Raw genomic sequence first — 71,904 nt, forward strand, 5'->3', positions numbered from 1 at the left:
GCAGTTTCACAAATTTATAAAAAGTAAACAGAATCAGAATCAAACCAATGGAAACGTGTTTGATGTGAACTGTGTACTTAGGGCTAAACTTTGAACAATGACATATAGATCAAGGATTGTTTGCAGTTAGTAGGCAAACTGTGGTTCAAAGCTCTTCTTTGAAACTTGGTGTTCCTCAGGGTACTTTTCACTACGGTCTCTCTTTCTCCTCCGATCACACGGCTACAATGACCCTCTACAAATTGACGATTCCTGAACCTCCATCTCTAGTCTTGATATTGTTCCAAAGGACAAGGAGTACTATTCAACTGCCCATCAACTTCTCCACTTGGAGGTCTTAAAGATACTTCAACACGCAAAACCAAGGTGCTCTGCTTAATAATTACACTAAGTCAACAGGGTAACACAAGGACTATTTGAGTAAACCAGCCACTCTATCTTAAGCTCGATATATCCCAAACTGATATATTTCATCTCACTCATATCACTTGACTCTACCTGCAACTGTCATTTCCCATTAGCACTACTCTTATCCAGGCTGCTTACTGGACCACTTTATTGCAAAAACCTCCTAAGTGGTCTTCACAATCGTGTTCCCTTTTATGATAAGACAGATGGTTTCAAAACACAAATATGATTTGTATCAGCTCCCTTTTTAGTCTGCCATTCTCTTAGGAGGAGGTGTAAACTTGATGTAAAAAGTCTTTGAGATATGGCCCCTGATAACTGTGTCACACATTTCTTTAGAGAGCAAGTTGCCTCATCATCAAACTTTGTATTTCATTGAAATTGCATTCCTTCCAGTTCCTTAAATACGCCATGCTCCTACCTCTGGGCCTTTGTGCTGTTCTGTACATTTGCCCAGCACACTCTTCCCTCTATTTGGTCCACCTCCACTTTTTAGTCTGGTTTCCACTGAGAGGTTACTTATTCCAGGAAGCCTTCCCTAACCCCCTTGAAAAATGTCCCATGTTCCTCCTGACCCCACTTATCACTGCATCCATCATGCCATGTTGTGATTGTGGGCATAACTGTCTGTCTCCTATTAGATGTAAGCTCAGTGAGAGCAGGGATGGTGCCTGTTCCTTGTCAAGTAGAATTCCCATTCACTTGATGGTTTCTGTTCATTTTCCGCTATGTGTGGCCACCCTAGTTTCATTTCCTAAGGAACATGCTAACAGGAACAGTCCTTGCTCTTTACTCCCAAGTGAGAGGTTTTGCTGATTATTCCCATCAAAGCACAGTGTCTCGTATGCAGACTTCAACTTTTTGAATGAATAAATAAAACTTCCATCTATTAAGTGCTACTCTGCCCAAGGCCCTATTCTGAGCCATTCACATTCATTAATTTATTTTATCCTCATCTAGTCATGAATGAGGTATTATCACTATCCTCATTTTATAGACGATGAAAATAAAGGTCGGAAAAATTAGCTAACTCACTCAAAGTCATGTAGGGCTAAGTGGTTGGGCAGAAATTCAAACGTGGTGCCTGAGCTCACATGTTGAACAGTGACACTTTACTGCCTTTCTGATCACAGGGCAGGGAATATCAGAGACTTGCTCCATAATGGAGAATATGGAAGGAGATCAAAGGATGGCACAAAGCCAATTTATTATCAGAGGAAAGATTCAAATAGGACCTGGGCTGATGAGACAGGTTGTTACTCCTGGTTTAGGCTTGTCAGCAGCCTGATCAATTGGTGGCTGACACAACACGCCTCAGCCTGATGTGCACATAGTATTTGTAGTTATGTGACTATTTATCGTATTGAAATGATTACACTTTAGTAAATGCCTACTACTTGCCAGGCATTTTGCATATGACCCTTCTAACCTTTTGATGAACTAATGACATTAGATTGTCCAGCCATGCAGAATATATGTACACACACACACACACACACACACACACCAGCATAAAACTTGAAATATGGTTTGTAAAGATACAAAGATCTCAGAGCTTATAGAATCTGAGATTTGCCAAATGCACGGTCTTCCTCCACCTTAAATTCCTCTCTGAACAAATACATTCAGCATTCATTCAGTTAATGTTACTAAGGGTTAACTATGGATCTGACACTGTGAAGGGTTTTGGGATATTTTGCCCCTGCCTAGCAACACTGTTTACAGTTTGTTCCATAAAATGGGGTTAGTTCTTCATAATTAATGCTGTTGTTTTCATATATTTGAGTTAAGACTCCTCATCAGGGATAGTAGGAGAGTGGTGACTCACCCATACTCAAATGGGCAGGCAAGGTCAGCAATGCCTCTCACTATGGAGTGAGGAACGAGGTTTGTTCCCATCAGTGTGTTCCTTAGGAGGCAAAACCTAGTGTAGCCACACGTGGCAGAAAATAAACAAACATTATCAAAAAAATGGGAATTTTACTTGACCAGCAAGCAATAAAGAACTTGTCGATGCTATGCCAAATCTCCCAGAAGGGCTAGAAGTTTATGTAAAAAGGCATTGATAAACCTTTGCCTAAATGGTTGCCCTAGTGAGTTGCATTATAATTCATTTATTTATTTTTAAAGTTTTTATTTTAATTCCAGGTAGCTGACTTACAGTGTAATATTAGTTTCCGGTGTACAATACAGAGATTCATCACTTCCATACATCATCCAGTGCTCATCACAAGTGCACTCCTTAATCCCCATCACCTGTTTATCCCATTGCCCCACCCACCTCCCCTCTGGCAGCCATCAGTTTGTTCTCTACAGTTAAGGGTCTGTTTCTCCGTTTGCCTCTTTCTGTCTTCTTTTCCCTTTGCTCACTTGTTTTGTTTCTTAAATCCCACAGATGAGTGAAATCATATAGTATGTGTCTTTCTCTGATTTAAGCCGTATAATTTCTTTTTAAAAAATACACTCAATTAGTATTTTAAATTTTATTTTTAAATCACATAATCAATCTTCCATTGAACAAGTTTTGAAAGAGAGAGGGAAAGCGAGGGAGAGAAATTCACTTGCAATCCCACCATCCAGAGAAACCCAGTGTTGTAACTTTGTCATCGACTATTCCTGTCTTCTACTTTTTTTTTTTTTTTTTTTGAGCAGGAAGGAGGAATTACAAAAACAGTAATTTTACACCTGTTTTTTTTACTCTGTGACATACTATGAGCATATTTCCATATCATTAAGTATTCTGCCACAAAATTGCTAGGGTGGCTGAATATCACTCCACTTAATGAATGCACCATATCAGGGTGTCCAGGTGGCTCAGTCGGTTGAGCATCCAACTTCGCTCAGGTCATGATCTTGCGGTTTGAGAGTTCAAACCCCGCATCGGGCTCTGTGCTGACAGTTCGGAGCCTGGAGCCTGCTTCGGATTCTGTGTCTCCTTCTCTCTCTGCCCCTTCCCCACTCATGCTCTGTCTCTCAAAAATGAATAAATGTTAAAAAATTTTTTTTTAAATAAATGCACCATATCTATTTATTTCCTACAGTAATTCATTTATTTTTAATCTTAACTTTAGAATAGTGAATAATCTGTGAAGATTTTAGAAAATAGTGATGCCTAGATCCCACCTGCAAAGATTCTGATTTAATTAGTATGGGGTTCAGTCAAAGCAACAGGAATTTTAAAAGTTCCTCCAGTGGTTTAACGAGGTGAACCCCTCCTAGAATCAGGTGGCATTTGTAAGTGCTCCTTTGTTAGTGTTAACAAAATCATTTCGAGTTGCTGAATGAAGAGTGCAACTGACCCACTTCAGTTTGGCATACATGCAAAATTATTTTGTAACAAACAAAATTATTATAGGGCTTGGTTCATCAGAGTTTGTGCTCTAAGTTTTCTGTTAAGCCATACACAGTATACTAAATACTTAAAAATGGACTGTAGTGGCACGAAATTAGGTGAAAAGGATTTTTGAGTTAATCCATATAATAATCAAGCAATGAATGTATTCTTCAGTGAAGTTTGATTTGGTCAAATACTGTGTCCAGTGCCTGGCATATTACAGGCATTCAATTAATATTTTTTAAAGGAATTAATGCATTTAGCTGAATTTCATACAAAGTCTGGAGTCTTCATCTTTATGGCTCCATTAGATTTTTAATTTGAAATATATTCATTATTGTGCAATTCAGGAAAAAACATTTCTTTGAATACTCTGTAGGTTGAGGAGAGTATTTGTTAACATTTGCAACATGGGATGAATTTGCAAATTTTTTCCCCCTTTTTTCCTTTGAAAAGAGGTCTGTGTCCTTGGACATAAAATACAAATAATCCCTGTGCTGTTAATTATCGACAAGTTGTCCCATTTGCAACCTAAGGAAATAAAGTAACACATATACTGATATACTAACAGAAGATTACTAATTAACAGGCGTTGCTTGAGAAGGGTATAAAAGAATTTCAGCATGATTTTCAATACTCTCCCCCCATCATTGCCAACGAAAAAATAACTAACAACCATGAAGTGGGTCATATCAATTTTTTTAACTTTCCTACTAAATTTTTCTGAACCCCGAACAATGCACAGAAATGCATATGGAATAGGTAAGATATTTTGTTTTCTTTTTTGTCTTTTCTCTACATCAAAATTCTTACATTTGAATTTATTCATTTGTCCTGATTTATTTATACTTCCTGCTCCACACAGAAGAAAAATATTTAATGGGGAATATCTTTAAATGTATGATAAACTTGTAGCTTTACAAGAGGTTTACAAAATCATGGCAGTGCTCCAGATTATCTACGAATGACTTATACATTCCATGTTGAATTAATGTTTTGTACATTATTTATATAATTGGCATACATGCTAACTTTGAAATATATTTATATTATATCTCTATATATGAGTCTATAATCCTGGCTCCTTCACATATAAAACCCCCTCAGACTGATAAAATAAGTAACATATTTATCTTTACTTCAGAAAAAAATGGATCATTATTTGACTAAAGAAGAAACAATGTGGCTGGGATATAAATAAGCAAGCAAACTGTGATGCAATCATGTTCAAAAGGAGGTCTGAAATGTATTTTTAATCCTTTGATTTCCAAGCCAATTAGAGCATCACAGTACAGGGGGAAACCAAACAACTGAATTTTAGTGCTAGGTCTACTATAAATTATTCTTGTTATCTTAGCTATTCCTTAGTTTCCTAGCTTTCTCAAGTACAAAGTTAAGATGTTTGGATAGATGCTCCCTAATGTCTTCTCATTGTGCAGTTCTAAATTAAACATACACATTTACATATAAGAACGGTCACTTTCCTGGTTGCAGTTGAAAACACCATTTCTCATGGAGTTTCTTTTGCTTTCCAGCTTCCATATTGGATTCTTCCCAATGTTCTGCAGAGATGAATTTCGTTGACCTGTAAGTTTTGCTCATATAAATGCACTTCAAATATGCAAAGCAATAATCATTTTAGTTAGGTAATTAAATGAGGCCGGATAGCCCTATGGGTTTTGAAAAGTACAAAAGCTAATTGAAGAAGTTATTTATATTGGATATCAAATGGATATTGAAGAAGTTGAAATGTTGGTCCATGCCTTAGATTAAATTAACCTCTAGAGTCCTTGAAATTCCATGGGAAAAACCAAATCATATTTTAGAAACTGAAGATTAGTATCAGATCAGTGGTAACCACAATATATAAATGCAGGAGTTTTTCACATCAATACCAATAAGATGATATTACAATATTCTGTATTCTGAATACTATGTAAATCCTAGTAGCAAATAATAGGAGGTAAAATATTCTACTTTGTTATTTGTAGAGAGTATGTTTTTCTTTTGAGTTCGGTCTATTCTATGCTCCTGAAGTTTCTAATAAGGAATTTAAAATAGTGTTTTATTGCTACTGCTTGTACCCAGAACCCTATTAAGACAATTCTTTGGTCAATCCATGAATACCATCTTGGATCAGATCTTGATCAACTAAGAGTAGATACAGGCAGAGGTCTAACGACCAATTCTTTGCTTAAATTTGAAAGGCACTGTAGAATATAGATACCCTCAGCTGTAGGTTCATTGCAGTGGATGGGTGACCACAAAAGCAGGAACCACTCTTAAGGAAAATCCACTTTGAGTTCTTTAATAGATATATGTATACTTTGGGGGTACGGGGCAAGAAGATTGATGGTTCTTTCTGGATGACTAGAATCTAATTTCACATAATTTTTTTTTAGCAAAAGTCATCCCCTAAACAAGTCACATAACAGAAAACAAAAACAAAAGAAAACTACATTTGAAGAAAAGCAGCTTGACATGTCTATTCCTTAAGCATTCATATGTATTTTTGTTCCAGAGCTACCATATTTTTTGCTCAGTTTGTTCAAGAAGCCACTTACAAAGAAGTAAGCAAAATGGTGAAAGATATACTGACTGTAATTGAGAAATCCACGGGCAGTGAGCAGCCTGTAGGGTGTTTAGAAAATCAGGTAAGTGAATAATAATAATAATAATAATATTATTATTATCCCACTATAGTATTTGACCAAAGTTTAGCAGGCAAAAGAGCAGATACAGGGATGCCATGAGAAATACACTTAAATATTCTAACGCTGGTTGTATGAAAGAAGAATTGGATTAATTCTGAATTGTTGAAGAAAAAGCAGTGAGTACCTGTTGTAAAGAGACAATATAAACATGGTGACTAAGAGCAAAGGTTCTGAAAGTTGAATATCTGGGTGACCATGAGCATGGTACTTAACTTCTTCGAGATTTAGTTTCCTTATCTGTAAAAAAAGGAATAATAGTGCTTTCAGTTCAGGTTTGTCATAAAGACAGATATAATAATAACAGAAGAAGTCACTTTTTATTAATCACACAATGTGACAGACATTATCCTAGGGAGTGTTACATACTCATTGATAATAAAAATATTTTATGACATGGAGCATAGCACTGATGACTCAGATGGATGTCCAAGTGAGCGAAGAAGAACCCCTCACTGGGGTTACTGGTTACTGGTAGAATATCAGCTTGGCTTACAAACATTAGTTTATTAAATACTTACAATAATCCTAGGAGGTAAATGCTATTCTTCCAGTTGAGGAAGCTGAGGCACAGAGAGGTTGAGTAACTTTTTTTGAGGGAGTCCAGAACAAGGATTTAAACTAGGCCGTCAGGCTTTAAAATTAACACCCTTATTGGCTTCATTACACTATACTCTACACTGTAGTGAAAGTGAGGCACATACTGAGGGTTGCCAGATTTAACAAACAATAACAAAATATGAAACTCATTTATAATTGAGTTTCAGTTAAACAATGAATAGTTTTTTTTAAATATATCTTAATGTAGAAGATCAATAAATAATAGTTATTATTGCTTATTTTATTTCAATAGAAAAAAAAAAAACCTAGGAACTTTGTAATGATTAGAGTTACCCAATTATGGGACAAAATGCCCAGAGAATCTTCTCTCATGGTGGGATTGATGAATGGCCAAAAGTCAATGTATTTGGAATATTTTAGAGGAGATGCCCTTTTAAAGATATAAAATACTTTGCAACTCTGAAATTGATGATTTCATAAAACTCTCTGTTTTGCATCTCTATTTTTGGCTTGTCTTGCTAATGTAAAAATTAAGCAAAATACATTCCATATTGCAACTTTACGTCCAGTGAGAGGTTCACTTTAATGTTACAGATTGGCGGTTTATCATTGTAAACTTAAAGGCATGATTTTTATATGGATTGAGAATTCAAAGTCTTGCTTAAGAGCTGTAGGATTCTCTAAATATTAGCAGTTATAGAAGCTATACAAAATTTCCTGAGATGAATGAAACATGTATTTCTAAGGCATTCTTAGGACTATCGGTCTCATCATCCGATGTTGGTAAAATTAAGGCAACAAAAAAAGTGGCTTATGTATTTTTAAAAGGCTCATAGATATCATGGAGCCAAAGTGTTGATAAAATAAGAGGGGAAAATGAAATATTTCAAATATTTTTTTCTGGGGGGGATAAAATATTGCATGGTGTTTTCCCTTTTAAGATAAAGTAATTTTTTTTTCAATATATGAAATTTATTGTCAAATTGGTTTCCATACAACACCCAGTGCTCATCCCAAAAGGTGCCCTCCTCAATACCCATCACCCAGCCTCCCCTCCCTCCCACCCCCCATCAACCCTCAGTTTGTTCTCAGTTTTTAACAGTCTCTTATGCTTTGGCTCTCTCCCACTCTAACCTCTTTTTTTTTTTTTTTTTTTCTCCTTCCCCTCCCCCATGGGTTTCTGTTAAGTTTCTCAGGATCCACATAAGAGTGAAAACATATGGTATCTGTCTTTCTCTGTATGGCTTATTTCACTTAGCATCACACTCTCCAGTTCCATCCACGTTGCTACAAAAGGCCATATTTCATTCTTTCTCATTGCCACGTAGTATTCCATTGTGTATATAAACCACAATTTCTTTATCCATTCATCAGTTGATGGACATTTAGGCTCTTTCCATAATTTGGCTATTGTTGAGAGTGCTGCTATAAACATTGGGGTACAAATGCCCCTATGCATCAGTACTCCTGTATCCCTTGGGTAAATTCCTAGCAGTGCTACTGCTGGGTCGTAGGGTAGGTCTATTTTTAATTTTCTGAGGAACCTCCACACTGCTTTCTAGAGCGGCTGCACCAATTTGCATTCCCACCAACAGTGCAAGAGGGTTCCCATTTCTCCACATCCTCTCCAGCATCTATAGTCTCCTGATTTGTTCATTTTGGCCATAAGATAAAGTAATTTTAATAGTCATGTGTATTTCTCAAGGTTGGACACCAAAATTCCACTTCCCAAAAGACATGAGAGAAAGCTCTCATTTGGCTGAAACTAAATAAAGTATGTTGGAATTTGTATTTTTAATTTGTAGTTCTGATTTTGGGTATTAGAAAACTTCTCATGTGTTTCACAGAATTTCAAAATACAGTTAGTTGTCTTTCTTTAAAAACAAATATTTCCTATAGCTATCTGCCTTTCTGGACGAAATTTGCCATGAGAAGGAAATTTCTGAAAAGTATGGGCTCTCAGATTGTTGCAGCCAAGGTGAAGAGGAAAGACATAACTGTTTACTGGCACACAAAAAGGCTACTCCGTCATCCATCCCACCCTTCCAAGTTCCAGAACCTGTCACCAGTTGTAAAGCATATGAAGAAAACAGGGACATGTTCCTGAACAGGTAAGGATCCAATTTAAAGGTAGATTAAAATCCCAGAAGGAGAGTAGTACCAAGCGTAATCTAGTATTTCTGCAATTTACAGAGGTACTCTAAAAGGCAGAGAAGTGGCAATAATTTTGCACCAGCTGAGGTCCTGCACTAGGAAATCAGGGGGACCATTTGAAGTGCAACTTTGTTTCCATAGCATGCTAGGTAGATGAGTACACAACACTCAGCAGACCCAACAGTTGTGAGATACACCTTGTTTTGTTTTGTTTTGTTTTGTTTTTCCTTCCTTCTAACCTCTCCATTTTAGTTTGCCCAGGAATATTTTAGTACCGCACAAAGCGGTTCCTTCTGGAGCCAAATACTTGGTGTTTCGTGTTCACTGAATTACCCGGAAATAAAAAAAAATTAGAGATTCAGGAATGTTTAAGATACGTTAAACATGGCTAGCAGCTATTGAACACTTAGGATTTTGTAGGACCATGTGTGCTTGGCATGCGTGATCAGATTAGTGCTCACTACCTGCCTTTGAAGCCTGTCCTTTTTCACTTCATTCTTCCTCACATTTTGCAGACTAGGAAATTGAAGTTTAGAAAGTTGAGATAATTGGCTGAGGGCACAGTGCTAGTACATTCCGAAGCAGGGATTTGAACACAGGTTCTCTGTTAGGGGATCCTATATGTAACTCTCAATCACTTCTGCCTTGCATGCTGCTGTCTTGCATGTCTAAGCCAGAGAAATAGAGAGCCTGCCCTTAGACCATCTTTGCCATGGGGACTGTCGAGGTGGATGATTCCGGATTCCAGTTCTAATGGTTGTCCTAGTTTTATATGTTTGTAAATCTTACAGTGCCTTTTCATTTCATAGGTACATCTATGAGATAGCAAGAAGGCACCCCTTTCTGTATGCACCCACAATTCTTTCTTTGGCTACCCACTATGGCAAAATAATTCCACCTTGCTGCAAAACTGAAAATGCAGTCGAATGCTTCCAAACAAAGGTATTATATTTGTACAGATATCTGAACCAATCCTTTAATCTGACTATGGCTCATTAAAACGAAACAAAGTTAAAAATGGAAATATGCTTTGTATGCAGACTACCATTTTCAGAATAGAGCATATGTTAGCAGTCTGATATTCTTTGGGCTAAAACAGCTGGATTTGCTGTTTTGTATTCATTCCTTTGGCCAACAAGTATTATATGACTAAGGACATGAGTCTGGGGGTGGGATAAAGGAAGACAGAGGTACGGGTCATAACATAAATGAAAGAGAGAGGAATAGGAGGTGGAAGGAGGTGCGGAAGAAGGAGCAGGAGGAGAAAAGGAGGCACAGAAAGAGAGAGGAAAAAGAGAAAGAAAACTATGACAAATACTTTACGTTCATTATTTCTTTTGATGCTAAGAACAAATTTGAGGTGTAAACATCATCATCACCTAATGAAAGGAAATGTAGGTTTGGAGACGTGAGCAGCTTTTTTGGGTTTGGAGAATGAGAATAACGTCCACAATTAATTACTTGCCACAACAAAAGTCATACAACAAAAATTTCCTAAGGACTGTGATGATTCCCAGAACGTCAGTCTGTGACGCGATCTTATCATTTATTCACTTTTATGTGTGTGACAGAGCAGACATTTAAGAAATCATCAGGTTTCAATGAGTTTAAAAGTACAGTTGTGCACTCAGTATCCCAAGTATGAAAGTTATAATGTTCTTGTTTTAGAGTATTTTTAATAAATCTCTCTGGCATAGATGTATATAAACCAACCTAAAAGAAAGAATGAATGTAAAAATGTATCATGTTTGCAATTTTCGTAATATTCCTTATGGTCTCATGCTTTCCTTGAAGCTGTTGGTTTTCTAATTATTAGCACCTGCAAAGGAAAATACATCCTTTCTTGACAACTTGTTTCTTGTATATCTAGACAGCCCTGATTACAAAAGAATTAAGAGAAAGCAGTTTGTTAAATCAACATATATGTGCAGTGATGAGAAATTTTGGACCCCGAACCTTCCGAGCCATGTAAGTTTATGCCCTATTAGTAGGGAAGAGGGTGATATGTGCAAAACCACTATTTTTCAGTTTGAGCTCATTTTTCTCATTGTTTCTGTCGTTGAGAATGAAGTTTCCTTTGATGAGAGCTGATGCGATTAGAATCCTGAAATCCCAGGAGTGGAAGGAAGCTAACCCATAGTCTGCTGCTTAACTCTTTGTAAAGCACACTTAATTTACCTGTCTCATATTCTGTCTTTGCTGTAAGGATACTGAGGAAGACAGTCCAACCTCTTCATTTGTACATGGGAATAAACTGAGACCCAGAGAGATTAAAGCAATTTACTCAGGACCCCACTGCGAGTCTTCAGAGCCCAGTGTTTCTACGTCCTGATCGTGATTTATTTTCCTGATTCCTATTCGTCTACTAGGCCAGTGATCTCGAATTGTCTGTATCCTGACAGTTGAGACTTTGGCATCAGATGTAAGAATCAGAATTACCAAGGGGTTAAGGCTGTGCTACAGGGCAAGGCTGCCACTGGCCTCATGTAGCTCCTGACCGTTTCCAAATTTGGCTGATGTGAATGAGGAACTGTGCTCCCAGTGTAAACTACACACCAGAGTTTACAGACTGAGTATGAAAAAGAGAATGTATAATATCTTCTTAATTGGTTTTTATGTTAACTGCATATTAAAATATTTTTAAAAAATTTTTTAACATGTATTTATTTTTGAGACAGAGAGAGAGCATGAGCAGGGGAGGGTCAGAGGGAGAGGGAGACACAGAATCTGAAACAGGCTCCAGGCTCTGAGCTGTCAGCACGGAGACCGATGCGGGTCTCAAACTCACAGACCACGAGGTCAGAACCTGGGCCGAAGTCGGATGCCTAACCGACTGAGCTACCCAGGAGCCCCTAAAATATTTTTTTAAATAAATTTTTTTTTATTTGCATGTAGTTGACACACAATGTTGCACCAGGTTCAGGTGCCCGACATAGTGATTCAACTTCACTATACATTTTGCTGCGCTCACCTATAGAGATGTAGTTACCACCTGTCACCACACAACGCTATTATAATATCATTGAATATACTCCCTATGCTCTGCCTTTTATTCCCTGTGACTTATTCATTCCATAACTGGAAGCCTGTATTTCCCTCTGCCTTCCCCCATTTTGCCCATCCTCCAACCCTCCTTTCCTCTGGCAGCCACCAGTTTGTTCCCCGTTTTCATAGGTCTGAATCTGCTTTTCTGTTTGTTGATTCATTTGTTTCCTTTTTTAGATTCCGCATATGAATGAAATTCTATGTTGAAATGGTATCATTTTTGATATATTGGGTTAAACACATGTTATTAAAGTGAATTTAACTTTTTCCTCTTTACCTTTTAATGTGGCTACTAGAAAATTTTAAACTACATACCTGGTTTAAAGTGCTCTTCAACCTTTACAATGAAGCATTTCTAGTGTAGGAAAATGTTTGAGATGCTAATTGACGAGTATTAAATACATGCATTCAACGTTCATTTGTTTGTGTGCTTGTTAAATGACACATTTAAAAATTACTATACATAGTGGAGACCTAGGTTAAAGTTAGTCATGGAGTTAGTTCTAAAATGTTTTCTTAGAATAGGTCAGATTTTGCTTTAACTACCTTCCAACTCTAGTTATTAGAAGCTTAGACTGATTCGTGAATTGCTTCAATTTTTTCTTACTAATAAAATATAAATTAAGTTATTATTATAATGGTTGTATTTATTATTTGCTCTCCATAAGTGATTAAGCTTAAATGTTATAAATTTATAAAGAAAATCTATCCTTATCAGAAGCAGCAACACCAGTTGCTCTAGGGGGTAGTGGTTTCATCTAGACATCTCTTAACACTTAAGGAAATATCTAGAAAGAACAAGCTTTTTTACTTCTTATTTCCCTTCTGGCCACACTCCATTCTTGGTATGCTGACATGTCTGAATGTTCGGTGGGCTCTACTTTCTTGTCTTGTTTCATGTATTTGCACATATACGCCCCTTCTGTATTCTCAGAGTATTTTTTTTTCTCCCAAGTAAAAAAAAAAATGATTATTATTTTCATGGAATTTTCCATTTCTTAATTGTTTGTCTTTTTAATTTTTTCCCACCCACTCACTATGATGATTATAAGCACTCAGCATCACGGATGAGCAGCCAAAAGATAGATTTCATCCCAGTTCACAGGAAAGGTTTTAAAGACAAATAAATAATGTCCAAAGTATTTGTGGGGATGGGTCACTTTATAGAACCATTGCCTTCAAAGATTGGTTGGAATTGACAAGACTTATAATGCTTTCCCTTTTCTTTTTCTTTTATTTTTTTATGTTTGTTTATTTATTTTGAGATAGACAGAGTGCAATCAGGGGAGGGGCAGAGAGAGAGAGAGAGCGACATGGAACCCCAACTAGGCTCTGGGCTTGATCTCATGAACTGTGAGATCATGACCTGAGCCTAAAGCAACCACACAGGCGCCCCTCCCTTTTCTTTTCAAACAGCGAAAGCATTTCAATTCTTTCTTTTTGGAACTGCAACTATATTAATATTCTCTCTGTATTATTTAATTTTGGTAGATAATCAGGATTGATTTCCAATTCCTTTCCTTCCCCTTTAGAACTGTTACTAAATTGAGTCAAAAGTTTTCCAAAGCGAATTTTACCGAAATTCAGAAACTGGTCCTGGATGTGGCCCACATACATGAGGAATGTTGCAGAGGAAACGTGCTGGAGTGTCTGCAGGATGGGGTAAAGAGTCTTGTTTCCCAAAACAGAGATAATTCCACCTCCTTTTCTTTCTTTGGCTCTCCTTCTACATGGGAGAAGGCTGTTGGAGTTAGTCACAGGGTAGGCTAGCTAGCTGGCTGAGTCAAGTCACAGACTTCTTGACAGTAAAACTGAAACCGTGTTTTGTTAACCCTGCCTTTCACTTAAGAGATACTCTCCTCTCGTGACACCAGGGCCCATTCTTTCTTCTGAAAATGATCATAAACTCCACATAGAATCTTGGGGGAGAGACTCTTTACTTTTAACCAATTGGTTTTTCTAGCCATTTATCATTTCATTTGGCAAATATATACGGAATACTTTCTGTGTGCTAGACACTATGAAGGACACTAAGGCAGAAACTTCGCTCGGGGAATTTACAGTCTGATGGGAGAGATGAGGCATGTAGGGCCTGTCTTCTGTTTGCTGTTATCTCCACAGGCTGGCTGCACGATGCCTCGGCCACAGAAGGGGCTCTATTATATTTATTATATGAATACAACAAAATGACACAACAAACAACAAAAACAACACCAGAAACTGTTCCACAAGATACAAAGCCACAGAGAGAGGCGTGGATAAAGGGCTCTAGGAGAATTAAAAACCAAAAGAAAATCCCCCAAACAGAATCCTCAAACGTGCCATAGTTAGTCGCCATTTTAGCAGCATGGCATTCATCTATTTTGGGCCAACTTTAGGCTTCCTGGATACTGTACAAGAGGCCTATCTATCCCCAAATTCCTTCCTCTCTGGTCCCTGGTGATATACCGTCTTTTCCAAGAAGGCTTCAAACCATTGCTCTTAGATACTCAAAAGGCTTAGAAACCCAGGCTTGAACCTGGTTTCCAAAGGGTTGGATGTGGAGATAAAATGCTCATTTGAGCCAGTCCCATGGCAGTTTGGCTGAAAGAGGCAATCTCTGAGCAAAGGCAGAGATCCTGGTGTGAAGAGCTGGGGAAGATTCCCAAAGACAGATTTCCTATTTCATTTATTTTTCCTTTTACAAATTTTTTACTTGCATATTAGAAAAATTACTTTGTTTTTCTTTGAAGTTAGTTGTCTTGGTTTTAATAGACGATTTTACTGATTTCTATAGGCACTTAAATTATTTTTCCATTTTTGGAGCTCATTACCACCCTTTTCCTTTAAAGTGGAAAAATTAATTTCAACATGGTATGTCAATTGGTTTTAATGGCTGAATGATGGGTTCTAATTGTTCTTACTGAGAAGGCTTGGATTTTTAGTCCCGTGACAAGGATATGGAAGTTCTGTTCCATGCTTAGATGTGCTGAAATTTCATCATCTATAGCCTGCCCTCTGGAGCTCATGGTGGGTCACTGCAGATTGATCTGTTAACATGGAGCAGAAAGTTTGCTCTCCATGATTAGGACATCAACAGCAAACGTTGTCCAGTAGCCCATTTTAATAGGAATAGAAAGATATATACCTATGTGCATGTCATTTGGTTTGAAGAGTATATTTCTATCTTGTTTTCAAAATCTTCCTAATACAACAAAATTGATTTTAGCTGACAACTATGAAAAGAAGAATTGAACAAACGGGTAGGTAGAAAGGAGTAAGGAAAAGCAAAGTAGGGAGAAAGCACTAACATTAGAGACAAGGTAAAATGTCTTCTATTTCTTTTTTTTCTCTCCTTCTCTCCCTCCCTTCCTCCCTCATCTTCCTATTACAGGAAAAAATTATGTCCTACCTATGTTCTCGGCAAGATATTCTGTCAAGCAAAATAACAGAATGCTGCAAATTGCCCATACTTGAACTTGGTCAATGCATAATTCATGCAGAAAATGATGACACACCTGAAGGATTATCTCCGAATCTAAATAGATTTTTAGGAGAGAGAGATTTCAACCAATTTTCTTCAAGGGAAAAAGATCTTTTCATGGCAAGGTAACACACTCTGTAAATGTATGTTCACATGAGTAAAGATTAGTATGTAGCTGACAGTTTTGTGTTGCTGAAATGGGGAGTGATGGTTACAGGTTTTGAACTCAGTATGTTTGGGTGATGCTAGAATGTTCTGAACCAAAATCTATTTAAGCAGATAAGTAGGGAATAAGGAAATGAGATCTATCTTATACTGATGAGACTTTCACTATTGCTGCTACTAACTGAAGCTATATTTTATTTTGTATCAATTTCTCTGGGATCAGAAGCACTGTCATCTTTGTATGGATTACTCGTATGAAGACTACTACTGAGCTTCCAAATAAGATATGGATATTTTGTGATAATAAGGGTTAATGGTTATGAATGTGCTTTTTCACTGTGCATGTTTTCAAAACTTTCCGAAGTATAACTCAATAGATAATGGTAGATAAAAGGGCTTTTATTAGAACAGTTTATTTGCTATTTATTTAATATGTGTTTTATTTTTATAAGAAAATAAAAATGTGTAGAGATACTTGCAGTATAGTACTTTATTGTAATATAACCGATAGGAAGCAAGCAGTCAAGTTAATACATTTTCCTTTATTGTACAGTGTATATCTATGGACACTATTCGAGGAGGGATTTGTGTAGCTCTTAGGATTTCAGGCTTAATGATCTCTAAGGGTCTTCATAAATTTAAAAGCCTGCTTCTAATGTAATAATGCAAATAATGGCCCAGTTGTCTCTTTCATATTCCCTAAGGATATCCTTCTATACTTGCATTCAGATTGGACATTCACACATCATTTGCACTGCTAAATAAAATTACACACACAAGAACAAAGTCCAAATTGAAGAAACCCACACTGACAATTTATTGGTGGCAGAATGAAATATTACTTATATCCATGACTTGGAAATACAATTAGTAAATTCAAGAATTATCTTTGAACTTACCCACCCACACATCCAACAAGAATTGTTTATCTAATAGAAGCACTTCTTCAATTAGAAAGGTTCTTTGCAGTAGAAATTTTCTCAGCTGAGAATGATCTTCCTCCAGGTACTTGTGTAGCTTCCTTCACCCAGGGTTCTGTTCCAAAAGAGCCACCCAAAGAGACATTTCTTGACCAATGCTGTAAATTAAGACTCACTCCCCCCACATTCTATCTTCCTTTATTTCTCTTCACTCATTTATCACCACCTGAATTCGATGACCTAGTTTTGTTTATTCATTTCTGTCTCCCTGTAATGTATGCTTTTGAGAGGTCAGGCATTTTATCTTATACCTTACTGGATCCTTACTGCTGAAAGAAATGCTTGCATAGAGTAGGCACTGGAAAAATATTTGTTGAATAAATGACTGTAAAGCTGATAATTGAAAACCCAAGTGAAGAGGGCAAAAGAAAACAAAATAGCATTTTAGAACAATTGGATGGATTATAATTTGTATTAATAGTTTTACTGTGCATATAGTTCAAGTCATATTTGATTTCCAGGCTTATGCATTTGAATTTTAACGTTTGCATGCCATATAACACAGGAATAAATTGTCTCTTAATTCCAACAACATGACATTTTCTCACACTCATTTCAGATTTACCTATGAATATTCCAGAAGACATACTAAACTTGCTGTCCCAGTAATTCTAAGAGTGGCTAAAGGATACCAGGAGTTATTGGAGAAGTGTTCCCAGTCTGAAAACCCTCTTGAATGCCAGGATAAAGGGGTAAATTGCTCTTACTTTTTAGGGAGAGTCTGAAAAACTGCATAGAAATTATCCATTAAAAATGCTGTTTCTATGAAAGCATCTAGTTATTAACTAGTAGTTAGCTAGTTATATGTACTAAGTAGTCTAGATATTAAGTAGTTATTAACTAGTAGTCAACAACCAGTGGCCTAATGTAGGAAGAAAAATGGCAACCAAAAGTTCTTTGACACACAGAATAACAATAATACTCATTTTTGAACAGCTCCAGAAAAGCAAGAATTTGTACAGAAAGAACTGTAATCCTTCATCCAAACATTGAATTCTGTCATCACATAACTTGGTGATTCACAAAGTTTTAAGCTTAAACTCCCCAAAGTCCATTTGTTCTTATTTTTATTTTTTTAATGTTTATTTATTTTTGAGAGAGAGAGAGTGTGAGCAGGGGAGGGGCAGAAAGAAAAGGAGACACAGAATCTGAAGCTGTGGTTCTAGGCTCTGAGCTGTCAGCACAGAATCGGATGCGGGGCTTGGGCTTGTGAACCATGACATCATGACCTGGGCCAAAGTCAGACACCTAACTGACTGAGCCACCCAGGCGCCCCGGTCCATTTGTTTTAATTGTCACAAGTCACACTCTCATCATCTTTAGTATTACAAAAAAACCCTCTAAAATTGGCTTTTCTAAGATTGGTGTCAGAATAATATATTATTGGTCAATTTTTACATACAAAGTCATGTGTCCCGGAAGAGAAGAAAATGTACATGATAATGCTTGTATTTTCAGGAAGAAGAATTGGAGAAATATATCCAGGAAAGTCAAGCGTTGGCAAAGCGAAGCTGTGGCCTCTTCCAGAAACTAGGAGAATATTACTTACAAAATGCGTACGTTTTAAAAATTTTTTTCTAATGTTTACTTATTTTTGAGAGAAAGACAGAGTGTGAGTGGGGGTGGGGCAGAGAGAGAAGGAGACACAGGATGTGAAGCAGGTTCCAGCCTCTGAGCTGTCCGCACAGAGCCCAACTTGGGGCTGGAACTCACGAACCTCGATATCATGACCTGAGCCGAATTCAGACACTTAACCGACTGAGCCACCCAGGTGCCCCAACGCGTATGTTTTTTTAAACAGCACTTTCAGTGATTTCAAATTTTGTAGTGCAAGGAAAATATAAACCTAAATTAGTCACCCAGGGCTACTCTAATTTCAGCCCCTATTTCATATTGGAAATCAGTGTAATCTGATCACCCAATTTCCCTTGGGAGAAGGTAGTCATCCCCATTCCCCTCTTCTAGAGAGCAAGAAGAATGGCTTATAAAAGTCTGATATTGGTACTTCTCTGGGTTCCCCAAATCATGCAGATTTTTGCAGAAAAGATATTTATTCTGTTGCAGTCTGTCAGAGTGGAATCACTGAATAGATCAAAGCTAGTATCAGTGAAACTTCGGAGGTTGGAATAGGTGTCAGGCTACTCTCCAGAGTTTGTTTCCCCATTGTGATATGTCGCTATAATAGAAGTATAGGGAGTGGTGGCTAGAGCAAATGCATCTTGAAAGGTGGTCCAAATACCTTGTTGGTAATACAAATGAGCTGACATCATGGCTTCTGATACCAAGAGAGGATCTTTGAGAATGAGTGAGGAGTCAAAAACTCATGAATGGCTCAGCAGGATTTGGTGAAAAAAAAAAAAATGCTTCTTTCAGGTTTCTTGTTGCTTACACAAAGAAAGCCCCTCAGCTGACCCCACCTGAGCTGATGGCCTTCACTAGGAAAATGGCAACCGCAGCAGCCACTTGTTGCCAACTCAGTGAGGACAAGCAATTGGCCTGTGGTGAGGGAGCGGTGAGTGTTTTGTTTAGTCCCATTGTGTTTCTGCCCCGTTTGACTTGAAATGGTCTCATAATTCTCATTTAGGGGAAATGGTAAAAACCACTGTGGAGATGGTTTTACTACACTTGTTTGATTAGTTACAGTTGGAGAGGGCATGAACTCAGCTCTGAACAGTTGGGCATGTGGCCAGGCTTCTGGTCCTTCTAGAAAGGCTGGGGGAGTGCAACCAGTTTATCCAAAGATGTCTAAGCAAGCTTTATGTACCGGAAAGAGAATAACCAACACATCATTCAATTCAATGATTTCCTCTTTTTGTTCACGAAATACTTTAATGTTAAAAAAAGAAGACAAAGAAAATCAATTTTGAAATGCCCCGTTACCATCTCCATTTTATAGCAAAATGAGGCTCAAAGAAATTACATTAGGACCAACATGTCCCAGGTAGTAAATGGTGGGACTGATATTTGAATGCATATGCAGCTCTTCCCAGAGCCCAGGCTCCAACACCCAATGCCATACCTTCTTCACAATTTCCTTTCTGGTTGCACATGCCTCTACTGCTGCTGTGCTATTATCCCACTGCATCTAGTTCACACATAGATCTTAGTTGCTCCACTGTGCGTCCATAAGCATTGAGTTTGGTCTAATGGACACAAGGAAAAAAATGTGAATTGAGTTAAACACAAAAAGCTTCACTTTTGATAGATGAAAGTAAGTCATTTTATTTATTAAAATTTTCTTTTTCAATGTTTGTTTATTTTTGAGAGAGAGAGAGAGAGACAGAGCATGAGCAGGGAAAGGGTAGAGAGAGAGAGAGAGAGAGGGAGACACAGAATCCGAAGCAGGCTCTGTGCTCTGAGCTGTCAACACAGAACCTGACTGGGTGCTCAAACACACGAACTGTGAGATCATGACCTAAGTCGAAGTTGGGCACTCTACTGACAGAGTCACCCAGGTGCCCCTATAAGTCATTTTATTTTTAGTATACTTATATTTTTGCCTTTTGTAGTATAATCATCTTATCATATTAGGGACATTCCCCCCTCACCCCTTTAACAGGGTAAAGAGTTTAGAACAGGGTAAGCTGAATAAGAAAATGACTTTCTCGTTAGTAATGCCAATCATCTTTACTTTCTAATGTCACTAGTGTCATAAAATGACAGGCTGATTTTTTTCATTATTTTTTCCCTTAAAATCATAATTGTGAACCAAATTGTACATTTATCGTTTCCCCTTTCCTCTGTCGGATGCCAAGGACTTATTTGCTAGCTAGTCTTCATGTCTTGGAATTTTCCACAAAAGGTAAGAGTGGAAGGAGAATTCCTGTGATTAAGCATCACCTTTATCATTGATTGAATCCCACGTGCTGAGAGACTGCAGGGACATGGGCTGTTGTAGCAGATTGGGAGTGTAGGTTCTGGAGGCCTCCTGCCTGCATCCCCGTCCACTCTCACCACTGAAAAGCTAGTTATAGCACTTGGCTTGAGCTTTCTCATCTGACATTTGGGAATAAGAATTGTACCACCCACATAGGATGACTGTCTTAAATGAGGTAATCCCTGTAACTCGTTCAGAACTGGTTGGATACATAGTATGCACGCAAAACATATTGGCCATTATTACAAGTTATTGCCAGGTATTTAAGAAATATCTTTGAAGTGTGGAAGGTAGGAGGACTCTACAAGAGGAAAGCCTTAAAAGACAAACACACGTGCACACATACACACGCTGGCCTTGTTTCTTTTCAATTAGGATTATACACACACACAAACACACACACACATATACATATGTGTACCTGTATGCATGTATGATGTGTGCAAGTATGTATGTATATGAAAGGCTGAGGCTTGTGAAATTGTACCTTCAGAAAGCGATTCTCTGGGTCCCAAAAAGAAAATGGAAAGTTCCACTAGATAGATATACATGAAAAATTTAAACCATGTATTTAAGCCATCAGGGCAGATAATTTTTTGCCTTTGGAAGTATGTATGGAACTGGAAGCGTATTTCAAATAACTGAAGGGACTATCTTTGACATTACCTATGAAATATTTGCCACTAAATGTGAAGTTTATCCCCAACAATGAGTGAAAAAAGAATCCACAATGTGGCAACATATGATCCCAGGGAGCAGATTTTTTTGGTAATACTGATTATAAATTACTGCCTTAAAAACTGCAAGAATTTTCTGGAAGCCTGAGTCAACATAGCGGCTCATGCTGAATCTCCTTGCTTTCTTCTTTCCTGTTGTCCTAACCAGGCTGATCTTATTATTGGACAATTATGCATCAGGCATGAAGAGACTCCTGTAAACCCCGGTGTTGGCCTGTGCTGCACTTCTTCGTATGCCAACAGGAGGCCGTGTTTCAGCAGCTTAGTGGTGGATGAAACATATGTCCCTGTGCCATTCTCTGCTGACAGATTCATCTTCCATAAGGATCTGTGCCGAGCTCAGGGTGTAGCACTGCAAACAATGAAGCAGCAGTAAGAAATGGTTCTTTGCTAACAGGGAGAAGACCAACAACACCAAATAGGAGTTGAGATTTCTACCTTACATACCCAACAATCTTGGGTTTATTAGGAGAATGTTATTGCCCCAAAGCACTTACAGTGGCTTTTAAAATAGTTTTGTCTCAGTGCCTTCACAGCCTCATGGGAGCATAGGCCTGGAAAAATTCACTAGGGCGGACAAGTTTTTGTTTGTAAAAACAGTATCCTCTGTAACTACTGTTGTGATACATGTTGGGACTGAGAAAAATGGCAGTCTACTTTGGGGAATTAGGATATGCCCTTGCAGTAAGTTTGGGTACCTCCATTCCAAAACACTGGGAAAGCACTATTGAAACTTTTTTTCGCACTGTTTACTTCTTGAAGAGAGTAACCATAATATTTGAGTCAACCATGAAGTATGGGTGTTATGAGATGGAATGCACATTTCAATTCATTGTGGGAGGCATTCTGTAACGGTGTGTTAACACACGCTAGTGGAACTTATGTTCTCCAAATTCCCATGCATTTTAGTACTCACTTGCTTTGTTTTAATATTTGTTTTTTTGAGAGAAAGAGAGAGAGAGAGAGCAGGGGAGGGGCAGAGAGAGAGAGGGAGAGAGAATCCTCACAGCACACAGCCTGATGCAGGGCTCGATCTCACCAACGAACCATGAGATCATGACCTGAGCCAGAATGAAGAGTGGGTTGCTTAATCGACCGAGCCACCCAGGTGCTCCTACTCGCTTGCTTTGTAAATTGTCTTCCTTCATTTTGGGAAACCTTTCCTTCCCTTTTTTGCTGTCACAATCTGTGTCATGCTTCAAAGTACAGTAAGAATGCTGCCTCCTTTGGCAAGTCTTCCCTAGTCCAGTCAACATTGGTTCCAACATGAAAGTGCTGCTAAATGAGTAGTGCAGGTGATTGGTGGGACCAATGCTCAGGTATGGGTGTGGTAATTATGAATGGCAGGAGCTTGGAACTCTGGGTCTTTGAGTATTGATAGGATATAAGTTAGACTGGAGAACTGGAAGGATATTCCAGGCAAGTAAGAAAAAGACTGTATCTTACTACATATCAGTATGGTGGCACTATAAAATCATGTTTCATCAATCATCTGCACAAATCCAGACTAGTGGGATATCTACCCATTTCTAGCCTCAGTATTTCTGATGAAGGTGTTAGACAGAGTGCATGTTGTAAATCTGGTGATGGGTTGATGGAGTGAGGGTTTAGGGGGAGGGTTGCTAGGACTCTCAAGACTCTGCTAGGAAGTCTTTAGAAAAATACCTTTGCATAACAGATTTCTCTTTTATTTTGTTTAAATTATAGATTTCTCATTAACCTTGTGAAGCAAAAGCCTCAAATAACAGAAGAACAACTTGAGGCTGTCATTGCAGATTTCTCTGGTCTACTGGAAAAGTGCTGCCAAGGCCAAGAGCAGGAAGCCTGCTTTGCAGAAGAGGTATGTGAAGCTCATTTTCACACTCAAAATACTTGGGATGGAGTTTTCTGTAATGAATAACAGAAAGAATATTCCACTCATCTAAAACTTTAAAATAATGCCACAGAGATTTAAATGTATTTGGAAATAGGTTGAAGGAATTTATGACATTTAAGAAATAATCAGTTTTCTCACTAGTATTAGAATGAAGCATAATTTTAGAATATGTTAAGAAAATTACTAAATTCAACTTATTTCCTGATAGAGGGAACTATAAACTGAATATATAATTAATTGATGATAAGTTAGATAGTTTCTGGCCTAGAACTGATCGCTTCGGCTAAATGGAGTAAAAGGACTTAATAGCAAGTTAATTGTGCAAACAAGATATTGGGGGAATATTTCTTTTTTTTTTTAATATATGAAATTTATTGTCAAATTGGTTTCCATACGACACCCAGTGCTCATCCCAAAAGGTGCCCTCCTCAACACCCATCACCCACCCTCCCCTCCCTCCCACCCGCCATCAACCCTCATTGGAGGAATATTTCTAAAAAATATTTTTGAACTCATTTAGGATCATGCCTTTGTATATCAACAGACTAGTAATTAGGAATTATCTTAAACTTATTATTTAATAATTTTAAATGGATTTGTAATTGCCTACATTTTATAAGCCTTTAGTTTAGGTCACTAAATATATTTGAATATAGCATCATTACAATTTTGAAAGATATTTTATAATTCAGCTTTTTTGCCAGGTGTACACTTATCAATATGTGCCTGTGCTTTTAGTAGAGAGGGTGGAACACAGATAACCAAATCAGATAAAACAAAACTGATAAAATAGTTTTGATGTAAACCTTTTCTGATGAACATGATACAAAAAGATAAATGTCGCTTGATATGGGAAGACATTTCATTTAGATGTAGAGAACATTAACACGTAGCAGCTATACTTTCTCTGCAAACCTTCCAATTTCTATGACTGATTTGTGGAGGAAGGTGAGGGGTGTGGTGGGGCTTGGTAACAATTTGGAGATTGGTGTAGGAGAACAAGCTATGTCTACTATTGGTACAAGTGGATTTTTGTGTTCTCTGGCTTCCATGGTCCCAGCTTGCTAGCATCAGAGGTGTACTTGAAATCTGAAAACAAGTAAGCGTGCAAGTCAATCTTGGCTCAGGTTATGATCTCACGGTTCATGAGTTTGAGCCCCATGTGAGTTCACCCCTAGATGGTGGAGAGTTAATGGTAAAAATGGCAGAGCCATCCATCTCTTCATCTGATGATTCTTATTTGCTTTTAATTTTCAGGGTCCAAAACTGATTTCAAAAACCCGTGCTGCCTTGGGAGTTTAAATTACTGCAGGTAACAGAAAATTCGGACAAGGATAAATCTAATGGTCATTCTCCCAAAATATTGACCCATAGCAAAATACATCCTGAGACCTACCATTAAAATGCTTTTTTAAAAAATAAATGCAATTTAATACAGAGTTTATTTTAGAAATGCTGGAACAAAATTGTGTCCACAATGTTGAATCAGTGACTCAACAAACTCAAAATTCTCTTAGGTTTTTTCTAAGGTTTCAGAGAATGCCATCAGAAGATCTTCCCATCTATTTAGTACTTCCCCGATGCAAAATAATAGAACCAGTTACCTGCTGCACCATTCACTTAATTAGTACTTAACATATTTTTGTTTGTATTACAGGGGGAAGAAGAAGACAAAATAAGTCTTCATGGTTTGGTGTGCATCTTTTCCTTTAATTCTAACTGAGATAGTGCTTTTTGTGAATTAATGAAATAACGACTTTATTATGAGATTTCTCTGTCGTATAAATAAAGTATCTTCAAATGTTTCCTTTTTCCTAGCCTGCTTATTTATGAAAGTTTATAAATGATTTTAAAAAACAATTATGTATACCACTGTCTGAAGCAGATTCTGATAAAAAAGCAGTGAGTCTTGGTTGTTGTAGGAGATTAAAACAACTCAAGGGTGGATTTACAACACTGAAGGCTATGGGTTGCCTGGGTGGCTCAGTCAGTTAAGCATCCGACTCCTGATCTTGGCTCAGGTCATGATCTCATGGGTTTGTGGGTTTGTGCTCTAGGTTGTTAGCACTCCGCATCCTCCCTCTCTCTCTTCCCCCACTCCCTCTCTCTCTCTCTCTCTCTCTCTCTCTCTCTCTCAAAATAAATAAATAAATGAACATTAAAAAAAATGAAGGCTAGATTACTTGGTGCCCTAAAAATTGTTCAAGTTAAGCCCTGTGTTGCTGCCAGGAACCATTGTTCATTAAATGAACACTTAAGTATTCTAACAGATGCACTGGAAATGAAAAAGAAATTCTTATGTTTTTAGGGGACCCATCCAGGATGATGCTACTCAAGATTTAACATCTACTTTTTTTCTCTCAATGCTGTTCAGTTCTCTATTCACAGACATTTAAAAATGCAAGTGCTTATTGTAGTTATTTTGATTGAATATAATTAATATTTTTAACAGTTGATTTTTCCTTATTTCACAAGTATTTGTTGAGCACTCACTGGGTACCAGGTCCCGTTCTGGGTGCAGTCACTGTCCTCCAGTAGAGAAGGACACAACTAATAGCAATGCAACAAGATTATGGACACTATAGAGGTGGCAACAAATTATGGAGTGAGTCAATGGGTAGATGAAGCCTATTCTGACTGGGGGAAAGGTTCACACTGAAAGAGGCAGACATTAAAGAAGAGCCTTAGAAGATGAGTGGACATTCATTAGTTCAAGTAAAGAAGTCCAATTCATTAAAGAGGAAAACATAGCCTATGACAAAACATGATGAATGGCTTGGGGGTGTACAGGGTGAGTAGGAAGGGTATAGATATAGAAGATGAAGCCAGATATAAAAACTATGAAGGACTGAGCAGGTTCTCATGAGTTTTATTCCAAAGGGTGTGGACAATATCTTATAACAGAATACCAAAGTGAGATATGAGCAGAGAAGAGTCATCATGGTTAGTTTTTAGGAGGATAACTCATGAGATAAGGAGTATGGGGAGTATGCTCAGGGGAAAGCAGAGGGGCAAGATCAGCAAGTGATGCAAAAAGATCAGCCCACCAGTAGGGGGCCTGTTTACCATATTAGCTTTGAATAGAAATCTAAAAATTACATTCATGCTTTGGCCTCTGCTCCAGGGCAAAACAATTGCTCCAGAGCAATAAAATGAGCTTTCAGTTCTAACTCAGTTGTTTTGCACTTTACATTTTTTCCTTCAATTCTGTTGTAACATCTGGGGACCTTGTCTGATTTTGGTGTAATTCTAAAAGGTAACACAGAGATCACAATAAGATAAAATAGAATTCAGTATAAAAGCATTAAATGGTAAAAAACATTTTTTTATTTTTAAGAGGAAAGTTTAATGAAGATGAAACTATTAGTAAAATCTATGAGTCAAATGACATTTCTCTGATATATATAAAGAACAAAAATGATCGGAAACACAAGGACAGAGTATCACAAGTATAATAGTAAATTGGAGATGTTAGAGCATTTCTACTTCTTTGAAAAAACAAGTTAGGCAAACATTAAAGTGGAAACTTCTCTAGTCCAGTTTATGGATGACTTCCATACTGAAAACCAGTGGTCAATTCTCAGTCCTCAGCTTACCTGGATTCTCTCAGCACAGTTGACACAATCGATCACTCCTTTCTCCTTGAAACATTTTCCCATTTGGCATTTACATTTTCCTCCAACGTTACTGGCTGTATCTCCTTGGTCTTCACTGCATTTTCCGCAACTCTTTAACCTCTAAATATTGGAGTGTCTCAGAGCAGCTTTTCCTGAATCTAAATTCGCTCTCCAGGGGAATCTCATCTGGACTTAGCTCATTGATACCATCTAGGAGTTGACAACACATATTTATATCCCCACCATGGATTTCTCCCTTAAGCTCCAGGCTCCCATGTCAGTTTCTCTCTGACATATTCATGTTGATAATGCAGACACAATTCAAACATAGCACTTCCAAACTGAACTCTGTCCTGCCCCAACTTGTGTCTCCCTCTGTCTTGTCCATCCTTCTTGTTGCTCAAACCAGAAGACTTAGAGCCATCTATGGCTTCTCTCTTCCATATAACCCCTACATTCAACCAATGAGCAAAGCCTGTTGGTTCTATTTCAGAGGATATCCAGAATACGACTCTTTCTCCATACCCTTAGTACAGGTCGCAATAATACCACACATGGATTATTGCAATATCTTCCTAATTGGTCTCCTTACAAGTACCCTTGCCCCATCTCCAGCTCTAGTTTCAACATAGTAATTGAAATCATCCTTTACATCTAAGTACATTACACCACTTTTCCACTTAAAACCTCTAATGGCTTCCCATCTTGCTCAGAGTAAAATTCAGTCTGTGCAATGACCCTACATGATGATACCTTTCTGCCCTCTTCTCTTGCCTCTTTTCCATTGGATTTTTTTGCATAGGCACAATGGACTCTTTGCTATTCTTCAAATTACCAATTAATTTCCTGCCCAGAGTTTTGCCCTTGTGATTCTTCTTGCTTGGAAAACTGCCTTCAGATATGTGGGGCTCACTCAATCACCTCCTTATGCTTCTATTCATTATCATCTGCTTGATAGTGTCTTCCTTGACTGACCTATTTTATTTTTATTTATTTCTTTTTTTAATATGAAATTTATTGCCAAATTGGTTTCCATACAACACCCAGTGCTCATCCCAACAGGTACCCTCCTCAATACCCATCACCCACCCTCCCCTCCCTTCCACCCCCCATCAACCCTCAGTTTGTTCTCAGTTTTTAAGAGTCTCTTGTGTTTTGGCTCCCTCCCTCTCTAACCTTTTTTTTTTCCTTCCCCTCCCCCATGGTCTTCTGTTAAGTTTCTCAGGATCCACATAAGAGTGAAACCATATGGTATCTGTCTTTCTATGTATGACTTATTTCACTTAGCATAAAGCTCTCCAGTTCCATCCATGTTGCTACAAAGGGCCATATTTCATTCTTTCTCATTGCCATGTAGTACTCCATTGTGTATATAAACCACAATTTCTTTTTCCATTCATCAGTTGATGGACATTTAGGCTTTCTATAATTTGACTTTTGTTGAAAGTGCTTCTATAAACATTGGGGTACAAGTGCCCCTATGCATCAGCACTCCTGTATCCCTTGGGTAAATTTCTAGCAGTGCTATTGCTGAGTCATAGGGTAGATCTATTTTAAATTTTTTGAGGAATCTCCACACTGTTTCAGAGCAGCTGCACCAGTTTGCATTCCCACCAACAGTACAAGAGGGTTCCCGTTTCTCCTCATCCTCGCCAGCATCTATAGGTCTCCTGATTTGTTCATTTTAGCTACTCTGACTGGCGTGAGGTGGTGTCTGAGTGTGGTTTTGACCCCGAATAGCCAAAGTAATTTTGAAGAAGAAGACCAAAGCAGGAGGCATCACAATCCCAGACTTTAGCTTCTACTAAAAAGCTGTCATCATCAAGACAGCATGGTATTGGCACAAAAACAGACACATAGACCAATGGAATAGAATAGAAACCCCAGAATTAGACCCACAAAAGTATGGCCAACTAATCTTTGACAAAGAAGGAAAGAATGTCCAATGGAAAAAAGACAGTCTCTTTAACAAATGGTGCTGGGAGAACTGGACAGCAACATGCAGAAGAATGAAACCAGACCACTTTCTTACACCATTCACAAAAATAAACGCAAAATGGATAAAGGACCTGAATGTGAGATAGGAAACCATCAAAACCCTAGAGGAGAAAGCAGGAAAAAACCTTTCTGACCTCAGCTGCAGCAATTTCTTACTTGACACATCCCCAAAGGCAAGGGAATTAAAAGCAAAAATGAACTATTAGGACCTCATGAAGATAAAAAGCTTCTGCACTGCAAAGGAAACAATCAACAAAACTAAAAGGCAACCAACGGAATGGGAAAAGATATTTGCAAATGGCATATCGGACAAAGGGCTAGTATCCAAAATCTACAAAGAACTCACCAAACTCCACACCCGAAAAACAAATAATCCAGTGAAGAAATGGGAAGAAAACATGAATAGACACTTCTCTAAAGAAGACATCCAGATGGCCAACAGGCACAGGAAAAGGTGCTCAACGTCGCTCCTCATCAGGGAAATACAAATCAAAGCCACACTCAGACTTACCTATTTTAAATTGTATCCCTTTACCCATGTTCCACACCACTTATCACCATCTGATATACACTAGATTTTACTTGTTTATTTTCTGTCTATCCCCCTCTTGTAAGCCCCTGAGGAGAGGGATTTTTGTCTGTTTTGTTCACTTCTGTTATCCTCAGCATACAGAACGGTGCCTGGAAAATAATAAGCATTCTATAAATATTCTTTGGATACGTGGGTGAATCTCACATGTCACAGGCTATATTTTTATTATAAGGTGGTGAACAAGAGAGGTTGCTAGCTTCATCTTCTCCAAGTCACATCAGAAAGAGGGAGAAACATAGGTCTGAGAAATTTACATAAAAACATGAGAAACCTCTGAGGAAGTTAAAGACTCTTAAGATCTGGTGTGTGGGGGGGGGCACCTGGGTGGTTCAGTCAGTTGAGCATCCGACTCTTGATTTTGGCTCAGGTCATGATCTCATGGTCGTGGGATTGAGCCTTGTGTTGGGCTCCATGCTGGGCATGGAGCCTGGTTAGGATTCTCTCCCTCCCTCATGGGCACACTTTCTTTCCCTCTCTCTCTCAAAACAAACAAACAAACAAACAAGAACAACAACAAAAACTAAAAAAGAAAAGAAAAGAAGAAAAAAGATATGGTGTGAGTGGTAGTCCAAGGTAGCTATCTTTCATGAGAGTTTATAGGTATTGGGAGGGATAGATTGTATTTATTTATTTATTCTTCATGTTTTTATTTAAATTCCAGTTAGTTCACATACAGTGTAATATTAGTTTCAGGTGTAGAATTCAGTGATTCAACACTTACATACAACACCTGGTACTCATCACAGCAAGTGCACTCCTTAATTCCCATCATCTATTTAACTCATCCCCCATCCACCTCCCCTCTGGTAGCCATCAGTTTGTTCTTTATAGTTAAGAATCTGTTTCTTGGTTTGCCTCTCTTTCTTTCCCCTCTGTTCACTTGTTTTGTTTCATAAATTCCACTTATGAGTGAAATCATATGGTATTAGTCGTTCTCTGATTGACTTATCTTGCTTAGCAGAATGCTCTTTAGTTCCATCTATGTCATTGCAAATGGAAGGATTTCATTCTTTTTTATGGTGAGTAATATATATATTGGATATTTATATGTATAAATATGTATTTATAATATATAATATGTACATATAAATATTTATATGTATAAAAATATATACATCTTCTTTATCCATTCATCAGACAAGGACATTTGGGCTCTTCCCATATTTTGGTTATTGTTGATAATGCTGCTATAAGCTTCAGGGTGCATGTGTTTTTTTGAATTAGTACTTTTGTATCCTTTAGGTAAATACCTGGTAGTGCAATTGCTGATCATAGGGTAGTTCTATTTTTAACTTTTTGAGGAATCTCTATACTGTTTTCCGGGGTTGCTGCACCAGTTTGCATTCCCACCAAGAGTGTAAGAAGATTCAGGGAGGATAGATTTTAACTTGTGCTTTTGTCTGTACACTAAATTGCAAGGAAGTCTCACTTGCCTCATTGCCATAAATCAGAAGCAGTAACCCAGACTGCCTGTTGTCCATAACAGAATATCAAGATAGGCCTAAATTCCTGTTGGGATGACAAACTGTTGAAAGCAGGTGAGCATAGGCCAGTCTGAATTAGAGATAAGGGAGATTCCAGAAAATTGCTTGATAGTATGGAATTATATTGGTAATGGATAATAATAAGATCTCTGGAAATACCAAAATGCTCATGAGCTAAATAATACACTTCTAAAGAACTCATGAATAAAAGAAGAAACTAAAAGGGAATTTAAAAATATTTTGAGGGGCCATCTTGGTGTCTCAGTTGGTTGAATGTCCAACTCTTGATTTTGGCTCAGGTCATGATCCCAGAGTTGTGGAACTGAGTTCTATGTTAGGCTCTGTGCTTAGTGTGGAGCCTGCTTAAGATTCTCGCTTTCTCTTTCTCTCTCTCTCTTCTGCTCCTCTCCCTGCTTGTGACTCTTTCTCAGTCTCTGAAAATAATAATTAAAAAAATATTTTTAACTGAGTGAAAATACACAGCATATCAGAATTTGTGGGATGCCAGTAAAACAGCGCTTAAAGGAAATTTATAGCACGAAAGGTACTCTGTTTTATAATTTGTAACACTCTGTTATCTTCAGATAACATATATTAGAAAAAAGGAAGATCTCAAACAGTGAACCCAGCTTCCACCTTCAGAAACTTAAAAAAAAAAGAGCAAATTAAAACAAAATAGGTTGAAGAAAGGAAATAATAGAGATCAAAGCAGAAATCAACAAAATAGAAAACAGAAAAAAACCCAATAGATAAATATAAATGAAACCTCATGTTGGTTCTTTGAGGAGACCAATAATATTGATAAACTTCCCACCTGACTTATCAGGGAAAAAAAAGAGAAAAGACAAATTACCAGTATCGGGAATGAGAGAGGAGAGAGACATCACCTTAGCTACTGAAATGCTAAGGGGCTAGTTTGAAAAATATTTTGCCAATAAATTAAACAACTTAAAGGAAATGGTAAAATACCTTGAAAGAATAGATAATCTGATTATTGCTGTATCTATGAAAGCAATGGAAGTGTAGTTAGGGTCATTCCCACAAAGAAAACTTCAGGCTGATGTTCATTGAAGTCTACTAAACATTTAAGGAAGAAATAATACTTATTTTACACAAACTGCTCCAGAAAATTAGAGAAAGAGATTATTTTCCAGTTCAGCCCATGAAGCCAGCATCACCCTGATACCTTCTTTCTGCCATATGAGATCTCATACCAGCAGAAAACAGAAGTCTGTGGCCCACAAGCGACTGCTTTCACCAGAACCCGAACCCACTGGTACCCTGTCACAGACCCCAGCCTCCTGAACTGTGAGAAATAAAATGCTGATGTTTATGACCCACCCAGTTTATGGTATTTTGTTATAATAGTCCAAACTGACTAGACATTATTCTTTCCACTCTAGTCTCCCCTTTTCCCTTTCTCCTATAAATAATAGCTTTTCTTACTTCTCAGTTTAATCATTCTGTTCTTTATTTTTAATATCTCAGCAAATATGTATATAAATATATTCCTATTATACCACTCTATCTTTATTCCATAAGAGGTTACCCATTCCGTATACTGTTCTCTACCTTGCCTTTTTCACTTGAAAACATAGTCTTGGCAATCACTCCATATTACGCATATTTTTTCCTCGATGTTTTTAAATAATTTCATAGAATGTCTTTGTGTGGATATGCTCTAGTTTATTAACCGACCTTCTATTGGTGGCCATTTGAATCCTTTCCAATCTTTTGCTATTACAAATAGTGCCACAATGAATAGCCCAGTGCTTCAGTCACTTAGAAATATTGGCCGTGTATTTTTAGGGTAGGTACCTATTAGAAAATTTGTTGGGTCAGGGGACAAATGCGTATGTTTTTAGATATTGCCAAATTCTCTTCCATAAATATTGTGCCACCAATCTGCGTTCCCACCAGCCATAGATGACAGGAACTATTTCCCCCACAGTTTTACCCTCACAGTGAGCTGTTAGACTTACAGATTTTTGCCAATCATATAGGTGAGAAATGCTGCTGTGGTCTTTAGATGTGCATTTCTCTTATTAGGAGAGCCTCTTTTTTTATGTTTAGAACCCATTAGTTTTTTTTTCTCCTTGTGTACTCTTTGCTTAGATCACTTTATTATGTTTCTATTAGATTTTGGTCTTTTTTTTCCTCCTCAAATTTCCAGAGCTCTTTGTATGATATAGATTGCAGCTATCTTTTATCAGGTTTTCCTCTGTGTTTTTGACTTTGTCTAGAGTATTTTTCCATGAGAAGTCTTTAACATCTCTTTATGCAGTTGATTTTATAACTGTTTCTGGATTTTGTACCGTAGTTAGAAAAAATGTTCCCACTTTACTTGTGTTTCTTCGAGTACTTTTATGTTTGTTTTTCCTTTTTGCATTTGGATGTCTGCCCTATTTGGAATTCTCCTAGTGTATGGATAGCTATTTGAATCTGATGTATGTTTATCTCTCTTGATTGTCCATAACACACTCCTCCTTCTCTCTTTCTCCCTCTGTCTCTCCGTCTCTTTCTGTCTCTCTCTCCTCTATTCCTCCCAGTCTTTTTTTCTCTTTCTCTCTCTCCCTTTCTTTTGGTTTAATAGGTCTGTTCACGTCAGCACTTTCTACACATAACATAAACAATTTTAGATTCTACTCTTTCTCCAAGTATTTTGTAGTAAATATTTCCAGTTATTATATATTCCTTATATTCATTAGTTATAAAGGCCAAGGGTAACCTGCAGAGTGATTAGCTCACCATTTAGTGTTACTATGGTGTTACAAACAGTGATGCTTTGCTTCCAACTACATTTATTAGTTGGCATTCTTTTGTAGAGAAGAGCTTTTCCTTTCCTTACTTTTGTTTTAATTTTGTATTGGTAGAGATCCATAAATTCTTATTAAAGAATGTGATGGGTGATAATGCATTGCTGTCATCATTTATGTTGTCAAATTGTCCCATTGTCTTCTACCTTTTTTGCACTTGATCCCGTCCATTTTTGAGCACTTCCTCAGTTGCTGGCACCATGTTCTCAGCTCATCTTACACTTTTCATGTCCCAGCCCTGAAACTATTCATTTCTCTAAGAAGCCCAGGATCCTTGTAGTAGAAAAGAGTGTTTAGAACCCCCAAATGTGGGCACTAAATGCCTTTGCTACTTGGTTGCTGGCCCTTTTAGTGGACATAAATAAAAAATAGATTTCCTGTTTATCATATACTTACAAATATTTCCATATTTAAGGGCCATGCGTTCAGTATAGATTCCCAGAATTTGAGTGATTGGCTCAAATAGTATGAATATTTTTAAGACTATTGATCCTTATTATACACTCGTTTTCCAAAAGCCTTGATTATATGAAACTTTTTTTTTACTATATGTTTACCTGAATTAGACATCTTAATTGTTTTTTTCTAATTATGTCAGGAGTATAAAAATATACTTTAAAAAATTTAACTTCCTCTGATTTCCAGTGAAACTTAGCATCTTTCTAGTTGTGCTTCTTCTTTAGTAAATTATTTATTCTAGTCCTTTTTCCTTTAGCATTTGCAATGTTTCAAGACTTTTTTTTTTCCTTTGGTTGTCTATTTGATTAGGTATTGTGCATACTTAACCTGTGGACTTTTTTTTCTAACTCAATAGATTTTTCCAGTAAAACACAGAGATAATTTTTCCTAGTTAATAATTAGCAAAAAAATCTGCAGTGTGATCAAATAAAAATCAAACGTGAGGTATATGAGAAATAGGTTAAACAGGTTACTTTTTTACTAATAGTGTCAAAGAATAATATAAAAACTTGATCTTCCTCAGTTACATTACTTTCTTTTGTGAATGTGATTTCTAAAAAAAAAAAAAAAGAAAATGAAACAGTTAAAACTTACAGGTTTTGTTATTTTCTTGTTCTTTTTGACTGAATCCCTAACCCTGTCCACAAAGCCTCAAGATGTAGGTAAGAAATTTACTTGTATCTTAGCTAAGGAATAACTAGTTGGGATAATTTCTTATTTTCTTACCTTGTTTCATTTCCATTTAATTTTTCACCCCCCCCCCCCCGCCATGAGTTTATATACACTGGTCAGATATCCTGAACTAACCTTCCCAGATTTTGTATTTTTGTGGCCATATTACCCAATTTTTAGACAGAGATGGTAGTTATCACACTCGGGAAATGGACACCAGCTTTATGGCAGTATAGAAAGTGTTGCTGAAATATGTAATTTGGATTTGAAAATATTAGTATTGCTTGAAAACGTATATCATGTATGTTAAGAGTGGAACATCAAGTATGAATTGGGATTTTTCAATAATCTTTGGGTGTCCAACATATCTCCCAACTAGGTGATAAACACCTTTAGGGCATGCAGAACACAGCTTCTTCCAACTAACTGTATAGTTTATAAATATCCTCAAGTCTGTACATACCCATAAACCTGGCCAACAGTGTCAGTTTGCAGGGAAGGGTGACATACTTTTTCTCCCCAAAGGGGAAACATTTTGAACTTCATTTCTTTAGAAAATGTGTCTTTTTAAATCCCTGGGGCAAGGAGAAAGGACTTTTTTGTAACTTGCACAAGGGTGCCATAAGCATTGCATTGGCCCTGAAAAATGTGGATTGTGTCTTACTTTCGTCCCCCCTACATACTGTAGGGGGGGACGAGACCAGTCACAGGATTGAAGAATGGTCATTCCTGAGTTCGTCTCCTTTGCTCTTTTTAAAGACTTCTTCAAAAATCCTGTTGATTTCTGTCTCTTCAATATCTTCTTCAATATCTTTTGCATCGACGTTTTCTTTTGCATTTCCATTATTCTTAACAAAATTCATGTCTTGCTAATTTCTCAATAGAACAATTACAAAAGTTTTTAATGGGCTCGTGGGTCTTGCTTTTTGTGTGTTGTATCCATTCATTCTTCCATCCATCTAATTTACAAATAGTTCTTGTCACTTTCTATTTGTCAGGTACTGTGTCTATTTCTAATTCTCTGAACATTATATATACTACTACATGGCTCGTATGTCTTAACATATAGAAATGATCATATTAAGCGATACTTCATTGTGGTTTTGATTTGCATTTCCCTGATGATTAGTGATGTTGAACTTCTTTTTGTATGTCTGTTGGCCACTTGTATGTCTTCTTTCCAAAAATGTCTATTCAGATCCTCTTCCCTTTTTTTTTTTACTTGGATTGAGTTTTGTTTGTTTGTTTGTTTGCTTTTTGGTATTGAGTTGTATAAGTTCTTTATATATTATGGATAGTAACTCCTTACTGAATATAATATTTGCAAATATTTTCTCCCATTCAGTAAGTTGCTGTTTATCTTATTGATGGTTTGTGTCTCTGTGGGTCTTTTGTGGTTGCATATAAATTAGACAAAAAATAACAAGTGTTGGTGAGGATGTGGAGAAAAATGAAGACTTGTGCACTGTTGGTGGGAATATAAAATGGTGCAGCCACTGTGGAAAACAGTATGGGGGTTCCTCAAAAAATTAAAACTAGAAGTGCCATGAACCAGTAATGCCTCTACTGGGTATTTACCCAATGAAAATGACAACACTTATTTGAAGGATATGTACCCCTATGTTTATTGCAGCTTTATTTGCAATAGCCAACATATAAAAGCAATCCAAGTGTCCATCAATAAATGAATGTATAAAGAAGATGTGGTATAAATACATACAACAGAATGTTACTCAGCCATAAAAAAAATTAATAAGATCTCGCCATTTGTGACAGCATGGATGGACCCAGAGGGTATTATGCTTTGTAAAATTAGTCAGACTGAGAAAGACAAATACCATATGATTTCACTTATATGTAGAATCTAAAATAGAAAACGAACAAACAAGCAGAAAACCCAGACCCTAAATACAGAAAACAAACTGGTGGTTGTCAAAGGGAAGGTGGGTGAAATAAATAAATGGGATTAAGAAGTGCAAACTTCCAGTTATAAAGTAAATAAATAGGTCATGGAGATGACAAGCACAACATAAGGAATACAGTCACTAATATTGCAATAATGTTTTATGGGTGACAGATGGTGACTACATTTATTGTGGTAAACGTTGAGTAGTATATAGAATTGTCTAATCAGTATGCTGTACAACTGAAACGAATACAGCACTGTATGTTAATTATACCTCAATTTAAAAAAAGAATAATCACATTACTATTCTATATAAACATTTTTAATGGATCTTCACAGCTTCTAATTGAAGCCCAAACTCCTAGGCTTTATATGCAAGACCTCCAAAATATGGATCCAAGTCCTTTCTATCGTAGTTTTTGTTCTTTATGACCCACTCTTTCATGAAAGTAAATTAATTTACTTTCCCCACATATATCTCAAAATCTCTTATCTTTGTAATTTTACTCATCATTTTCTCCACACAGAGAGAAGAGCGTCCTCATTTCACTGCTATGTGCATTTTTTCAGACTCAACTCATATGCCACTCTTCCTATAATCCTTTTCTGGTTTCTCACCCAGGGATCATAAAGCATTCTTGTCATATACTTACCCACATTACTTTAGAATATCATGTACATTCTAAACTGGATTATAGTCATGTTCGTAAGTCACGTGCACAGTGAGTACTTAGAAACCTGAGGTCCACGGGAGATGTCTTAATTATTACTGATTGCCTCATAGTGTCCAGCACAATACCTTGCAAAAGTAAGGACTCTATAAAAATAGGCTATGTGGACAAATGTAAGTGTGTTCCTTGGGAGGGAATCGATGATTTTAGATTGGTCCAGAGATGATCTAAATATCTGTGTCTTGCTAGCATTATAAACTATATTAACTACTAGCACACTATGATATCTTTTGTTAGGCCCTGTGGAAGCATTACATCACATATCATTTAACCTTCATATGACTCTTCTAGTCATACATGATAGATACTTAGCATGGACATGGTGCTTGGATTTGGCATTTGTGGCTGAGGAGCTGTCAATGGCAAATCCGAAGGCTGGACCCAGATTTGAAATTATGTCAAGTCAATTCAACTTAATGGATATGTCTGGAGTACGTAGTAAGCTGTGATAAAGATCTCATATTTGGTTCATATGACTTTTCTCCTTCTTGTGAAGTATGCCAAATTATTTTCTACAATGAGTTTTCCCTTTTATACTTTATAAATTTAGATATCATGCAATTATTTGGTGGGAAAATGTTTAAATACCAGGATACATAATAACCTAAATATTGTTGCTTTTCAGATGATGTCAGTATTACTAAGAAATTTATAGAGGAGAATGTTGGATATATGTGAGTTTCTCTAAACTATTTTTTTAAATTTTATTTATTTATTTTTGAGAGAGACAGAGTGGTGGTGGGGTGAGGAGGGACAGACAGAGAGGGAGACAGAGAAACCCAAGGAGGCTCTGAGTTGTCAGCACAGAACCTGATGTGGGGCTTGAACTTGCAAGTTTTGAAATCATGACCTGAGCTGAACCAAGAGTCAAACACTTAACCGACTGAACCACCCAGGTGCCCCTCTCTAAATTATTTTTGATGATGATGGTGTTTATCATGATCTTATCTGATATATTTCAGAAATGTCAATGCTTCTCAAAAGTAATTCAATGCAATAGAAAGCCATATTTAAAAAGTAAATACAGTATTACTCACAAAATTCAGATGAGGCAATTGAATTGTCAAAAATTATAAAATTTATGGCCCTCAGACATTGATAATGTCCTGAGACTATTCAGCAAGTTAATGTTTCTACAAGTTTTTGTTGGACAGAAGTGGAGATCCTTCGGGTGATCATTGTGTACCCTGTGGACTGTTACAGCACCATCATCATATTTGCTCAATATATTCAGGAGGCCTCCTTCGAAGAAGTGGAGATGTTGGTAAAAACCATGACAGAATATAGAGATAAATGCTTGGCTGACATGACACTCCCAGAGTGTTCCGAATTAGCTGTAAGTAAATTGTCTGTATTTCTTAAACAAATAAGCCTATTTTTCAAACAGAATTTTTGGCTTGAAATATAAAAAAAAGAGATGCTCTATGCCCCATTATATTTTTAGTTTAGTTTGCCTGACTTTGGAATTTAGGATAAGGTGTTTTCCTCGCAGAGATGCAATTCTGCATTATGATGCACTTGGCTATGAGATTGCAGCCATGCCATATGTATGTAGGCAAGGGGGGCAACCAATAGTCTGACAAAGTGCACAAAAGTACAGAGGTACCCTCCTTAGCTGCCTCTTTCAATGTATGCTTTACCATCACACCCCCTTTTTCTTAGCCTCTGCCAAATAGAGTCACCATCTGCATTTCTGGAAGACTATTACTAACAACTACTGCTAATACTTTACCGATACATTCACTCTCCGGCCTTTTCACCTTAAGAGTAAAGGAAAAAAAAAAAAAGCTGTTATATAAGGGAAATGTAGGCAGCAAAGAAGGAGTAAGAGATTAAAGGACCCCAGGATAAGACAGAGAAAGTTTCCCCAAGTGTGGGATGGCTGTCAAAGATGTGGGTAAGAATGCTTTGCTAGTAATTTGGGGAAAATTGGACTTTCCTTTGCAAAGGGTGACACTCATTACTCACTGTATTCATTGTGTCATCTCAGAAAGCTGAAAAACTTTACAATGAATAAAAGATGCCTTTACTTTTTTGTTGTCCAGAATGATGTTTTACTGGAAAATATATGTGCTTTGGAGGGACTTCCACAAAAGCATAATTTTTCACACTGCTGCAGTAAGGTCGACTTGGAAAAAAAACTTTGTTTCTTCCATCATAAGAAAGCTGATGTAGGATTTCTGCCCCCTCTTCCTACCTTGGATCCTGAAGAGAAATGCCAGACTTATAAAAATAACAGAGAATCTTTTCTGAACAAGTAAGTTTACTTTTAGTAGAAGAATTATCTAATTGAAGAACTATTCTCAGGCAAAGTCCAATACCTCTTCCAAAGGAACATAGCTTGTTTCGTTGAGGGATGAATCCATTCAACATGTGTTGTGTGTCAGATTCTGTGTCCAGTGTTCACGGTATAAATATGAACAAGATATGCAACCTACTTTCAAGATTCTTTCAGTAATGATATACATTTTTCAGTGTGGCAAGTCCTAGGACAGAGTGTGTGCATGGTGCCAATCTGCTATTGGAGGGAATAATCTGGTTTTCCTAAAGGGAAGGTGCAGCTTTTACTGAGGGTAAACATTCAATCAATGGATATCTACCAAAAATGGGTTTTCAATAGTGCAGTAATTGCAGAAGCAGAGGCCTTTTTTTCCTGGAAAGCTGGTGTGCTCATCAAAACTTAAATTATAAGTTTATTTGAACATAAGTAAATAAAATCCCCAAATCTCAAACAGAGTATACACAGGTAATTGCTCTTTGAATGTGGAAGGAAGAGCCGCTGACCATCTGGCAGCCGCAGGAAGGAAGGAAGGACAGCAGCCTTAGTTCAGTGTTCAGGATTAAAACTAACCATCACTCTGATTTTGAAGTTTGAAACTTAATTGATAGAACTTTTATTGGAGGCTAGATAATGTTGTTTTATATTGAAGGCTTACCTTCAGTTTTACAACTTGATATTCTTGTCTTTCCCTATCTTTCCATCCCTCATCTACCTTTTTTTTTTTCGTTTTTATTCTGTGTTTTTCCCTTTTCCTTTCCTTCTCTTTTTTTCTTTTATAGTTATATATATGAAGTTTCCAGAAGGAACCCCTTTGTTTTTGCCCCTACCCTTCTAACTGTGGCTGCTCGTTTTGAGGAGATGACTAAAACATGTTGTGAAGAACAAGACAAAGCTAACTGCTTTCGAACAAAAGTGAGCATTGCATTTATGTCATTAAAATGGTAAGGGGTGACCCCAAACTGCAGGTCCTCACTTAAAGGTAAATTATAGCAAAGGGTTGTTTATCATTTATCAGTCATTTCCTTGCCACTTCCACTGGTTTTGCAACCCTTTGGCCACTGGCTGCTGATTTAAATTTCTTACTACTTGAGACCTTGAAAGACAATTGCCTATTTCCGGGGTCTTTCTTCTGGCATTGTCTTCCATGTAAACTGGAAGGAAGCCCTAGTGAGTGAATATCTAGGGTAAAGGTGTCATTTTATCATCTATCCTGGGCATGTCCTCTTTTGACTACTTATAAAATTTAATCATCCCAATAGAGGTGGACAAGCTCACAGCACACTGCACCACTTACCTTCCCATCAAGTGTAATTCAGTCATCAGGAAGACTGGCCTAACTTTTATAATGTGCCACAAATGCATATTTCTTTTGATATATAAACTTATCAGGATAAAAATCCCATTGATTTTCTGTTTCTGAGCAAATTTTGGAAAATGTGGTTGACATGTAGTTAAGAAATAAGAGATTGGTGAGATTTTGCTTTTGCTTCAATAGAATCTTCTCTTTTTCCTTCAGGCAGAACCTGTCATACAATATTTAAAAGCATCATCTTCTTTTCAAAAAAATGTCTGTGGGGCACTTATAAAATTTGGATTGCAAGTCTTAGAATTTATGTGAGTTTTACAATATGTATCTTGTCTTTACTTATATTTTCTCCTCTGTGTCCCATTTTTGTGAAGTTGTTGATGGCTTTTGATTTTTACTCCTCTCCAGGAGTGTTGAGGTGGGTCTCAGTCCACATGGATAGCTCAGAACCAGGACATTAGGTCAGAATGCAAGAAGACCTGGGAGGTGGGGCGACCCCAGAGAGAAAGAAGGTTACTTCTGAGATATTCTTTGGTTAGTTGGAAATCTGAATTGGTCTGGGAGTTCCCAATCAGGGTTTTAAAGCCTTCAAGTGCTTTAGATGTGATGCGTCCATCCATCTTTGACTCTAATGACTAGGAGGCAGCCTTATAAGGATAAATTTTATCTCAAGTGCTCATCCTCACTAATTAGTAATGGTGCTGTTGCATATCTTTAGAAAAATTCTGAGATCTCAAATAGATCAGCAGGAAAGTGTTCTGTGACGGGCTATGCCTGCCATAAGCTCGCCACAGGAAGCGGTGGTCTTTACAAAATGTGTTTTGCTATATAAGTATGGAAGGGGGAATATCTCGCAGAACTTTTTATTCCAGTCCTGGTCCGGGACTCGAAATATCAGCCTCTGAGTTTCCAAGTGATCATGCAGGCTGTACAACATATACACAGCTATTTGGTAAAGATATCCGTGAAAAAACAAGGGTACTAATTCTTACTGCAGCTATTTATACTGTATCAGCAAAGAATTCTCTCTTATTTTACTTGCTGTTCAAGTTGTTTCCGTGGTTCCTCATTTTTTTTTCCAGAAATGTTGCTATACTTAGTCAAAAATTTCCCAAGATTGAATTTAAGGAACTTACCTCCCTTCTAGAAGATGTTTCTTCCAAGTACCATGGATGCTGTGAAGGGGATGCTGTGCAGTGCATCCGTGGCAGGGTAAGTATTTTCTAAAACCAAGTAAAAATAATGACTGTGGGCAGCCATTTTTAAATTCTGAAGTTGTCCTAGTTTTGTTGTGGCTACTTTACCACAACGAAATCAGAATGTTAATAAATTGTTAAGTAATAACAAAATAAATAAAACAAAAATGATATATCAACAAATAAGGTCAAGTAATTTTTTTTTTTAATACATGGGATTGATTGTCGTTAGATTACTCAGCAGATTCTATTTATATGGCTAAACATCCTTGACATAAACTTTTGGAATTTAGAATTTGTGAACATTCACTCAAGGTAGACTGAAGTGTTTTTTAATATTGTGACTCTTCTACTCTTAAATACAGAAAACAAAGGGTTGATGTGGGGGGCCGGGGGGTGGGGAAGAGAGGAAAATGGATGATGGGCTTTGAGGAGGGCACTTGTTGGGATGAGCCCTGGGTGTTGTATGTAAGCAATGAACCACGGGAATCTACCCCAAAAAACCAGAGCACACTTTGCACACTGTATGTTAGCCAATTTGACAACAAATTATATATATTAAAAAAATACTTTTCAAAAAAAATATTGCAACTCTTCTTTTAGAGATATTAGAAATTAAATAGTAAAACTCAGAGAATGGAAATACCATTGTATTTTTAAGAATGGCTTCCTCTGAGTTTCCTCCAGCTATTTAGGAGAAGTATTTTCAAATAAGTGGATATGTTAATTTGAAATAACTATTACACTATTCTTCAAAGTGATTTTCTAAAAGTCTGGATTTTTAGAATATATTTACTCGTAAACATATTGACTTAGTTTAAGTTGTTCAGTAAAAGTTTAAGTGCACATAAAAGTAACACAATTTTATTAAAAATAATCCTGCCTTCTTAGTTGAAATGAGACTTTTTCTCAGTGACTTTTAATTAGTTTTACTGTTTTAAACTCACAGTGAAACTGTATGTTAATTAATTAACTTGAATTTTAAAATATAAAGATATATACACTTTGTTTCAAGCAGGGACAACACATGTCCCAAAGAATTATTTTGCTCTTAATCAGACTCCAATTAAAAGCAATCTCACTCACTACTTAGTTTTGTATTGTTTGTTTACGGAAGTATGGGTTTTATAATATTAAATATTATATACTAAATTAGAGTATAATTTAAGAGTTTTCTGTGAAGTATGAAGCTGAAATGAAGAGATCATATTATGTCCTTAATATCCCTTTTTAAAATGCCTTCATGGAGAAATAAGAGGAATTAAATTGTAGTTTATTCAAAACAGAAGTGAATTCCAGACATTAAGAGATGTGCTGTCCAGAACTGTGATGGCTTTCAGTGAGATGTGTAGATGTTTGCAAAGATTGGCTTCCTGGTTCCGTATGGTTTGTTGGAGACATGGTACCAACAACCCCCATTCCATATTTCAATTCATCCCAGAGCTTCATCCCATTCCTCATCCTCAATGTTTGCCAGAAGAAGATCCTGGGCAGAAGGAGCAGCTTGAGTAAAGTCAGAGAGACCTGGAATAGCCTGGCATTTTATGGAACTCAGCCTAGTACATGTGAAGCTGGAACAGAGAGGAGGAAGAATGTGCAGGCTCACACTGGAGAGTCTGGAGAAGGGGTTAGGGACCAGATCAGTTTTAATAAACTATCCAACTTGGCAGAGCCTGGGTGGCTCAACTCTTGATTTTGGCTTAGGTCATGATCCCAGGGTCTTGGGATTGAGCCCCATGCCTGGCTCTGTGCAAAGCATGGAACCTCCTTAAGATTCTGTCTCTCTTTCTTTTCCTCTGCCTCTCTTCCCTGCTTATGCACTCTCTTTCTCTCAAATTAAAAAATAAAAAGCGATTGTCCAACTAATGTGTAAGTAAGAAAACTTCACCTTCTCTCTTATTCTCACAATTTCATGTAGGGGTCATAATCGGGATAAAGAGGAGAGACAGTAAGGTTTTCTGTTTTGTACACTATTTGATAATTTGAACAGTTTCCAATTAGTAATAACCATAGGAAAATGATAACAATGAGTAGGAAAGCTTCTTATGTTTGAGAAGTCTTTATCTGGTAGTTGCTACAGTAGTTCATCTACTTACCATTTTTTCATTCGCCTTTTAAATATTTATTGAGTTTCTACTTTGTGTTGGCAATATAGTTTCAGGCCACGAGGGAAGAAAGACATCTAGTATTATAGATATTATAGTTGCATGTCTTTGGTGGCCTTCATTGAAACACAGGTGAACTCTTATGGGAAAGAAACATTTAGAATTTAAAATGCCAATATATCACACGAATAAGAGTAAAGTATTTTAAAGATTAATATTTAACAATAAAATGTAAATGTACAACGGAGTCTATTTTCATAATTATCATTTAAAATCTTGAGAAATAAAATTTGCGGGGCGCCTGGGTGGCTCAGTCGGTTGGGCGGCCGACTTCGGCTCAGGTCATGATCTCGTGGTCCGTGGTTTGGAGCCCCACGTCAGGCTCTGTGCTGACGGCTCAGAGCCTGGAGCCTGTTTCGGATTCTGTGTCTCCCTCTCTCTCTGACCCTCCCCCGTTCATGCTCTGTCTCTCTCTGTCTCAAAAATAAATAAACGTTAAAAAAAAATTAAAAAAAAATTTGCATTCATATGAAAGCTTCACGTGCGCTAAATGAATACAAAATTTAAGTAAATATTATTATCAACTTATCTGATGGAACAACTCCAGATGTCATGCTCATGGTTGGTTTTGCATGCAACCATTTCATTGTGAAGAAAAATCCGGCCCTGAAGAAATTAGTAGAATAAATGAATTTTTCACTCTTATTTTGTACAGAGCAAAGTTATGAGCCATATTTGCTTAAAACAAGATTCCATCTCCAGCAAAATCAAAGAGTGCTGTGAAAAGAAAATACCAGAGCGTGGCGAGTGCATAATTTCTTCAAATAAAGATGACAGACCAAAGGACTTATCTCTAAGAGAAGCAAAATTTACTGAAAGCGAAAATGTGTGTGAAGAACGAGATGCTAATCAAACGAGCTTCATGGCTGAGTAACATAAGTCTATACTGAAATTTATAAGGCAAACAGAAACTTATGATTTGACCTATTTCAGCTAATTTGGGTGGGAGGAATGAGAACCATTGAAATCATTGGGCATCACATAATTTTTAAAAATCCTGGCTACAGATTACAGTATTTTCACATGATTTTAAAAAGATGCAACTGTGTTATTACAGGGATGGCTAACATTTATTGAGTGCTTGATACGTGCCAGACAATGGGCTGACTACTTTATGTAGATTATCTATTTTAATTCTCGTAGCAGTCATGTAAAACCAATACGATTACCCCCATTTTTTTTCAGACAAGTAAACTGAGGTACAGAGCAGTTAAATAACTTATTGAAGATTCATAGCTAAAAGCTGGCAGAGTAAGGATTTGACCTGAGGAGATCTGGTCTTAGAAGTTCCAGGCTGAACTGCCATGCTATACCTTTCCATAGCCGTCAAAGGGAAACTAGTGGACATGGAACCAAAGGGACTAGATTTGAGTCCTGTTGAATCACTAGAACAAGTTAACTTCTTTGTGTTTTACAACATATATAAAATTCATGTAAGAATATTCATTCATTCATTCTAAGTTTATTGGTAATGAAATATAATTCAGGGACTATAGTACATTAGACAGGACTTTTATCCTCGGTAAGCTTTCATCAATAGGGGATGTGATGGGGGAAGAGACAGACTTATAAATAAACGAGTGCAAGACATGCTTTTATTTTCAGTAGCACTACGTAATATGTAATGTGGGCACAGAGGAGGAAGTGGTCGATTGTACCTAAGAAACCTGGGAAGGCTCAGTAGGGAGGAGGTACTTAAAGAAATTTTGGCAATCTAGACAGAAGGGGTAGATCATGGATAAAAGTATAAAACCACTTGGTGCATTTGTGGCTTTGTGTAGGGTGGTGAGAAATTAGTAAAATTTCTCATTTGTGGTGAGAGTCAAGGGTAGCGAGAAGTATATGGGGTCAGATCACACAGGCACGCTAAGTAACAAGATGCCACTAAAGGGCTTTCACTGAAGAATAAGGAAGGACAAAATCACTTTTGTTTTTTAGAAACTTCATCTGGAATGAATCCCAGTTTGGGGCTTAGGTGGTTGGGTAAGTAGTTTTCAGATTCAATGAGATGGGAAGTATGGGTTGAAGGTTTTGTGGGAAAGAGAATATGTTTGGATCTGACCGCACTGACTTTGAGCTATCTGTAGAGTAATTAATTAGGAAGGTCACAAGACAATTTTTTTAGCATAGCTGACACACAACTTCTCATTAATTTCAAATGTACAGCATAGTGATTTGACAAGTTTATACGTTACACTAGGTTCATCACCAAGTGCAGTTACCATCTGACCCCATATGTCACTGTTACAAGACCAGTGACTATATTCCCTATGCTGAGTCTTTTATTCCCATGACTTATTTATCCCATAACTGGAACTCTGCATCTCCCACTTCCCTTTACTTATCTTGCCCATCACCCCCCCTCAGCAGCCATCAGTTTGTTCTGTGTATTTATAGGTCTGATTCTGCTGTTTTTGTTTATTTGCTTGTTTTTAGTGTTGCTTTATTTTTTTTTCCACTCATACATGGAATCATACAGTATTTGTCTTTTGCAGTCTGACTACTTTAGCATAATACCTTCCAGGCCCATCCATATTGTCTCAAATATCATGAGACAATTTTATATGTGAACCCAGAGCTCTGGAAGATACAGATTATGGAAAACATCAAATTTTAAGTGCTTCTCATCTACTAACCAATTTAATTTTCAGAACAACCCTTTATGGTTAGAACACTTTTACCATCCTTATCTTACAGGTAAGGAGACTGAAGCACAGAAGTGAAGTAACTTGCTCCCAAGTCACACAGGTATTACGGGGTGGAGCCAGGACTCAAAGGCGAGCCGTCTGGCTCCAGACTCCTTTTCTTATAAGCACTGTGCTCTATTGCTTCTCATGAGTTTATTAACTCAAATTAAACCTAACAAAGTGATAGAGGTAGTTTCACTTGTCCTGACACATGTGTTCACCAAGTGGAAGCAAGTTTTGCATCATCATCATCATCATCATCCAACATAGTGTTTGAGGAGAAATCACAGAGCAACAGTGAGCACGCTGAGCCAGAAACAGAGTTGTAAGGAGTAGTCTTTCTGGATGTAAACATTTGGCACAAGACCTCAATGGATCTGCCTCAAGGGTAGGCTTCTAGGAGTTTTTGTTTGCAGCATTTTGGTTGGGTGTTTTTTTAGGTGTGGTTTTATTCCTGGAGAAGGGTCCTGGCTTACATCAGATATTAAAAGGCAGGAGTCCTTGATTCTCTGAAGGTTAAACACTGTTGCTTTAGGATCTGGGAATATATTCCACAAATAAGGTTGAGAAGGTGGATGGAGAAGCAGGAGAGACTATGTCAGAAAGACCAAGATTAATCAAGGAAATCAAAGGCTGCGAAACAGAAAGAGATATAAGGAGTTGCCTGGAACTGAGAAACTTTTCTGAGGTGTTGCTCTCACAAAGCATAGAAAGCCATTTTAACTTACTTTGAATGAACAGATAAGATTTTTTTATGAAGAAGATTGTAAATAGCACAGCTGAGGTGCTTAAAGAAGGTACCCCTCTCCTGCAAAGAGAGTCAACTTGGTTTGGAAAAAGAATGAAGTAGGCATCCTATGAAATATAGGTTCAAATGTTGCACTTCCATTAATAGCAAGGCACTTACCCCATCTGAGACTTTTCCTCAGTTATAAAATAGTACTTATCTTGAGGACTTGGTGAAGTTAAACGAGAAAAGTGTTTCCAGCAGCTAGGAAGCGTTTCTTTATCTCTTATGCCCAGAGCTTGATCCAGTGCTAGCACCTACTAAGGGCTTAATAAGTGTTAGCCTCTTTCCATTTCTCCCCAAATCACACTGCCTATCCCCTCGGAGCCTCTCATTGGGGTCACGGAAACCATTGCCAATGACTTAGCGCTAGAGGGGTGTTTACTCCCATATTTGACAAGTGACAGGATGAAGTAATGGGCAAAGCTGTTTCCCAGTCTCTCACCGAGGCGGCCCTGGAGTGGGGAGCAAGCCATATTTCCACCATCTCAAGTTGGAGGTCTGAATGTATTTTCCAACAGAATTCTACCCCGCATGTATTTTCTAAAGTATTGGTGGCATGATACACTATTTCTGATGTTTTATGGATTAAATCATTTTATAATTAACTCTGAATAACTCTATTCCTTCTATTCTCTCAAGTGAAAACAGTTAGTGGAGAACATGCTACAGAAGAGAATTTTGCAAAATAGATCTCCCGTGGTCAAAATACCCTCTTAAATCACTGCCTGAGCAAACCCGAGGAAGAAGTTAGCATCTGAGAGCAGACTCAGTATTACAAGATCTGACTAGCTTAAAAGATGGCAGGATTTGGTATTTTGTTTTTTCTCTAAGTTCTAATGTTCAAATTATTTTACACATCACAGGTTTCTCTATGAATACTCAAGGAGACATCCGGAACTGTCTACACCAGAGCTTTTAAGAATCGCTGGCGTGTACGAGGATCTTCTGAAAGAGTGCTGTCACACAGAAAACCCTCCAGACTGTTACCGCCACGTGGTAGGTTCTACTGGTCTGGGCTCACAGAACTAAACAAAGCAAAGCCAAACAACGAACACTTCAAAACTGAATCAAAGTTTTACTCTAGTTTAGGGGTAGAAATGTGCTTGACCAATCTGAGTCTACTTTAATTTTTTTTTTTTTTTAATGTTTATTTTTTTTTGAGAGAGAGAAACAGAGTACAAGCAGGGGGAGGGGCAGAGAGAGGGAGACACAGAATCCAAAGCAGGCTCCAGGCTCTGAGCTGTCAGCAGAGAGCCTGTCGCAGGGCTTGAACTCATGAACTGTGAGATTATGACCTGAGTCGAAGTCAGACACTTAACCGACTGAGCCACCCAGGCACCCCATCTGAGTCTACTTTAAATTCAGTGAAGGACGATCATTGGGAAGATTGACATCGTGTTAGGTTTCTGCACAACGCTTTGAACTACTAATTCTGGGTATTAATGCAAAAAAGATCTTCCCATTAAATATTTTACACTTATATCTTTATTTATGTATTTTGCATTTTATTAAGCCATATTGGATTTTTTTATGATTGTAAAAGTAATAAATGATTATTGATGATTATTAGGAAAATCCCCAAAGTTACAAAGACAAAACATAAAAACTGTGATACTGTCACTGAGAAATAGCTATAATTAGCATTTTCTTTCATCTTTTCTATGCAAACATGCATATATGTATGTGCACGTTTAAAAATAAGATTGGAGGGGCGCCTGGGTGGCTCATTCGGTTAAGCTTCCGACTTCGGCTCAGGTCATGATCTACCGGTCCGTGGGTTTGAGCCCCGTGTCGGGCTCTGTGCTGACCCCCAGAGCCTGTAGCCTGTTTTCGGATTCTGTGTCTCCCTCTCTCTCTGCCCCTCCCCTGTTCACGCTCTGTCTCTCTCTGTCTCAAAAATAAACACACGCAAAAAAAAAAAAAAATTAAAAAAAAAAAAAAGATTGGAATAGTACTTTCTTAAGAAATGTTTGCATCTAGGGCACCTGGGTAGCTCAGTCGTTTGAGCGTCCAACTTCAGCTCAGGTCATGATCTTGGGGTTCATGAGTTCAAGCCCCACAGGGGGCTCCCTGCTGTCAGCCTGTCAGCACAGAGCCTACTTCGGATCCTCTGTCCTGCTCTCTCTGCCCCTCCCCCACTTGCGCTCTCCCCCCAAAATAAATACATTTTTTAAAAAAGAAAAATATTTGTGTCTATTTTTTAGTTACTATCACAGGAAATTTGTTAAGTCATTAAACGGACTTCAAAATATACTTTATTTTAAATGATGGAATTTCATCATAGTAATTTATTCAACTGTCCTCCTACCGTGTAGTGGACGTTTTAAACATTTGACTAGGTTTTAAATTTTGTAAGTGCCCCTGAAGTGAGTATCTTATTTCATTCATCTTTATTAATATTTATGACTCTTGTCCTAAGTTAGATTATCGGAAGGGAAATTATTAGGTCAAAGTATATAGACTTAAAAAAAACGCATTTGATTCAAACGGTCAAGTTACTTTCTAGAAAGTTTTATCAGCATACAGTCCTACAACAGTGCTTGACAATACTCACTTCACCCCCTCCCCGCCAATCTCCCAAACCCTCATTGTCACCATCACTGCACATGGAAATTAACTTTGCTAGATTTAAAAAAAATAGTGACTGTGTTTTAAGCATTTATTTGATTTTTAAATGAAATTAGGTCTTTCCCATCTTATTTTAGCTATTGCAGTTATAAATTTCTTGTGAACAAGTTATTCGTGCCCATTATCCATTTTCCTGTTGAAATTAGTGTGTTTTAGTATCAATTCATAGTCATCCCTTATGTATTACAGAAACTAATTATTTGAAATTTCAAATTCGTTTCTCATTCATTTGATATGTGCTGCTTTTTTGCCTTATTTAAAAAATTGCTTCCACCTGCCATAAAAGCCACCTTACACCCATTCATATTTGAGCCATGAAACAAGAAGGCTTGACTTCCAGTCTAGCTTTGTTCCTAATGAGAAAGTCTGTTCCTGACCTTCGAATGAATAAATCATAGTGCTAGAAAATTCTGGGTTTTTTTTCATATGGAGGCGCAATTTGTCCCACAGCATCCATCCACTGGTGTGTAGTTTTCTGTCTGGCCACTCAGTAGATATCCAATTTTATGCTGGACGAGATAGAGTTTGTCAAATATTTGAAGACAATTGTTGGAGTTTTAAAGTTCCAATTCTAAATGATGAAAAGGAGGGTATAAAATAAAGATAAATGTGATGTAAAATGTTCTGTAGCCATACTCACTAGCTGGGTCATTCTAAGGCAAGTCATTTGACTTCATAAGAGGCTAATTTCCTTTATGTAAAAATGAGAGCTTGCTCTGGCCAGTTGAAAGTGATAATCAGTTATGCTCATTGTCAACATAAGATTTGAATTATACTTTGTAAACTGGGAAGCTCTAAAAAATGTACATGATGACGAAAAATTTGCAGATTTCAAATTTTAGCGTAAACCATATCTGTGTTTATAGCTGAGAAGATTTCAGTACTGACACACATGGATTAAAAAAAAACTACTCTCAATTTAGTGAGCAATGAGTGGTAATGATAGTTTGAAAATACTATGAAAATAAAAAAAAGCTATTTGTCAAGTTGACATGAAGCTTGTGTTTACATTTTAGATAAAATGTTCCTGAATATGATTGTTCTTATTTTTAGGAACACAGATTCAACGAGACAACTGAGAAAAGCCTCAAGATAGTACAACGAGAATGTGAACGTTCCCAGAATTTGGGGAAAGAGGACTTGAAATACTAGTAAGTTGCTTGCTTGCAAGTAGGTTGGCACTTGTGACCAGGATAAAATAAAGAGTGCCACAAAATTTCAAAAATTCAACTCAGTCTTTCAGTTATAGCAAGTTCATAAACTGGGAAAGAATAAAAACACAAAAGTCAAGAATGCATATTGAGCTGTCATAGTAAGACTTTACCAAGAATGACGCTAGAAGTTAAAGAAATGCAGGATTCTATGGGGCGCCTGGGTGGCTCAGTCCATCAAGTGTCCAACTTTGGCTCAGGTCATGATCTCGCAGTTCACGGGTGTAAGTCCAGGGTTGGGCTCTGTGCTGACAGCTCAGAGCCTGGAGCCTGCTTGGGATTCTGTGTCTCCCTCTTTCTCTCTCTCTGTCTCTCCCCTGCTCGCACTCTGTTTCTCTCTCTCTCTCTCTCAAAAATAAATAAATATTACAAAAAATTTTTTTAAAAAATACAGGATTCTAGAAAATTGATCCTGTAGTACTTTAGTTTTTGCTTGGTCTTGCTTTTCTCAATCCCAAAATAGAATCTCTGGATTCTGACCTATTTGGGAGGGCAGGAGAGACAGCGAACTTCAGATTGTTACAATTTCCCAGGCAAAGATGGTTTGCCCAGAATTTGAGGCCACCTTACCAAGTTTACAGAAATAATTTTGGTTTTGCTTAACATTTTAATATTTATTTTTTTAGAGTTCTTGTTAGTATTTGTGAGCAATACACAGTTTATTCTGGATTTTCTGAATTAATTACCAGACTAATATAGTGTGCATTTAAACCAAGCATCTTCAAATCAAAACAGTTTAAAACGTACGATTTCACTGTCGCTTCAGTGAAGAGAAGTCAAACTCAGCCCATTAAAGATATTAGTTTCCTTCATCTCTGATTACCCTTTCCAACATATATCTATTAAATTCTCCCTTTAAAATGTTTACTAATCATGCAGATTTCAAGCAGTATTTTACACACTAGCCAAAGTATTTGCTTCCAGGGAGCTCCTATACCCACAGGTAAGACAGGATGGGCAAATCTGAGACTTTCTGAGAATACCATGAAATTATAAGGAAGCCAAAAATGCAGAGTGTGGGAAAAGAGGGAGTAAAGAGACAGTTACCTATCATTTTATGGGAGAGCTGTGGTTCACATTGCCCTTACATTGGTTGTCCCTAGACTTGAAGAGTTAGGGTTTCAAGTAGCTAGACAAGGGAAAATGGGTGTTCGGTTTTGTTTAGAACCAATTAGACAACTGTTCTTTCAGCTACCTTATCAAACTCACAAAGATAGCCCCCCAGCTCTCCACTGAAGAACTGACCTTTCTTGGCAAGGAAATGGTGACAGCTTTGACCACCTGCTGCACACTGAGTGAAGAGTTTGCCTGCGTTGATAATTTGGTAAGCGTGGCACGTGTACCTAATTATTCCTAAAAAAGAAAAACAAAAGGAAGAAAAGAAATCTGCTGCACTAATTGATTTATAGCCATTAGGCTGTTATCTACCTTTCTTCATTGTTTCAACATTGTTAAGCAAGGAATGTCAAAGTTCTTTGGGGAGGCTCACTGCATCACAATCCTAAGAAGCAAGAGAATGTTTTAAATATTTTCTTGGGGTTCTCCAAATCATCTCTCTTACTTCTTCTTATTACTAATTTCTTATGTGTAATTTGTTAGGGCAAAAGGCAGGAATAATGACATTGTTTCAGAACAATATAAGAAGCTTTATAATTTTAAGTAAAGTTACAAATTCAGTCTTGTCCCACAGTGTCGGTAAGAGACTTGATGCTTCCTGCCCAATCACAACTTGGGTGTATCTCTTTAGGGTTGGGATGGAGACTACTCTGGGGAACATCCGAGGAAGAGAATAAATCTAAGGGCCACAGTGTTTGGCTGTCATTTTCAGTTGGCTGTTTTGCAGCTCTTTGTTCACAATTACAGATTTGTATATATGCTAACAAGAAATTAACCTATAGGCATTTGAATTACAATGGCTTGAAACTTTATCATAATGCGAGCTTCTACTTTGCTTCGTGTGTAGTGTTATAAGTGCATGGGTTTTTCTGAGTACAGTTAATAATCACCTTAGGACAATCTAACGATTTATCTAACCATATTTCAAAACTATTTAAGTTTTAAAGTTATATTTGAATTTCATCATTCATTGGCACAGATGGATTTAGTTCTTGGAGAGTTATGTGGAATAAATGAAAATCGGAACATCAACCCTGATGTGGACCACTGTTGCAAAACCAACTTTGCCTTCAGAAGGTCCTGCTTTGAAGGCTTGGAAGCTGATAAAGCATATGTGCCTCCATCTACCTTTCAAGGTTTATTTACCTTTCACACAGACTTATGTCAGGCTCATAAGGAGGAGCTCCAGAGAAAGAAAGACAGGTATAAGCATTCTCTTCCATTCATCTTTTCTTCAGCCTGAAGGCACATAATGTATTAATGGGAAGGTGTACTATTAATGCATATGTGATTTTGGTGTTATAATCCTATTCCTTGCCTCAAATTGTCCAATCTCTCCCATTCAGAAAAACACTGGAGCATATTTATTGCCATTGCTTATAAGTCAAAACCTAGCTAGTGTTTTCTTTTGCTAGACTTGGAGTGTCTAATACACTACGATTTGCAAAGGTGATTTAGGGCAGCCAGCATAAAAGCTCATGGGCAAGTTCATAATGAACTGGACTTTCTGGAGGGAATGGCATAGATGTTTGCCTCGAGAATCTTGCTTAATGTTTGAAAAAAGGAGAGGCCCAAAAGGGACAAGAGTGTTAGTTTTGTTTTCTCGCACAATGTTATAAATGCTAAAGAATAAGGTTTTTTCAGGGAGGGGGAAGGAATTAGGTAGTGTCTCTATCAAGTTGAGTGGAAACAGCATTCAGCTACTGAGAAAGAGGGAATAGAGGTTGTTTTGAGAATAGATTTTCTAGAAAGATCAAAAGTAATCACGTAATCTACAATTCTGTGCATAATGAAGACCTAATATATGTTTAGATTTGATATCATTTTGTTTATAATTACATAACCTTCCAAAGAATGTTACCATGAAATCCATCCCATAAGTTGAGCGGGAAAGTTTCAGAAAATCCCTTCAAAGTGGAATATCTTAACTTCTTATATTCATCCAAATCAAGACCCCCAAGACATGTGATACTGTGACAAGCATTTAGGAGAAGGAGAGCTTAAGAAAGAAATCTTTAATGAATTCTATTTGACATCTTTGGGTCACAGGTTTCTTGTCAATGTAGTGAAGCTAAAGCCTGAGCTTCCAGATGCGGAGCTGCGGTCATTGCTTACAGATTTCACTAATGTGGTGGTCAAGTGTTGCCAAGCAGAAGGGCCTGAAGCCTGCTTTAATGAAGAGGTAGTCCTATTTCTTTTCCATTGAAATTCAGCTGGTATTCGTGGTCAAATAAAATAAAATAAAATGGAACTCCCAATGGGACCTTGCTTCCTCTGTCTCTGAGGCCTGAGGGCACAGTTCCCGCAAGGCTAACATGCAGATGTCTCTGTGGAAGGACTTTGGCACTGTCTCCTTGGTGACAACATGGTGTAAGAAAAGATGTCAGGAGAACCTGGGTTCTAATTCCAGTAGTCCTGGTCATGTAACTTAAACCAAACCGTAGTTCATCATCTATAAATGAGGATGGTAATAATTATCCTTGAATTTATACTATTGGCCCTTACTCTTCTGTTTTCCATCACGCATCAGTTAAACAAGACAAATAGCCAAACTGACTTGCAAAGGAAATCATCATCAGCTCTGAAGGGAGGGGAGCAGTAAGGGTATTAGTATGTGAATTCTCTCAGGGGGTGGCTGTCCCACCTTCCTGGGACCCCTTATCCCAGGGACCCCTCCACTGGCAATACATGTGTGTGAAGTGAGGAGCTGGGGGGGTGAATGTAGTGAGGGGGAAGAGAGTAGAAGTGCTCCTTGCTCGTCCTCCCTCTAGTGACTGGAGTCTCTCACCAACTTGCTGTGTTCCAGGATTCTCAGGTACCTGTGAATACCAGCCCCAATGGATGGCTGCTTAGAAGTGTCTCTTCACAGATTTCCAACTTCCTTTCTCACTATTTCTTTCCCGGCAATTCCCACTTCACCCTAGACTCACAATTCACGCGCGCACACACAACTGGCACCACTTGTGCCCTTCCTGCATCCTCACAGACACGGACTCACACGCAGCTTTCGACAGCCCTCTACTTTGTCCAAATGGGTGCTTAGTCTGTGGGAATGTTGTGTGTGTGCGCGGTTCAAATCGTTAGCTTAAAAAATACGTTTAACGTAATCAGAGGTTCTCAACAGCTGGCATTTACTTGAGTGAGTGTGTACATTGAGGCCATGGAAAGGGAGGGATGAATTCACTGGCAGTTCATAAAAGGCACTTGAAGAAACGGTGTTCATTGTCTCCCTGTACAGCATGGGACAGCTTTCGTTTTTCTTTTCAAAATTCAAGGGGACATGCTTCTCCAAATTTAAATAATAATGTCTTAAATTTTTCTATGTGTTTTTGTTTCTTTTTCCCACCTCTCAGGGCCCCAAAGTGGCAGCCAAATGCTAGGCTGCTTGAGAAATACAAAGTAAAACCCGCCAAAGGTAATACCTGCTTATTTCAGTCAAATGCCAAATGTATTTGTAGCCGGTTTGGTCCACCGGGGCTTCTCCCTTCTCATGCTTCAGTGTCTATTTCTGGTTCGTCCCATGTGCCTTGGACCTCAAACCCCACCTTCATCCTCTAACGTCTCTCTGGGTGTGTTTGTGGTAGCACCTTCTCTCACTGTTCAAGCTTTCTGAGTAGCCTTTCTTTTTTCTCTTCCGCCTTTTTCCCACCGCAATCTGCTGTCTGGACCAGAACAGAGAGGCGATTGAAACTCTGAATATTGACAAGAGGAGGGGTTAGGATGGGCAGACAGGGCTCAGAGAGAGAAAGAGAGAGAGAGAGAGAGAGAGAGAGAGAGAGAAGGTGGGGGACGGGCAGAGAGATAGGCAGAGAGAGAGAGGATCCCAAGCAGGCTCCACACTGTCAGTGCAGGGCCTGACGTGGGGCTCAAACTCACAAACCGTGAGATCATGACCTGAGCTGAAATCAAGAGTCTGAGGCTTACCTGACTGAGCCACCCAGACGCCCCCTCAGTAAACCCGTTCTACGAGTCTTACTGCCAACAGCATGTACATAAATGCAAAGCGATATATTTGTGATTTCACAAAGATATGTAAAGGATGCCCTCTCCTCCACAGTTTATGTAAGACTCATACACAAACTTCAGGAACAAAATGATGTTCAAGTGTTGGGGAAGAGAGACCTGGACCACCACCACAGAAAGTAGGTTTGGATTTACAAGAAGCACAACATAGTTACCACGCACAGTTTATTTATTTATTTATTTTAAAAAATTGTTAATGTTTGTTTATTTTTGCGAGACAGAGAGTCACAACACGAGCTGGGTAGGGGCACAGAGAGAGGGAGACACAGAAACCGAAGCAGGCCCCAGGCTCTGAGCTGTCAGCACAGAGCCCGGCACGGGGCTCGAACTCACAGACCGCAAGATCATGACCTGAGTCGAAGTTGGATGCTTAACTGCCTGAGCCACCCGGGTGCTCTACCGTGCACAGGACTTCCCATCACCCAAGTTACACTATTTCACATTCTTGTGCCACATAAGATGCTATTTTTTCTTCCCAGGTTGTGGGGAAAAGAGGAACACCGACCTGACCTGCTTCCTATCCGTCCTGTGGTGGATTTTACTTTCTGAGAAGAACACAGTGAAACGATTCTTCTGTAACCTTTACCTGAAATCGTGTTATTGTAGCAAGCAATAAACAACAAAATCATCAAGTTATTTCTCAAAGACTGATGTTATGTGTCAACTTGATAACAAAATTAAACAATCAAGATTCACTCATTCCATCAGAATCTTTGGCTCAATGGTACACAGCTCCAAGGGACATGGGGCTCCAAGACAGCAATGGTGTGGACAGAATCCTCACAGATGCTTTTCTTGCTGCTACTGGGAGAGAAATGGGGAGCTGAGGGCAGGAAGCATTGCTGTTGCTGTCGCCCATACTACCAGCTGGCACTGAATGTTTTCAGTGTAGCCAACATTGTCCTGAGTACTTTTCATGCATTATCTCATTTAATCCTAACAATTCTATGCAGGAGATATCATTTTAATTCCCACTTTACAAATGGGCAACTTGAGTCTCAGGGGGATAAACGAATCTGTTCAATGTCATACAACTGGTAACTGGCAGAACCAAGGTTTGAATCTGAGTCCTCCAATCCCAGAACTATATTTTGTACACAGTACCTCCTAGGTGTGGCCATGTTGAATGACAAACAAAATCTGTTATTCGTAGAGAGGGAGGAGCACCCATGATCCTTGACAATGGCTCTTTTCTCCTGCTATTCCAAGCCATAATTGTTGTGAATGCTGGAGATGTAAGTGCTTGTCAGTCATGTCTCAGGAGAGCGTGGTGGGAACAGAGAGGAGATGAAGGTTGGTCATGGGCTCAGGGCCTGACTGTTCTCTAAACTTTTAGTGTTCTTAGTGTTTCAGTGTCTGAAATTGAAGATGATGACCATTTAGTAGGTAATACATGAGAACAGTCACAGAATTTTTTTGGCATAGCGTTTGCAATGAAGTCTTGGGATTTTGATTTATTTCACCAACAAATAGTTATTAGTCTCCCACTGTGGATACAAATGTGAGCCAATTAGAGATGGTTCCCCATGGCAGGGGAGACGGATAGTAAATAAGCAATCACATATGATGTCATAGGGATAGAAAAAGTCCTCTGCTGTGGGAGCACATTGCACAGGCACTCAATCTAAGTGAGAAGGGGTGGGCATCAAATGCCTTCTGCCATTAACTTGCTGTATGGCCTCAGATAAGTTCCCTACATTCCAAGACCTCCATTTCTTTGTGTCATGTGGGAGAATATTCTCCACATCACAAAGGCTTTAGAGAAATGTATTAAATTACTGTATAAAGTACCCAACACGATGGCCAGCAGATAATAGATGTTTATTTTGTAACGTTATTTTGTCTTTTTGCCATTTTCCAAACACTTCCATTTACTAATGAGGAGAGCTGGAAGAAAGTTTTAGTCAGATAATGGATAATAAGTTTAGCAAACAGAAGCGAATCAGAGCACAGTTAGCTAATTCAATTTTGTACCTAACAGTGGATTCCGCTATGTGTCCAATACTGTGCTAAACACGGCAGATATGAAACCAGAGATCCAGGAACTTGCTGTCATCACAAGACTCTATAATCACAGAGAGTATTGTCAAAGAACTCTCTACTGATATGCCAGAGAACACACTAGTAAAAAGCAGGTAAACAGTGTGATGTGAGGAAAGGAGGGAAAGGAAAGAGGATGGTTTCTTCAAAAGATATATTTTACCTAGAGAGGAGAGGATGTGGAATGAGGGCAACTCACACTTACTCTGTATTGCTCAGACAGAACTCACACCAGTGAATAGAACATACCAGCACTCAGCACATGAAGAATTTACTAGTACTAGAGATGTTGTTCCTCAGCGGGATAAGACTCACGATACAATAATTAGTGCCAAGGTTGCATGTGCATGAGCAACCCCCACCCAGGTTTCAGGTGGGATCCAGGGATCCAGTCCTGGTCTTTCTTTTTTTTTTTTTTTTTTAATTTTTTTTTTAAACGTTTATTTATTTTTGAGACAGAGAGAGACAGAGCATGAATGGGGGAGGGGCAGAGAGAGAGGGAGACACAGAATCGGAAGCAGGCTCCAGGCTCTGAGCCATCAGCCCAGAACCCGACGTGGGGCTCGAACTCACGGACCGCGAGATCGTGACCTGAGCTGAAGTTGGACGCTTAACCGACTGAGCCACCCAGGTGCCCCCCAGTCCTGGTCTTTCTAAGTTTTCTTCAAACTCTCTTTCTATCACTCAAATAAGAATTAGGTTTGTTATGGGGCACCTGGGTCGCTCAGTCTGTTGAGTACTAACTCTTGATTTTGGCTCAGGTCATGATCTCATGGTCATGAGGTTGAGCCCCACATTGGGCTCTGCACCTGGTGCGGAGCCTGCTTAAGATTCTCTCTCTCTTGGGATGCCTGGTTGGCTCAGTCAGTTAAGCGTCTGACTTCAGCTCAGGTCATGATCTCGCGATCCGTGAGTTCGAGTCCCCCGTCGGGCTCTGTGCTGACAGCTCAGAGCCTGGAGCCTGCTTCAGATTCTGTGTCTCCCTCTCTCTCTGCCCCTTCCCCACTCATGGCCTGTCTTTCTCTCTCTCAAAAAATAAATAAACATTAAAAAAATTTTAAAAAGGATTGTTATATCTTCAAAAAAAAAGAGATTCTTTCCCTCTCTCTCTCCCTCTCTCTCGCTCTCCCTCTATCCCTCCTCCACTTGCATGCATGCACGCCCTCTCTCTCTCTAAGAAAAAATAGAATTAGTTTTGTTGTGAAATAATATTTATTAAAAATCATCACTGTGTCTTATACTTGTATACCTTCCATTTTTTATCTGAAAAGTCAGTGTGAAGATCTCATTCTTTCAGAGAACAAATTCTGTGCTGTCTTTTGAGTATTATCACAAAACTCATCCCCTTGCCTTTGTTTAAATAATCCCCACTACTTGTTTTTCCTCTGGTCTGAAATTCCATCATTAGTCACTGACAAAGGACTTAGCATCTTTTTATGCTTTCAAGAATCTCTTGTTCTGAGAAGAAAGTTCCAATAGGATGTTAGTTTTCTCCAGTTTTTTAAAAAGAAGAATTAGTTTAGCACACATATAGTGTTTTGTTGTTGTGTTTTTTGTTTTTTTCATCAGCTCCAATCAGTTGATAGTGTCTCTCTTGTGGCATTGTGCAGTGAATAATCCTAAGGCTGAGCCAAGGTTCAAAGAGAAAGAGTGCAGTGATCAGTTAGTAACGTCTGCAGGGGGTGACAGTCTGTCAGCACTCATCCAAGGGATTTGTCACTCCTGAGTAACAGGTCCGTTTCTGATTGTTCCAGGAGGTTCAGAGTAAGATCTCAAGGGCACGGCTCTAAGAATGTACAACAGAAGAGATGCTGGGCATTAGAACTGTCTAGAGGACCCTGAAGAGGATTATAAAAACCTGCCAAGGATAACTTTTCCTTTGTTGACCCTAGTTTTCCATCACACATCATCCATATTCTTTATCATTGGCCAATGTGTCCCAAACCTAAATAATAACAGAACTGTCATTATTTTTCAGGTAAATATATCTTTCTTACTTGTGGTATATTTTTTGCCTAGGAATCCAGAATTGAGAATATATGGGTAGTAGAATTAAGCAATGGACTGACAGTCTTAGATCTTATCTGGTCCAAATCCTCCATATATAAATGAGGAAACTAAGGACAGGAATTGTTAGAGTAGTAACCAGTGATCTCCCATTTACAAAACTTTTGGACTTTACATTTATCTTAGACTTTTTATTTAATCAGTAATTACCTGTTTCTTCCTTTAGATCTCCAAACTGGATGTTAGGTAAAGGGGACAATAGCTGAGGAATGTTGATATCTCAGTTTTCAATACTAGGTCTTGGGTGGTGTGGGCTCCAGAACCAGGCAGACCTGAATTTCTACTTGTGAATCCATGAGTAAATTACATGATCCTGATTCTGTTGTTGCTACTGATCATTTTTTTAAATTAAGTTTTTAATTTTAATTCCAGTATAGTTAAGATACAATGTTATATTAGTTTCAGGTATACAGTATAGTGACTCAACAATTCTATACATTACTCTGTGCTCATCATGATAAGTGTACTCTTAATCTGCATCCACCTCCCCTCTGGTAACTGTCTTTGTTCTCTAGAGTCTGTTTCTTGGTTTGTCTCGCTCTCCTTTTTTTTCCTTTGCTAGTTTTGTTTCTTAAATTCCACATGAGTGAAATCATATGGTATTTGTTTTTCTCTGATTCATTTTGCTTCTCATTATACTCTCTAGCTCCATCCATGTTGTAGGAAATGGCAAGATTTTATTCTTTTTTATGGCTGAGTGATATTCCATTACAAATATATATATATATATATATATATACACACACACACACATATATATATATACACATATACATGTATATATATGTATATGTATATATATGTATATATACATATATATGTATATATGTATATGTAATACATATGTGTAATACACATACACACACACACACACACACACATATATATATATACACACACACATACCGTTTCTTCTTTATTCATTCGTCTATTGATGGACACTTGGGCTGCTTCCATAATCTGGCTATTGTAAATGATGCTGCCATAAACATAAAGATGCATGTATCCCTTTGAATTCGTGTTTTTGTATTTTTTGGCTAAATACCCAGTTGTGCCATTGCTGGATCCCAGGGTAGTTCTATTTTTAACTTTTTGAGGAACCTTCATACTGTTGTCCACAGTGGTTCCCCAGTTTGCATTCCCACCAACAGTCTATCAAAGTTTGTTTTTCTCCACATCCTCATCAACACCTATTGTTTCTTGTGTTTTTGATATGAGCCATTCTGACAGGTGCAAGATAACATCTCATTGTAGTTTTGATTTGCATTTCCCTAATGATGAGTGATATTGAGTGTCTTTCCGTGTGTCTGCTGGCCATCTGGATGGCTTCTTTGGAGAAATGTCTGTTTATGTCTTCTGCCCATTTTTTAATTGGACTATTTGTTTTTTGGTTGTTGAGTTATATTGTTTCTTTATATATTTTGGATACTAACCCTTTATCAGATATGTCATTTGTACATGTCTTCTCCCCATCCAATAGGTTGCTTTTTAGTTTGTTGATTGTTTTCTTCACTGTGCAGAAACTTTTAATTTTGATGTAGTCCTAATAGTTTAGTTTTGCTTTTATTTCCCTCAGGAGACATTATCCAGAAAATGTTGCTATGGCCTATGTCAGAGAAATTATTGCCAGTGTTTTCTTCCTGGATTTTTATGGTTTCATGTCTCATGTTTAGGTCTTTAACCCATTTTGAGTTTATTTTTGTGTATGGTGTAAGAAAGTGGTTTCATTCTTTTGGATGTAGCTGTCCAGTTTTCCCAGCACCATTTGTTGAAGAGACTGTCTTTTTCCCATTGCATATTCTTTCCTCCTTTGTAGAAGATTAATTGACCACATAATTGTGGGTTTATTCCTGGGTTTTCTATTCTGTTCCATTGATCTGGCTGTCTATATTTTTTAAATTTATTCATTTATTTTAAGAGAAAGAGAGATGGGGCGCCTGGGTGGCGCAGTCGGTTAAGCGTCCGACTTCAGCCAGGTCACGATCTCACGGTCTGTGAGTTCGAGCCCCGCGTCAGGCTCTGGGCTGATGGCTCGGAGCCTGGAGCCTGTTTCCGATTCTGTGTCTCCCTCTCTCTCTGCCCCTCCCCCGTTCATGCTCTGTCTCTCTCTGTCTCAAAAATAAATAAAAAACGTTGAAAAAAAAAATTAAAAAAAAAAAAAGAGAAAGAGAGAGAGAGAGAAAGTGGGGGAGGGGCAGAGAGAGAGGGAGAGAGAGAATACCAGGCAGGCCCTGCACTGTCAGTGCAGAGTCTGATGTGGGGCTTGAACTCATGAACCATTAGATCATGACCTGAGCTGAAGTCAGATGCTCAACCAACTGAGCCACCTAACCATCCTAATCTGTGTGTCTTTTTTTTGTGTGTGCCAGCACCATACTGTTTGGTTACTACACTTTTGTAATATGACTTGAAGTCCAGAAGTGTGATACTTCCAGCTTTGTTTTTCTTTTTCAAGATTGTCCGTTTGGTTTTTTTTTTGTGTGTGTGTGTGTGGTGCCACACAGATTTTAGGATTGTTTGTTCTCGTTCCATGAAAAATGCTGTTTGACAGAGATTGCATTAAATGTGTAGATTGCTTTGGGTAGTATAGACATTATAACAATATTTTCCCTTCCAACCAATCCATGGGCATGGGATGTCTTTCCGTTTCTTTGTATTGTCTTCAAGTTGTTTCATCAGTGTTTTATAGTTTTCAGAGTACAGGTCTTTTTCCTCTTTGATTAAGTTTACTCTAGGTATTTTATTATTTTTGGTGCCATTGTAAATGGGATCATTTTCTTAATTTCTCTTTCTGCTGCTTCATTATTAGTGTATGGAAATGCAGTAGATTTCTGTGCATTGATTTTGTGTCCTGTGACTACTGAATTCATTTTTTTCAGTTTTAGTAGTTTTTTGGTGGAGTCCTTAGGGTTTTCTATATTTAGTATCATGTCATCTACAAATAGTGAAAGTTTTACTTCTTCCTTACCAATTCGGATACCTTTTGTTTCTTTTTGTTTTCTGATTACTGTGGCTAGGACTTCCAGTACTATACTGAATAATGATGGCGAGAATGGATATCCTTGTCCAGTTCCTGACCTTGGGGGAAAAGCTCTCAGTTTTTCCCCGTTGAATATGGTGTTCACTGTGGGTGTCTCATAGATTTATTATGTTGAGATATGTTCCCTGAAAACCTACTTTGTTGAGGGATTTTATTATGAATGGATGTTGTACTTTGTCAAATGCTTTGTCAAATGCTTTTTCTGCATCTATTGAAATGATCATATGGTTTTTGTCCTTTTTCTTATTGATGCGATGTATCACACTGATTGATTTGTGAATATTGAACCACCCTTGTATCCTGGGAAAAAATCCCACTTGATTGTGGTGTATGATTTTTTTTTAATGTATTGTTGGATTTGGCTGGCTAGTATTTTGTTGAGGATTTTGTCATCTATATTCATTAGAGATATTGGCCTGTTGTTCTCTTTTTTAGTGACATCTTTATCTGGTTTTGGTATCAGGGTAATGCTGGCCTCATAGAATGAATTTGGAAGTTTTCCTTTCTCTTCTATTTTTTTGAAGTAGTTTGAAGAGGGTAGGTATTAATTCTTCTTTATGTTTATTTAGTTTTGAGACAGAGAGGAACAGAGCATGAGTGGGGGAGGGGCAGAGAAAATGGGAGACACAGGATATGAAGCAGGCTCCAGGCTCTGAGCTGTCAGCACAGAGCCTGATGCGGGGCTTGAACTCACGAACGGTGAGATCATGACCTGAGCCAAAGTCGGACGCCCAACCGACTGGGCCACCCAGGCGCCCCAAACCTTCTTTAAATGTTTGGTAGAATTTGCCTGTGAAGCCATCTGGCTCTGGACTTTTGTTTGTTGGGAGATTTTGGTTATTGATTCAACTTCATTCCTGGTAATTGGTCTGTTCAAATTTTCTATTTCTTCCTGCTTCCAACATGGCAGGGAAATCCAAGTCCTCTAAGTCTGCCTGTTTTCTGAAGTCCCAGGCTTCTGTAACAAACCAGATTTCTGGTGTCTCTTATTGAGGATACCATGGTTAGCATGCTGGAGTCAGTTCTTGCAAGGCTTCCAGATTTGTCTGCTCTGCCAGTAATCAGGGCTCCCAGGTATCTCTTAGTGAAGGATATTCCTGCAGTCTGCCAAGCCGCGTCCTTGCAAAGCAGTCCAGACTCCTCCACCTGTACCTTATAGACAGGCTGCATGATGTGTTCCTAGTCTTCTCCAGGACTCAAGGCTCCCAGGTGCTGCTTTTGGCTGGCTTCCCAATCCCATGAGCAAACCCCAATTTGTCAGGGCAAATCTAAGTCCTCTGTGTCTGCCTCAGATATAAGCCTCAAGAGCAGCATACACTAGAAAGTGATTTCTGGTTGCCCGTCCTAGGTCATCAAAAAAATTCATTCCTTCAATTGATGAAGAAAAGGCCCAATTTCATTGCCAACTCCCATTTCTCATAGTGCACCTTTAGCACAAGGATGCACTTCATCTGCACATTTGCATCCTGATGGCTTCATTGGTCCAGCAGCTCCACGTAGTACTTGAGTTTCAAGATACCTTGAGTTTCGTGATGCTCTCAATCTCATACAGCCACTGGGCCAAGAGCCTGTCCATGTTGTTGTCTTGGTTCACTCTCACCAGTGCTGTCAGCAGCTTCATGGTCTTTAGACAGACTGCACAATGTGTTGCTGGCCTTCTCCAGAACTTGAGGCTCCCAGGTGCCACTTTTAGCTGGCTACCAAGTATGGTGGGCAGGCCCATATGATCCTCAGTCTTAATGTCTTCTTCAAGAAACAAGAAAAGTGTTATCTAAATACAGTCATATAAAGCACCAGATTCACAATAAGCACTCGGTAAATTAGGTCCCGTTTCCTTGGGTTTGCTTCCGAGGCCTATGTTTCCCACTCTCACCAGGGACTTGAAAATGTGCCCAGCACTGGAATCAGGGCTTTAGCCATTTATTTGAATCTGTTGTAGTTCATGTTTACTTTCCTCCTGCCACTTCAGAACTTTGTACATGTCAACAAGCATTTCCAGGAAATGAGATGTTTACCAAAGGCGCATATTGATTATTCCAAGGCCTACATGGTATAATCTTGAAAAAACAAGTAGATTGACATGACTGATTTTAAAATCCAGTATTCATTAATGAATGCCATCTATTAACAATATTTCTTCATTGTCATGAGATTCTTAAATTTTATCAGGGTCGTCCTGGCCTGGAAAAAATATTCACCAGGAAAAGGTTAATTATTAATAGTAATTACTTGAAAAGAGTATAAAAGGATTCTTCATTTTTTTCAGGTGATAGAGCACCTTCTTTAAAGGTTCATCTAAAATAATGAAGAATCTTAGACCCATATGTTTTCTTGTTTTCTTCAGCTACGTTCAATGCCAAACTCTACAGAGAAGTTTACTAGCTGCAGGTAGGGATCCTATTTACATTCTATATATCCCATGTGCCAGGAAGTAAAGGCATAGCAACTACTTAAATATGTATGGAAAGGTTTATCTTTCTCAGTGCTCATCATTGTCAATAGAGTCATTGGAAATGGCTAGAAATTAATTTGTGGAACGGATGCAGAAAGAGAACTAACATATTGAGGCAACACACACAGGAAGATCTCGTTTTAGTCTTACTTCCATCCTTGGTGATGGAATGATCCATTTCAAACTTGTATTTGAAATCGGATAAATGATTTTGGATAAAGTAATTGTATTTATAGTAGCAGGAATAATATTATGATCTATCTTCTTCAGTACCTATTCTGTGGCAGGCACTGTTCTTGGTGCGTCACACATGTTTCCATTTAATCCTAACAAACATCCAGTGCGGTAGAGTTTATTTACATTTTGTAGATGGAGAAGCAGCAACTTTGAGAGCTTAAGTAATTTTTCCAAGACCACAGTCAGTATTAGAGCTAGAAGTTGAACTCAGAGTAACTGACTCCAGAACGTTTCTCTATATTAACAGGGCAAGTAAATAACAATGATTTCTTTATTTAATAGGTAGCTGCTAAGCTCTTTAGGAGCTATTAGTATAAGCAGAAGGTATTGTTTTCAATAGAAAACGTATGTGTGTGTGTGTGTGTGTGTGTGTGTGTGAGTGTGTGCGCGGTGAGTGGAGGTGATAAGAAAGATAAAGTTGATGAGTAAATCCAAAATGGGTGAGATAATGTCTTTGCCAAATGAATCCTGTCAAAGTGCTAATGTTTGTATGTTTGCTACCAATGTTAAACCTTAATTTTCTTAGCATTCCTTGGATGTTCTAGTAACTTCTAACATAAAGAGTTAAATAACCAAATCACATTAATTAATTCAAGTGTGTCAACACAAGTACACGCAACTTAATGGGAGGCCAATGACAGATTTTGAGTACACGATATATTTGAACAGAAATAAGTTATTCACAGAATGCAGTTTAAACACAAGTGAATATAAATTCTGGTAATGTGTTTTAATTTTTGAGGGCAAATGGAATTGACCTGGAAATTCATAAGTGAAAAAAATATACATTTCAGAATTATACAGGGAGATTTCAATTTTGAAAATATCCTCTTAGGCAAATAAAATCTCATTTTTCTTCAGCCTTGAACCACACTAATAGCCAGAATTATCTGCAAGAGAACTTAAGAGACATGTGAGTTGAATTATTGATATTCTTTTGTCTGAAATTTGAAATCATACTTATTCTGGAGGGGGTAGAGGGCAGTGATCTCACAACGATGGGGGAAGAGTTTTGATTCTATCTTTAGCACTCTCACAAGTGTTATGTTTCAGTACTAGCATTATGGTTGCTCAGTTTCTTCAGAAATCAACTTATCAAGAAGTACAAACCATAGTTGAAGAGTTGGTAGATCGTGCAGAGAAGTGCAAGGTCCTCAAGCCACAGGAATCACCGTCCGAATGCTCTCACCAGTTGGTAGGTGAATCGTGTTCTGTCTTTCTCTCTCCCTTTTTTTTTTTAAACCGAAATTCCAGCCAGAAGGTGTTGTTATGAGGTGGGGTGCTGAACAATTAGGTAGGGGATTTTAAGGCAGCGATGTGTACGTGAATCACACTCAAAATGTAAATTTTATAGGTTTATAAACCTACAGTTTTTCATTTCATTGCTGGGAGGTCAGACTCAGAGAAAAAAGCACTCAAGCGACTATTATAACCTAAAATGCCAATTTGTTCATTTAAGTTGGTTGTTCTTCTGCCTCTGGAATACTATTGTCCAACATCCTTATACAAAGGTAACTGGGAAATCAAAGTACTAATTTAAAAAAGTTTCTAAGAGAATATGAAAAAGAAGAAAGAGGTGAATATTATTATAGGCTCCTTTTACCAGTTAGTAGGAAATCTTGGGGACTATTACTATCTCATAAAGTATGTCTGTCTTGTAATTAGTGAATTCTTGATAAACACTAACAACATATTTGTACAATCTACATATTTTATGGATCACTTACCTCATGCCAAACACTTTAAACTACAAGTCAGTGGTTTTCTTATTTCTTGGGAGGTTTTTATTTTTAAGTCCATCTTCTTGGAGTTAAAACTCACCTATCTTTTACTAGACTCTAAATAGACAGAAAAATTATCAGTCTTATGAGAAGCACACTTTAAATGAAATGCTTCTGCCAATGACTAGTCTCACTTACTTTATAGTGATTACTTCTTATTTCTACTTCAAAAGATGGCCTTTTTTTTTTTTTTGCCTTTTTCCCCTAAATCTAGAAATGTATGTCTTTTGAGGTTTACAGCATCCCACACATTTACTGCCACTCAAAGGTATTTGAAAACTAACTAAATTAGCACATTTTCATTTGAATATTTGACATTGAATACACACTGCCTCAGAGTTGCATTCTTAAAATAACTTCCCATGGAAACCAAACTGAAAACAATTAGGAAGCAAGGAAAGCAAATTACCATCTATTTCTTGGCGGATAGTTCTCATAAAAAAATACCTGAACTTCGTTAGGCTCTGTAATTTTGGCTTGTGTTTAATACCTCTTAACAACTATATGAAAATGAAGCAATTACATAGGAAAGGAGAGAGTGATGAATTCCTTTGGGCCCATGTCCGCACGTGGGATTTTAGACTTCAAAATCTAAAAGCTTTTTCTCTAAAGAGCTATGTCCAGGGACTGTTAAATAGAAGTTGTACACTCAGTGGTCTTTTCCTGAAATAATTCTTTAACTTTCCTGTGGTTAGGGATGTAGATCACACATTTTTCACTTTTAAATTATTATTATTCCTCCTACAGATGACTACCTTCCTAGAGCATGTTTGTAATAACCAAGGAATGGCTGACAAACAGGAGTTTTCTGACTGTTGCAATATAAATAACAAAGCAAGACTCAAGTGCTTCCTATTGTACAAAAAAGATGACACAGAATATAGCGATGTATTCCAAATTCCAAATCTCGAGCAGATCTGCGAGGTAGACAAAGAGAATCAAGCATCAGTGAAGGAGAGGTAAGTCATTTCTCCTTGCCATACTCTCTGAAGAAGAGTGTTTTCCATTTTGAAGACAGATTTTTTTTTTTTAATATATGGGCTCTGAGAACACAATGCTTTATTACATGGAATTGAAGTAAAGGTTTGAGCTACAATATATATTTTTCTCCCTCAGAATGACAATTACAGTCTTAGTGAATATACAGGTCTGTGTATAGAGGCATTAAAAATGACTAGGATGAAAAAAATGTTTAAATAAATTTTAAAAATGACTAGGACAATGTAAAGAACCCACCTCCTTATTGGTTAGATTAGTCAGACCAGTAGCAAATGATGTTACAAGGTATAGCAATCAGGCCAAGGATAATAAACAGAGAGTACTGGGGACAGAGAGCAGGTAATAGCTCTGGCAAGAGGCTGGCATTTGGGAGATTCATCAAGGGATAGCAGAGAGGGTACCTGATAGGCATTGAGAGAGCCTGTCATATGGAACCTAGGAATAAGTGACAATTGCAGATTAGACAGAGATGCTTTTCTATTCATAAAGTCTGATTCTATAATTCCCACCTGGAGTGAATAGCATTATAACAAATGGGTAGGCAAGGTCATATTTTCTTCTTGTGAGCATAGAGGTCTATGTATGTGTGGTGTGAGCAAGTGACTGGGGTTTAGAGGCAGGTAACCAACGCCTAGAGAGAGAGAAATGACAAGAGAAACACAAAGCTTCAGTTCTCAAGGAATGAAGTTTTGGCCATCTTATCAAGATAGGTTCAGACAATGGGAATAAGGCAAAGGTCTGATTGTTGATTCTAGACTGCAAGGAGCATAGTGGTGATTTTATTTCAGACTTTAGACATAAAATTTTAGACCACAGATAAACGAGCAGACAGGATGATTTGATGCTGAATAATACAAACTCCTTTAATTCACCCATATAAGGGCAGAATTGCCCCCCAGAGATTACGAGCCTTCAAAAGGAAATTAATTGGCCCCAGCTACTTAGGTAGAAAGGACTAAGGTTGGGCAGGTTACAACTCATCTGACTTCAGGGGAAACCAAATGGGAACCAAAATAGGACCAAGCTACCCATTTACTGTAGTTCCTCCACTCTAAGGAGAAGTCTAAAATCAGGTTTGAGTTGAACATTCAGAGATTACGAAGTCTGACCAATACTCAGGCAGTGAATCTAGTCTCTTCTTGAGAATTTACAATGAAATCAATGTTAAGGAGTTATGTTATATGTTAATCTTTTTTTTTTTTGCAAGTTTTTATTCAATTCTAGTTAACATGCAATGTAATATTGGTTTCAGGAGTAGTATTTAGTGATTCATCATTTACATATAACATCCAGAGTTCATCACAAAAAATGCCTTCTTAATATCCATCACCCATTTAGCCCATTCCCCTGCCCCCCTCCCCTCTAGCAACCCTCAGTTTGTTCTGTATATTTAAGAGTCTCTTACGTTTGCTTTCCTCTCCTTTCCCCCACCTACCCCTTGTTCATGTGTTTTCTTTCTTGAATTCCACATATGAGTGAAATCATATGGTATTTGTCTTTCTCTGACTGACTTATTTTGCTTAGCATAATAAACTCTAGCTCCATCCACATTGTTGCAAAAGGCAAGATTTCATTTTTTATGGCTGAGTAATCTTCATATATATATATATATATATATACATATATATATATATATATATACCACATCTTCTTTATCCATTCACCAGTTGATGGACATTTGGGCTCTTTTTATAGTTTAGCTATTGTTGATAATGTTATTTTAAACATCAGGGTACATGTGGTCCTTTTAATCACTATTTTGTATATGTTGAGTAAATACCTAGTAGGGCAATTGCTGGATTGTAGGGTAGTCGAGTTTTAACTTTTTGAGTGACATCCATACTGTTTTCCAGAGTGGCTGTACCAATTTGCAGTCCCACCAACAGTGTAAGAAGTTCCCCTTTCCCTGCATCCTCCCAACATCTGTTGTTTCCTGTGTTGTTAATTTTAGCCATTCTCACAGTTTTGAGGTGGTATCTCTCATGGTTTGGATTTGTATTTCCCTGAAGATGAGCGATGTTGAGCATCTTTTTCAGGTGTCCGTTAGCCATCTGTATGTATTCTTTGGAAAAATATCTATTCATGTTCTGCTCATTTTTTAATTGGATTATTTGTTTTTTGGGTATTGAGTTTGATAAGTTCTTTACAAATTTTGGATACTAACCAATTTATCAGATATGTCATTTGAAAATATCTTCTCCTATTCTTATTCCTATTCCGGCTGCCTTTTAGTTTTGTTGTTTCTTTTGCTATGCAGAAGCTTTTTATCTTAAGGAGATCTCAATAGTTTATTCTTGCT

The 71,904-nt window shown here is 37.8% G+C and overlaps 3 protein-coding genes across 6 annotated transcripts in view; all 3 read left to right on the top strand.

Annotated features, from left to right (window-relative positions):
• Window positions 1-4,366: 4,366 nt before the first annotated feature.
• Window positions 4,367-25,116, top strand: AFP (alpha fetoprotein). 2 transcript variants are annotated; one of them, XM_049630619.1, is made up of 15 exons: window positions 4,377-4,504; window positions 5,278-5,329; window positions 6,264-6,396; window positions 8,914-9,125; window positions 9,978-10,110; window positions 11,039-11,136; window positions 13,746-13,875; window positions 15,587-15,801; window positions 17,381-17,513; window positions 18,280-18,377; window positions 19,195-19,333; window positions 21,584-21,807; window positions 23,143-23,275; window positions 24,569-24,623; window positions 24,969-25,116. In XM_049630619.1, exons 1-14 carry the CDS (start codon window positions 4,420-4,422, stop codon window positions 24,611-24,613), a joined length of 1,830 nt encoding a protein of 609 aa, XP_049486576.1. In that variant the 5' UTR covers window positions 4,377-4,419; the 3' UTR covers window positions 24,614-24,623; window positions 24,969-25,116. The 2 variants fall into 2 exon arrangements, with proteins under 2 accessions (XP_049486575.1, XP_049486576.1); XM_049630618.1 differs by lacking the exon at window positions 24,569-24,623 and having other exon boundaries at window positions 4,367-4,504.
• A 9,677-nt stretch (window positions 25,117-34,793) lies between these two features.
• Window positions 34,794-57,623, top strand: AFM (afamin). 3 transcript variants are annotated; one of them, XM_049630623.1, is made up of 15 exons: window positions 34,802-34,939; window positions 38,212-38,260; window positions 38,790-38,922; window positions 39,632-39,843; window positions 40,647-40,779; window positions 41,384-41,481; window positions 42,256-42,385; window positions 45,190-45,404; window positions 48,875-49,007; window positions 51,693-51,790; window positions 53,042-53,174; window positions 53,946-54,169; window positions 55,016-55,148; window positions 56,320-56,381; window positions 57,469-57,623. In XM_049630623.1, exons 1-14 carry the CDS (start codon window positions 34,852-34,854, stop codon window positions 56,344-56,346), a joined length of 1,806 nt encoding a protein of 601 aa, XP_049486580.1. In that variant the 5' UTR covers window positions 34,802-34,851; the 3' UTR covers window positions 56,347-56,381; window positions 57,469-57,623. The 3 variants fall into 3 exon arrangements, with proteins under 3 accessions (XP_049486579.1, XP_049486580.1, XP_049486581.1); XM_049630622.1 differs by lacking the exon at window positions 56,320-56,381 and having other exon boundaries at window positions 34,794-34,939; XM_049630624.1 differs by lacking the exons at window positions 34,802-34,939; window positions 56,320-56,381 and adding an exon at window positions 37,889-38,017.
• An 8,716-nt stretch (window positions 57,624-66,339) lies between these two features.
• Window positions 66,340-71,904, top strand: part of LOC125922814 (alpha-fetoprotein-like) — a 50,050-nt gene continuing 44,485 nt past the window's right edge. The window contains exons 1-4 of the mRNA XM_049630625.1: window positions 66,340-66,524; window positions 67,687-67,738; window positions 67,879-68,020; window positions 69,354-69,565. Of these exons, the coding sequence (XP_049486582.1) occupies window positions 66,440-66,524; window positions 67,687-67,738; window positions 67,879-68,020; window positions 69,354-69,565 (491 nt within the window). The 5' untranslated portion in view covers window positions 66,340-66,439. The remainder of the gene's footprint in view (window positions 66,525-67,686; window positions 67,739-67,878; window positions 68,021-69,353; window positions 69,566-71,904) is intronic.

This window comes from Panthera uncia, chromosome B1 (genome assembly GCF_023721935.1).
Source record: "Panthera uncia isolate 11264 chromosome B1, Puncia_PCG_1.0, whole genome shotgun sequence".
Lineage (NCBI taxonomy): Eukaryota > Metazoa > Chordata > Mammalia > Carnivora > Felidae > Panthera > Panthera uncia.

Excerpts from the sequence above, each read along its gene's own strand:
- AFP (XM_049630618.1), top strand. The coding sequence starts at position 4,420 with ATGAAGTGGGTCATATCAATTTTTTTAACTTTCCTACTAAATTTTTCT. Across the intron at positions 10,111-11,038 it reads TCGAATGCTTCCAAACAAAG|ACAGCCCTGATTACAAAAGA; the intron begins GTATTATATTTG and ends TTGTATATCTAG. Across the intron at positions 17,514-18,279 it reads TTGAATGCCAGGATAAAGGG|GAAGAAGAATTGGAGAAATA; the intron begins GTAAATTGCTCT and ends TTGTATTTTCAG.
- AFM (XM_049630622.1), top strand. The coding sequence starts at position 34,852 with ATGAAACAGTTAAAACTTACAGGTTTTGTTATTTTCTTGTTCTTTTTG. Across the intron at positions 42,386-45,189 it reads TGCAGTGCATCCGTGGCAGG|AGCAAAGTTATGAGCCATAT; the intron begins GTAAGTATTTTC and ends TATTTTGTACAG. Across the intron at positions 54,170-55,015 it reads CTCCAGAGAAAGAAAGACAG|GTTTCTTGTCAATGTAGTGA; the intron begins GTATAAGCATTC and ends TTTGGGTCACAG.